At 39.7% G+C, this 72,089-nt stretch overlaps 1 protein-coding gene across 2 annotated transcripts; it reads right to left on the bottom strand.

Annotated features, from left to right (window-relative positions):
• Positions 1-22,067: 22,067 nt before the first annotated feature.
• LOC121673264 (potassium channel subfamily K member 13-like) lies at positions 22,068-71,960 on the bottom strand. 2 transcript variants are annotated; one of them, XM_042046428.1, is made up of 3 exons: positions 71,521-71,669; positions 37,950-38,026; positions 22,068-23,594 (listed from the first exon to the last, which is right to left on the bottom strand). In XM_042046428.1, the coding sequence occupies exons 1-3, from the start codon at positions 71,571-71,573 to the stop codon at positions 22,702-22,704; spliced, it is 1,023 nt and encodes a 340-aa protein (XP_041902362.1). In that variant the 5' UTR covers positions 71,574-71,669; the 3' UTR covers positions 22,068-22,701. The 2 variants fall into 2 exon arrangements, with proteins under 2 accessions (XP_041902362.1, XP_041902361.1); XM_042046427.1 differs by lacking the exon at positions 37,950-38,026 and having other exon boundaries at positions 71,521-71,960.
• Positions 71,961-72,089: the final 129 nt, after the last annotated feature.

Here is a 72,089-nt window from a genome sequence, read left to right as displayed (position 1 = left end):
TGAAAACTGTTAGAGACATGGTTCACCATCAAAATGCAGTAAAAGACACTTGGTATAATTCCATATTTTCACCAGCAAAGAGGTCAGAGTTAATACACTGTGAAGTGTTCTGCACACTATTGATATTACATGCACAGTCCTTGTGCAGTATTAACTTGGCAATCCAAAACCGTACTAGGATACTGTTATGTAATCTCCTCTAATTTAAAGATATTTGAGTAGGTTCCAAACCCCTAAGTTTAGGGAATCCAGTTACATAAAATATTAGCTGTTTTTGAAGCCACAGGGAGAAAAGTTAGGCTAAATTTTTTTTCCATTTTATCAGTAAGCTACTTGTGAGGCTTTGCAATCATTGACCTGACCTAATCATCTAATTGCTGTAATCACTCCTGACATCTGATACACACATTTTCTTGTATTGAAAGAAAAGTATAAAATAATGGTGTTAGAATTATTTCTGAAATGCAAGTCTGTCCTGTTTGAGCAACTGCTACCTTTACTCTCTGCAAGACAGAAAGCCTCATGATGCTCTTTCCAGAGAACTTGGGGTGAGGGAACCACAGCTCAATCCCTCCCAATGCTTCTGGCCTCAGGTCATATCTGCTTCTGCCACACACTCCGCAGAAATATCCTGTGACACCTGTAGCACTCCTCCCAGAGCTTGCCCTACACTGCAGAGCTCCTGATTGTGACTGGCACACAGCAAAGACAGTTTGGGAACCCCTGGTGTAAAATTAAGAAGTCCAGAGTAACAGCCTGTAACACTGATGATGCTCAGTAACACTTCTCACTTATGATTTTGCCTAAACTATGACACACTGCGAACATGGGACTAAGTTTTAATGAACAAGTGCCAAAAACTCCCCCGTCCCACGTGTTAAAACTGGAAAGCTGAAGCGATCAGCAATGACTATACAGTTGCTGGGGTTCAAGGAAACAACATTGAATGTCTTTCCCAAGGACTGTCATAGGAGCTTGAATCCTTCTTGTTTGACTTAACATTAGTCATCTGCTGATTTCATTACCCATGAACAAAACCTGGAACTGTGTGTCTTGTTGGAGTAGTTATATAAGGAGACTTTATAGCACAGAACAAATAATGCTGAACTGCAAGTATTTTTACAAAGAACTTTTTAGACCAAGAGCCAAAACTGAGAAAACTTGCTTGAAACCAGGTACTGATGGCAGACTGACCCAGCACACCAGTGTTGCGAGTGTCTGTGCCTGACACAATTTCCAAAGCTGTGGTACCTTGGAGTGTCTCACACTACAGTGTCAGCCTTTCAGCCCCTAAATTACCCACACAGTGTGTATGTGTGCACACACTTCTGTACTTCTTGACAATGCTCAGAAGCTACCTATTTTGGTTTTTTATTACTCCAGGGTAACACCAAAGACAACAAAATTACCTTAGCTCTTGTTCTGTAGCAGGTTACATACAGGTTGCTCCAGGAGCAATAAATACCTTCACATCCCTCTAAGTGGGTCACCTGCACCCTTTTTCTGTATGTGGAAGAATGTCCTACTGTTACTCAATGTATGGCTGTGCCATACAGCTTTGTGATGAAAATTTTTTTTAAAACTTTCAGGCTGAAGGTTTTGCAGGTTCAAATCCTGTTATCCTCAGATTGCATGTGACCCTCGCTGCTAATCAGTGCACTGTAGGCACTGTTCCCAGCCATAAAGGAGGATCCTTCTTTCTCTTCTCAAATACTGTGGTGGCATTTGTCATCAGGAAACCTGACATGAGGAAGTGTATAAACAACAAAATCAAGTTCCAGCTTTCCTTAGCCACTTGCAAGATTACATCAATAAGTATATTGACGATTGATGTACACATGAATCTAATGGTTTCATGCCCACCAAGCTATTAATTTTAGGCCTAAGCTGGGACAGAATGGGAACATGCAGGAAAGACTGTTTCAAAGCAATAAATCTGTCCTTTGGATGAAGGGTATGCATCTATTACACTATGAGAAGTCAGAAAGCAGTAACTGAAATACACAGTAGTGTCAGATACCTTAAAATGAAACTATTAATATTTGAGTCAGAGTTCATAAAACTTAGGTAGTTTTTTTAAAATGAAGGATGCCTTAGAAGAAGACAATGAAATATCTTTGTTCTTTCACTACTGCTGCTATCAATTATTAAGTAGTATCCATATGCCATTTTGCCTTACTTTGTTACCAGCTTGGGAAAGTGTTTAGCTGAAAGGGATATAGGTGTTTACATAGGTGTAATAGAAAACCATTTATTAGAAATGAAAAATGTCTTTTCCCTGTAAAATTGGAAGAATGAATAAACGGGAAAATCAGTAAGGCTTTCCTAGCTCAGTGAAAACATGATATTATGTGAGTGAAGATGGGTGAAGATGGTTTAGTGCTTAAGGTCTTGGAGAGCTTTGATCAGGAACCTTTTTCACAGAAACATCCCAGCTTTAGGAGCACAGGCCTTATTCTGCACTGTACTTTGTGTAGGTGTTAAAATGTTCCACTCAACCCATGAAACTCTGACACAAGGTTTACACAGAACAAAGTAAGATAGTAACATCCATCTGAACATGAAAATTTGATATTAGATGGGACAATACTCTAAGCAATATATGCTGTACTGTTCCTGGACATAAGAAACATCCTAAGTGAAACACATTAAAGAGATGGCTCCCAGATAAGCAAATTATTTCATAATTATCGATTAATAGAATTCAGTCACTCTTCTCTAAGGCACCTTGCACTGGTTACTGCCAGACACAGATCTGATACACCATTTATCTGTATTCCAGTATTGTATTCTTCTCTCCCCATAAAGATAAAATAAAGTCCTAGCCGTTTATTCTGGAATTTTTTTTAGGGGGGTGAGTATATAAAATGAGACAAGGAGTTGGAGAATTTATGGTTTTGAAGTTTTTGTTTCAAGAACTTCCTACCACCTGTTAACTTCAAATGCCTTACAATTATAATATAAATAGTTTAACTACACTTCAGGGAATTAAAAAAAATTATCACCACATGCAAAAAATTTCCACCATTAAAGGCATTGGAAACTGGATTTTAAGTAGAGCAGAAGAAAATGGTGGTAACATTTTCCTGTGCAAGTCTTGACATTCTTTAAAATACAGAAAGGCATTATTTTAAGAGAGACTGACATGACAACAGATTTTGAAGCCAGACATGCGTCTGTTGGAGCTGGATGGGATCATCATGCCCAGGATGCCTTTATACAGCTTAATTGAGTAACAACAGAAGCAAAGCTATGACAGGCACCAGCACTAACTGCACAAGCCTGCCAGAAAACTTTAATATTAACTCTTGCATCTAGGGCATGCCACAATATTTATACTGAAATTGTCATTCAGTCTCACTTGGCGGAGTGGGAAGGGGGCTGCTACAGTGACCATCGTCACAGAACTGATAGCAGACCTAGGAATCAGTGAACTGCAGCCCTTTAAGCATGATTCCATCATGTCCAGTAGTGAATGAAAGAAAAGACAAAGCACAGACAAAATGTAAATCAGCTTTTTTTCACCTTTCAGTAACTAGCTGAAGAACAATTCACAAAGAAGTGGTGGTTCTAGAAGATCAGGGGCCTGAGATGTCCCATCTGTTGGAGCATCACCTAATTTCCAGAAGCCAGGCTACTCTAGGGTCAACATTTTTCTCCCTTTTTTTATTGCAGCTGTATTAAATCTTAATATTTGTATAGAATATTTGAACAGTCACAGTGCAATAGCCTGGCCTTTTAGGCAACCTAGCAGGTGAAATACCAGGTTTTCATGCCCCATTCATGGGGAAGTAAGTTGTCTGTATATGAAAAATGGGTCATCAGCAATATACTCCCTGAGAGAACAAAGAAATAAATTTGAACACTTGGGGTACAAATGCAATGTGAAGCTAGACCTCTTTCAAGAACCATAAATTGCAACCATAGGAACTATAAACCACTATCAAGGCTAGCAGTAAGAAGTTTGGTATTTTTTATTACTTACTTGTGACCATTTGGTCAACATCTGATTTTTATAACTAAGACAATTTAAATGGTACTTTTTTTTCCTTGTCAGTGTACTGTTCTGTTAAGCTTGCATTATCTGAGAAGATAATTAAGGGAAAAAGTAAGTATCAAGCCCTAGATCACTGCGACACCAGGAGCTGGCTCTGAGCAGGGACAGGATCAGGAAGAGCATTCCCACTCAGAAGGAGGCGTGTGGGCGGAGCACAAACACAGCAGCAGAAGTCCCCAGGTGGGCCATGAAGCTGGTGGGGCTGAAGGCTACGAATGACAAATGCGGGCAGCAGAACACAAATTAGAGGCGGGAATATGACATTTCAGTCTGGCATAGCAGCCTCCTAGTTCATACAGGGAGAGATATAGAAAGCATTGGGACCGTGTTGAGAATAGAGCTGGACTAGAGGGCTGCTGCAGACACGGTCTGTAGTTGGCAAGGCCAGGAAAGGTTTGAAATGTTGGCACAAGTATGGAACAGTTGAAGAAGAGATGGCACACCTTCCGATTGGAACAAACTGGAATTGAAGCAGTCAGCTGCTGCTGTTTGATCACAGCAGAAAAAAGGTGTCTCCAGCTGACATCACAGAAGAAATATTATTGATCAGTAAATGAGACCTTCAAACTTGTAGTTCCAAGTTGCCTGGGTTAACCATAGACAATCTAGCACTCGCCACCATAACTCAGCTGCCTCTATATGAATGCATATTTGAAGATCCAGTTACTTAATGGAATATCCGTAAGGAAGAGAGAAGCAGCAGTCTCCTTCTGAAGTGTTTATCTGAGGAGCGGAGAACACAAATGAGTGACTAAGAGATGAAATTACCACTCTCCCCTTGTGAGTTCCATTTTGTATTTATCAGAGCCAAGCTGCTCTCTGAAGGCTGAAAGTACCCTTGTATGTTTTTCTCTAGACTCGGATAATTTTCCCCATGAAAATACTCAGTTGAGCCACTTGAGATTGATGAGATGTCTGAGTCTTGTCAGGAAGAGATGTAGCTGCTGTAATTGGTGAACAGAAATTGCAGGGTCTTACTTTGATAAGCAAAGACAGTCCAGGCTGTTGGGGAGAAAAATAATTTCTATAGCTCATTGGCTTTGAATTTTCCTTGTTTCACATTCAGAAGAGGTGTCCTGACAAGGCCTAGGGATGTTTCACCAGTCCCTGTCTTTGCCACAACATTTGCACTAGTATAATGATTAGCACAGGGCCACTTGGCTGTTTCAAATTCTGATCCTTGCAGACATGACCTTTAATTTTAGTGTCTTAGAAGCATTTTCCTCTTCTCTCTCCACAACCCTACACCCACAACCTTTTCTAGCATTCCTACCCACATCCCATATTCAGTATGTCTGCTAGAAGTGGAGTTTGATTTAATTTCTCTCAGGTGGATCAGTTTGTTGGCTTGAATGATTCCCTACCAAAGAGGACCACAAGTCACTCCAGAGAAACACCATTATGATGCAAATGCAAAGCACTTAACACACTTTATCCAAGTGTGGATGTAACTCATTACTGCCCATGGTTAAATTCAGTTCCTCACTCCCTGAGAGGAGTGAGGTAAAGTGGTAAAGATCCAATATTCTCAGAATTCTGAGATTCATTTATCAAGATAATACCTAGTGGCAACAAAAGAGAAATGTCTTAAAAGCCCCAGAGAACCAGCTGCACTGTGGTGCTGTTTAAAGCAGGTGCTAGTCTAAACACACTTGCAAGAAGCAGAATACCTGCAAATAAACTTAAAGCTTTGTGACATATTCTCAGAATATTAGAACTATTATAAATCAAAGCTGTTTTTAAAAAATGTGTAGTTGAAGTCATGCTGCATTAGGGATAATTGTGTACAAAAAGTGTGTGATTATACACTTAATGGCCAGATGCCGTTCTTTTAATACTCTTTCGGTATTGGAAACCATATTTGAACTTGCTATTATATTTTTGCTGCAAGTGGAATTGTTCGACTTGTGCTATATTGCTAGAGCTGGAGCAAAGTTACCTCCTATTGCTCGAGCAAAAGGTGAGTGCCAGATGACTGTGACATGCATGGTGATGAGCACAAAGTTCTGGGTGGACACGGATTTGTAAAACAGGTAAGTGACAGTGTCATCACTTTTCCTACTACAGATACTTCTGTTACTTCTATCTTCAGGAGTTGAAATTATAAAGTAATTTTAAGTAGTTTTGCCATCAAACTTGTCTGCTACCAAATCATTAAGAGGTAAAGAATTCTCAAAGTTGGGAAGAGAGATACATAGCAGTAAAACCAGTGGATGAGTGAAAAAAAAGATTATGCACAGTGAACATATTAAAATTTGTTTAGAGCTGATATAAAGTACACATACACATGCAAGAGACATAATCATGCAATTTTCAAATGCAGTTTAGCTGAATATGTCTCTGAGACGTATCTCAATTATTCCTCTTGCACAGTCTGGTGTATGAGCTTATACTGGAGACTTCAGTTCAGCCTCATTTCCTACAATATGAGAAACCTTACATAGTGCTGCTGTTTAATCTATTTAGTATTATTCTCTTAAGATTTGGCTACCATCCCAGGAAAAGCACATAGATAAGGGAAAAATTTGCAAAATAAGGGTGAAGCCTTGGAGGAGTTAGTTCAAATAAGCTAAATGGGATTGTTTTCTGCAGAAATTTTGCATAAATCCAAGGAATTTTAACATATAGAAATTGTTTTTACTGTAGGTATGATAGTACCACTTGTAAATAAATCCACTGCTAGTTGTTAAATTAGCTGTCTGGATAACAATAGCAATGAAAACACAACCCATAAACACATTATCAGATTGCCTGTATATAGGGCAGTTGCATAGACAGAATCCCTAGGCAATTTGTGTTCTGGTTCTTGGCTCACAATAAAACCCAGACTGACAGACCTTTACTCTGATGTTTTCCCTACTGCAGTCATTCCTGAAGCTTCTTACCCAAACATACTCCAGATCTCCTCAGTGTTGTTCCTTTTACAGTGACTTTCATCTGGAGGGCAAGGAAAGAAAATCCATATTTTTGAACTTTGTGCATATAGACTTGAAAAGATGTGCACTCCAAAATGGCACAGACATTAAATGGCAACTCCAAAGAAAAGTGCTAAACTTCTGTCTAAGGCAAAAGACTTGAGGTAAAATCCCGTAACAAAATCCCAACTTTTTCTTGTAGCTGTTCCCAGAGAAGACAGAATGAAGTATTCTGTATTTTCTGCAAATAAAGAATGGAAAGGAGAAACATGTTTCCTTGTTCTTTTTAAGGTCATATGTCCCATCAGAAATTCCATTTAAACAGGCTACAAGAACCCTGGTGTAATAATCAGGGGAAAATGGAACCTTCAATCATCTTCTTTTCAATCAAACATTTTAATTTGGAAGCAGAAGACTGAAGTATAGGAATATATGGAAACTCATTCTGCTCCTGGATATCAGATAACTAATTCATAAGGGTGCCACATCTGCTATATGCAGGGGGAAGAGGGAGTGTCATAAAGGCAGAGGAAATTAAGTAGCAAATTTCCATGAGTGTCCTCAGATTTCTATCAATCTACATATGTAGTCTTCCTCTGAGCACAGCTTCTGACGTTCAGATCAAAAATAATGGTCAAGAAATGTAAATGAGACTACTTGCATTTATTTTCATCAGCAACAAGTGGTTTTAAATTATCATAGTGTCACTGATGTGCTATGAAAACCTCTGAGACAATCAGGAAGTAACAGGAAGTAATCAGTAAAATGTGGGAGTCTAAAAAGTAAAAAAGAGGACAATTTTAGCAGGGAGTGTGTGAAAATTGACATGAAGCACAATTCTCCCCTCAGATGCTCTCAGTATTGGTATAAAAAGTATCTTATCAAAAGTTTGTTTAATCTACTTGACTACCCCTCAGAGTAGGAATAAGGCTTTCAGGCATGATTAGAGTAACCATACCAACTAGAAAACATACAAACCGAACAAAAAAAATCCAAAATCTGCCTCACTATTTCATTTGGACTTTATTAATAAGCACTGAGAGAAATCAGTCACTCAATAAATGTCAGAAGTAACACTTTGAGTAGAAAAAAAAAAAAATGGCAGAACTTGGGATTATTGCATTGGAAGACTTAGATTCTTAGAACCCAAAGACTGAAAAAACCCCCAACAAAAGAGGTTGCCGACTAAAGGAATGTAAGTTAGAATGCAAACAAATGAAGAGTACAAAAACCATAGCATAGCTTCTTCTGTTCTCTTCCATTCTCAGTGCACTGGCCTGTCCGCGGATCTAATCTTTTGGACAGACTTTCAATTCTGACCCTTTAGTTGACTGGAATTTATGAAGACCCAGCATCTGGAAGGCTGGATACTAAACTTGAGGTCTGAACATATCAAAAGGAATAAAAAGGCAGAGCATGAATCTTCAAAACCTATAGCTTCCCAGAAGCTCCTCTAGTCTCCTTGGCACTGACATGAAGGAAGGGCAATATCAGGCATTGACAAGCCAGTGTCATGTACTCAAAGCTTTTAACATCAAACGAGCCTGATGCTCAGGGTAAAGCACAACACGTTCCTAGCAGAGCCCTTGGTGGTTCGTATTGATTGCACTGGAAATGAGGAACAGGGAGAGAAAAATGAAAATAAAATATTAAGTTCGAGGGTACTGACAGCCAATGAGTAAAGAACAAGATTCACACTGACACTTTCATGCGTTTGTCCTGTTTCAGCTTGGTAAGTGCTTACCAGGCCTGCTATATTATCAGTCCATCATGCCACAGTGTGCTACAGTCAGGATTAAAATGGTGCTTTTTTTTTTTTCAGCTAACACAGCAGAGTCCTTCACCACCCCAGCTATTTAGTAAAATAGGTCACATGGAATTTTAGGCCCTTGAACAAACTCTCTTTTGGTTAAAAAAAAGCCCGAAAAAGCACCTGGAAGCATCCTTAACAGACCTTCCCCCCGCCAGTTTGTTTAATTTCCCTTTCAAATAATTTGAATTTTTTGCCACTCACGAATTGGTAAAATTTTCAGGACCATACTATCATTTTTGTAAGATATAACCTAAAGAAAGCAGATCATGACCCTGTGACTGAGACACTAACCTGGGGTGTAGGAGCCTACTCTTTAGAAGAACAAAAACTAGGTCTGATCATTTGTTTCCAACAGGAATTTCAATCTGAATACTTGTCTGTTTACACAAAGCCAATGCCAGCATTTTCCTGCAGGATTTATCTGATACTAAGCAAAGCAGGAGGAGAGTAAATCCAGTTACAAAAAAGCTGTAAAACATAACCCCCAGGTTATGCTCTGAGAACATTATCATTTACTTCCCATGTGGGACACGAGTTCTCCCCTCACTCACCACTGACAGTGTTTGTCAGGAGCACAAACTCAGACACAAGAATAGCTTCGGAAAAAATAGAACTGAAGACATAAAAATCATCTTACTTACAGCAACGGAGTTTCAGTGAACAGAAGCATCTGCCTTTGGGCAGACAGCACACATGGAGCTTGTGCGTGGGTGCGATGGCTCACATCAGAAGGGATGAGTGTCTCGATCAGCTGTTTGCTGAGACCATGGGAGCACTTAGACCAGCTTCTTACACACCCCAAAAAGGTGTTGGGAAGAAGCCCCAACGTGTTTCCTAAAGTTGGCTGGATTGTAGTGTTAAGCAGGTGGTCAGTTTGGTCAGTGTTACCTGAAAAAAGACTTAATCCACACATGGTAACCTCACTGCCTTTTATTGAACAGAAAAATATCAGTATCTTAATTTTTAAATAACTTACAAACCATCTCTGGGCAAGAAAATAAATGGATTGCCTGCTATTAATATTCTCATAGCTTCGTGTTTGCGGGAGACAAATTTGGTGATGATAATGCTTCTATAGGGTCAGATTTTATACTTATGGCTTTCAGTATGCTGCACCAATCTTTCTAAAAGCTGCTTGAAAACTTAATATTTCTCAATGAGAAGATGTTATCAAAGGAATAGGTAATTCAAGAAATAGTGGAAAAATCACTTTGAAATATTTGTATCTCATAAAATGTGAGTTTTGAGTGATACATTATTGCACTTGCCTATCTTTGTGAAATGTTAGCCTAATCTCTGATACTAAGCTTATGTACCAATTCCCAGTCTCTGCATAAAACAAATAGCTGTTAAAGCAGAGTAAGATGATGGAATACAACATGTAAAATTCAGTCTAAAAGATTCATAGAGCTGCATATATTAGTCATACTGGTATTCATTTCCTCACAGGTCTTTTTAATGTAAATGTTCTTCTGCATTGTTCTCCTCCTACTATTCTAAATTCTGCAAGAATCAGAAATGTGGGCGCTCCAGAAAGCTTTGGAGAGAGCAGGACATTATTTTAATGGGAAAGGGCTGGCCTAATATTTAGGCCCCACAGTGGCAAAGGCCAAATAATTCTTTGGTGTAAATCTGCTAGTTTACCCACACCTCAGAAGTCTGTCTGCTTCACCCTTAAACAGCTCACACCATTTACTAAAGCTGGAAAGGAACGTGGTAGTTTGCATCTGGTTGCAACAAACCTGTTGCTTTTCTGGGCATTCATCAGAAGAGTAGAAAACTTTTAAAGGTATGATATGGTTGTAATGTATAAACATATATTTTGCTTTTACAACAAATATTCTGTTATGGGATCCATATTGCTTTTAGCACAGATACATTGCTAAAGTAAATTTACTTCGCTTGTGTATTTGAGCTTGTATACCTGAGCACTTTAGTAACATGGGAAAAGTGTTTGGGATAACTGTAGAGGCTTACTGGTTTGGTTACGAATCCTTAATGTCAAGGAAAAGCTTCACATGCACTTTTTAGTAAAAATTATGTTTTTCAGGAGAGGCCAATTGTTTTTTAACACTATCTGCCTGGAAGAATGAAATTCAGCAGCATTATTTTATATCAGATAGCACAATTACTCATGTAGACATCAATTTTTAAAAGTCTACTTCATTTTTACATTATTATTGTACTGCTCTAACTAAACACAGTCTTAAAAGTGCATTTTTTTCCTTTTATTTGCCTTTATTTGTCATTCTTTTCCCCACTTCAATCTTTTTTAATGCTTTCAGTGGAGATAAATGGGTTTCAATATTTATCTGTTCTGTTCCTTTTTTTCTACACAAGGTAATTTGGTCATTCTGCTGGACACCGTGGCACTTGAGTGAGACATGTGAGTCTTACTTCTGCTGTACCCGCACGGGAGGGAACAGCTGCCTTCCTGAGCATCCAGTGGAGCTCATGCTGAAGGACTGGCTTTTCTCAGTCGTGCCCTCTGCTCCTTACTTTTCCTCTTCTTTCCAGTCATGGTATAAGCAAGACTCACACTTATTTTCATGTTTCAGATCTGCAAATAGTCCTGACTTTTTATTTTCCTGTGTAATGTGCCTTGGAAGCATTTAGGGATCTCAGATTTGAATTTTTTTAATGGCTTTTCCTTGGACTTTTTTTTTTTTAACCTTTGTAACCAACCTTTTGTCAAACTATTATAATAACAACCAGGATGAGGACATGTATTTGATCTGTACAGCATAATAGCATATCTTTATACAGTCTAACTTGTTTTTTTTTTTTTCACCTGCCTTGCACCTTGTGCAATGTCATCATTCAGCTGCTTTTGGAGATACAGGCAATAGCTTCTTTACTTGCCTCTATAAATATCATTCATCTCATGCAATTTAATGTTTTTCCATTTAAAACAATATACTCAAGTGGTTTGTGGTGTTACCTTTTTAATACCAGTGTTTCTGGAGTGCCTCAGAGTTTTCTCCTGTTCTATGAATGTGAAACCCTTGCAGCCCTCATGGGATGGGCTGGCCATGTCTTGGAACCCTCCAGGTGTGAAAGGGCCCCAGCTCTGTGTGCAGAGAGGGAAGCATGTGGTGGCTGTGTTCCTGTCAAAGGAGGCATTTAGGGTGGCATGGGCACACTCCCCGCTTTCTCTGGAGCTGTGGTGTAAGGGGCTGGTTGAAATGGGCTGGTGTTGGAAACATAGCTGCTGTTTTAGGGTGACCAATGGAACTTGGCTGAAAATAACTCTATTTTCAAGTTCAAGCACCTAAATTATCTTGATATTTTGGAAATTTTGAGCAGAACCTAGTCTGTTTAAGATATTCAAGTCCTTTTCTTCCCTTCAGAAGAATACTCTGTTCCTGTAATAATACCTCAAACACTTTAATTATCATGCATTCTACTGCTGCAGTTTACCATGACAATAGGATTACCATGCATTTGCTTACACATTTCTTAAAACCCAGCCCTAAAAATTCCCACTTCAGCATGCCATCAGAAAGGAGCATGCCATCAGTGCTTCTCTTTTTAAAGTCCCAATGTGCATCCAGTCTTTGACATCCAGTGTCACTTCCCAATGGTAGTAAGAAGATGGGGAGTATGTTTAGTCAAATCTTATCACTTTCCTTTCTGTGGTCCTGTTCTACATTGTCTCTGGTGTTTGCTATTATTATTAACTGATATTTGCTTCCAGAGGCCCCATTTAGCTCTGCTGGAAATTGCTTGCTGCAGTTATTGCTGTTGCCAAACAGTTGTGATACAACTCCTCTCATGAGCCCATTCAAAGTTTATCAAAATCAAGAGATTGATGGCTTTACTGTACTGACCTATTTCATACAAAGCTGATTTTGTATATTTAATGTGTAATTCTCCAGGGTTCAGAGAGGGAGCAGCATAACTTCCTTCCTGCAAGCCTTAGCTCAGGCCAGCTTTCCTGCAAGAAGGATTTGCTTATGATGGGTACCTGATGGGAACGCAAAGTACATTTAACACCTTCTTTTTTCTGTCAGAAAAGGATTTGCTTAGACATAAGCCAAGATGCCTTAAACTGGTGAATAATTAACTCCCTCACATTCAGCACAATCATTATAAATCCACAAGGTTTGTTTTGGGGATTGAAGCAAGGAAGCTTCTATCATCTGCTGGTCACACGGCTCTATTCCTGCTGTCCTTAAGGAGATCAGTGTTTGAAAAAGATAATGAACAGCCTCACACATCAAGGCAAGAATGTTCTTGAAAAACCTTTTTGTCACACACATAAAAATACTTGTTCTGTGTTTCAGTACTTGTAGCCAGTCAGGTTAAATATGTCTAGCATCATTCTGCTTCAAATAGGATTTGATGTATGAACTTAAATTAAAATAATATTTATGGAAAAATATTCCATGCTGATGTTTGACTTTTTCTTTTAATGGATTTTAACCAGTAGAACAGAAATACATGCTGTGTTTTACACATGTGTGTTGGGGGCTAGGATTTTTCCTTTTGTTTCTTTCTCTCATGGAATTTTGTCCCATCTGTTGCTAAGAAACAATAACTAACTACATGTAAGAGAACAAAAGATGTGGCTGGAAGGAGGAGGGGGAAAGGTGCAGCTGGATACTCTCTTACCTTGGGGGGTTTTCTCTTCGGAAGGGCAAAGATACCTCGAGAGTTTGGCCGGGTGGTGAGGGGCTTGGCTCAGCTCCTCTCCCTCTCTTGCTCTTGGCATTGGAGCAGGCACAGCCGGTCTGTGGTCACTGCCTGGAGGATTCGCTGCTGCTACAGAGCTTTTGTCCTCCCATTGCTTCTCCTACTGTGGGTGAGCCTTTGCTCGTTAGCACAGCTGTGGCACTGGGACCTTAGTAACACCTGATCCGACAGGAAGGGACCCTCACCATCTGTTCAGGTGCCTCAGGGGAAAAACTTGGGACCTCAACCCTCTCCCTCTTCCTGGAGGGCGCCTCTGCCTGGCTGCGTGCAGCAGCTGCTACGGAGGAGCCCAGCTACCGCTGCCAAGCCCCGCTGCTTTCTGCCATTGACTCAGGCTTCTTTGCTACACTCTAACCCACAACCCCGGCCTGCCCGGCACCCTGAGCTCCTGCTGCAGCTGCGGAGTTTCTGATACATTTCCTCTGCTACTCTGGGGTCTGCTCGTTCCTGCTCCCGCAGCTGCCGGCTGCAGCCCGTTCCGCCACCCACTCGCCTGCCCCGGCCACCTGAGGGAGACGCAGCCGAACTCGCGCCACAGCGCCTCCTGCAGGCGCGGGGGAATCATCGCCCCCCTGCCCAGCCGGGAGCCAGCAGCGCCCCTGCCGGCCGTGAGCGGAACTGCACCGAGGGGAAAGGGCCCGCGGCCGAGAGGGGCTGGTGCTGGGTTCTGGTTCTGTTTGCTGCTGCTGCCGTTGTTGTTGTTTGTTTGCCTTGTTATACATACTAGTAAAGAACTGTTATTCCTTTTCCTATATCTTTGCCTGAAAGCTCCTTAATTTCAAAGTTATGATAATTCGGAGGGAAGGGCATCATATTTTTTCCATTCCAAGGGAGGTTCCTGCCTTCCTTGGCAGACACCTGTCTTTCAAACCAAGGCAATGTGTAAAAATCAACCCAAGTCCTTCCATGTATTGCCAAAGTACTTTTGTATTTTTCAGACTGAATTCTTCCAGGTGATCTTTCTAATAGTTTCATCTATTTCTGTTGCTCTGGGAACACAACTATTTTATAATACGCAATTGTAAAAGGACAGAGTGGAGTTTTATGTTGGACACTTGACAAATAAAGATTTTCTTTTGTTTATTTTAAATTCTAACCACTTTTCCATCAACTAATCAATTGTGCAAATTCCCTTGGGATCTAAAAGCTAAATCTTTTTTGGCTCATATCTGACAGCCTGGAATAAAAGTATTGCAATTGCAGCTTACTGTCAGTTACACTTGATGAAACTAACACGAAATGAGTGTAAAATTGATTGGGAATCAGCATCCAGACAACAGTATGTACAGACCAATAGTTTAGTTTCAAACAGGAAGAAGGTATCGACTGGGTTTTACAAAGTTTGCCCTGGGCCAGTATTTTTATTACTAACTTGGATGATGGAATACAGAAGATTATTTTAGGTCTGAAGATGATCCCAGGCAGTCAGGTGTGGCAAAGATGCTGAAGGACTAGGATTCAAACCAATAGGGATATGGGAAAGAGATCTGAAAAAAACAGAAGCAATTCAATAACAAACCATGAAAGATGGTACATCGGAATAATCACCTGCATAACTGGAGGCACTTAACAGTTTTGAAAAAAACAATCTGGCATTGATATCATATGAAAAACTGAAGATGAATCAACAGTGTTTTAAAACAGCAAGCACCAGCCCAGAAACAGGAACAGGATAGGTTGGTAAGATGAGGAAAATAATTGTGCTGCGCCATGCTCTATTAACAATATATTTTCTGTGTCACTGTATCTCATTCTGAGCACCTTACTTGAAAGGAACAGAAAAGTGGACCAAGGGATGAAGCACAATCTTGAGCATGGTAGAGCAATGGTAGAAAATGTCACATAAGGAAGGGGACATTTCTAGCCTGAGATAGCAAAGACTAAGATGAGATATTGTAAAAAATACCTTCCTTTCAAAAAGGAAGGGAATATTCTGTTCTCTGTATTCAGCAGGGCTCAAATGCAAAGAATGTGCCTCAGCTGTAGCAAGGGAGAGTTAAATTAAGCATCTGGGAAAATGCTTAAAATTAAGATGCTCTGCAATAGGTTGCCTGGGACAACTGTGAAATCTCTAGTGCTGGAAATTCATTAGACGCACTACAAAGTTCTCCATTTTCTTATCATCATGGGTTTGTGGATTCTAACTCTGGTATTGCACAGACCTATTACATGGTGCCAAACAAGGATGAAATCTTCTGCAAATAGGGTCAAACATTTCTGTAGTTTTGGTTGTTCATACACAGGGCCTTAAAGCCTCAGGCATTCAAAGAAGGTAAAAGAGTGAAGGGCAGGGATAGAGCTGTGAATAAGGAAGTTAAAATCCTGGCAGATTAAAGGGATTGTTTTTTTAGAGATGCTAAAATATCACAACACTTGCTGTTTACCCTTTGGATCTATGCTGCAATCTGAGGAGGTGTAAGCTCTGTTTGACACCTTCTCAGCTGATGGGGCATTCAGAACTCTCCGTGTGCTTCACTTGCTTTTCCTCCTGACTTGCTCTGTGTGGTATATATACCATGGTATATTTGGCTAACAGAAGAATTTGATGAACTAAGAAAAAAATAAATTGAAAGAAAAAAAGAGAGAGAAGGGTCTTACAGGTGTGGACTGAGAGCAGAACGCTGAGGGAAAGAACAAGCTGGCACAAGCAATCAGCACAGAGCAAAATCTACCCTTGCAAAACTGCAGGAAGTTTCATGGAAAATGTGTTAGACTTTTTTCAGCTCAGGAAATGAATGACTACGAAACAATTCTTACCGATAATAATCTGGGTACCTTCAATTTTAAATTGGTCTTCCTTAGAAGTAGATATTATTTTGTAGACCAAAAAATGGTTCCTGGGCAATAACTTAGTGCAGAGCACAGCACTGCATGAATAGAATTAGCATTTGCACAGTTGGTGGTAAAGGCAAAGCAAAAAGCTAGTCACATTTCTATGGATTATTTTGTAAAGTGAAATTAATTCTTGTGGAAAAATGTTAAAGAATCCAGAAGCAAAGTCTCCATTGATTTCAGTAGAGCAGAATCCATTCCTGAGCGAGAACTCAGCCAAATCCAATGTGTAGAGCCAAAGTGCAATGGGTTGCCTGCTGAAAGAGTAATACCCCTGCCTAGGAGCCTAGGGCAGACAGACTGACTGACCTTTTCAGTCCTTGCCATCTCAAATAAGACTGCCAACAATAATGATACCCAGAGATCAAAATACTCATCTGCTTTGTATGAGGGTGAGAAAAGCAGCTGTCTGGATGCTATTTACAAAGAAATGTGTTTAACTTATAGCTAAGTATTTGCCCAAATGCAATAGTTCAGAGGAAGGGCTGTCACTTTCTCTCGGTAGAGGTGTTGAATTCGTTATTTCATGCAAGAACCGCACTGTCATTGTACTGTGAACAGAGAGCTGAAGAACCTTCACCCAGCAAATTACAGATATATTCACTGAGATGGGCCAGAAACTAGTAAGGCCTGATTTGGAATGGCATCCAGAGGCATCTTCCACAGAAAATTATTCTTTGAATCTCTGAACAGCATTCTCTCTGTCTACTTCTGGCCCTGGGCACTAAATGCAGACCACAGGACACCCAGAGGTTAATAGCCAGCAATTGCTGCTACTGCAGGACTAAGGACTCTTCTGGGCACTACTCAGTGTCTCCCTGACCATTGCAGAAACGAGACAATGGTGATTGCAGCCTTTTGAATGCTAACAAACTTAGCACAGCACCCACTTCTCAGACCTCAGCTCATTCTTTATTTGAACTGTGGCTACTCACTAATAAGACCAGACCTCTTTGATGAGCTGGAGAAATTACTCGATGTAAACTTGAGTTAGGATAAAGAGGAGAATTTCAGCAGCTCCAAGCAGTACATGTCAAGGTTATGTAAGGTCATTTTCATTTTTTCTCATATGCATCTTTTTTTTAAAGATATCAAAAAGCAAGGTTAAGTTTTCTCAGATAAGACAATCAGAAAACACTGACAGTGTTCTATGGCCTTAAAAGAGGGAATAGCTTTGAAAAACATTTCAAAAGATAACATGTGAAAACTAAGCCATCTTGTCTCTTTGGGAGCTTCTGCATGTACCTAACAGGAAACCCATTTGAGTCCAGAAACTGCACCCTTGCTTGGAAACAGTTGATTCTGCCTTTCATCAAATTCCCCCTTTATAGAAAGCTAGGCAGCCTGTGGAAAATAATATTTAATTTAAAACTTATCTCATTATTATGCCTCTCAAAATCTTTGCAAATTTATATTTATTCTATTATCACAAATAATTTCAAACAATGAAAACGGAAGGCATATATTAGAGTTAAACTATAGAAAAACAAAATATAACATAGTGTATCTATTCCACAAGGTTGTTCTTAGACTAACTTATGCTCTTAAAAGTCTGCAGTGATGTGGTTTTTGTCTGGTTTGACATAAAACAGGTCTATAAACACAGGCTATATCAAAAAGCTTCTGCCTACTTGGACCTGAAGTGTCATTCTTTGTGTTTACAGTTTCTCTTTAATCTAATAAAAAAATAAAAGACTGTGTTGGTCCACCTTGAGCAATGGCTTTAATTTTCCTGGTGAAACGTGACCTTTTAAGCAATAAGTAGAGTATTTTGTAGAGATTGTTGCCAATAGATGTTTGGAAGATAAGGAGTAGGAAAGGGATTGTATTCTTATTTCCTGGATTAAGCAAAAAACTACTGTGAACATTCTCAAACAGACACATTGTACTTGTGTATTTGGCAGTATTTTCTGCCCAGGGGAAATAAAACACTTGGTGATTCTCCACAGCTTGTACATGAAATTGGATGAAATAACTACTACTTCTTGAAGAATCTAGGAAATGACTGTATTAGCACAGTGTTAGTAACCTAGATCAAAACAACAGAAGATGCCAACTGTATTGCTTGGAAATGCTGACCCTTCTCTCAGCTAAGGCTCTCTGAGCTTCTGTTCCCAGCGTGGGGACATCGGCGGGTCACACAAACAGTTCCACTTCCACAGCTGTTGGAGAGGAGTCATCCAAAAAATTTAATACCCTTCACCTCCAGAGAAACTTTATTCAAATATAATGTTAATCAAGAAGCTCTTTTCCCAAGCTGACCTTTTCCTCTAGATTAATTCAGTCAGAGAAATGGAGCTGGTTTGTCTTTCATGCCTAGTCCAACCTTCCCTTTGTTCTGCAATTTGTAAATGTGTCAAATATAATTAAAACTGACAGAGGCCAAGGTTAAATCAAACAAAATCTAAACATTGTTTGTGTTATTTGGTTGATGCAAAGCTTTTACCATAAAAGGCTTTTAGATAAATGAATTTGGCTATTAGAGTGCTGCAGCACTGAAACTTTGCTCCAACTGTTTGAACTTTTCAGGGACACTGTCAGGTCAGCTTAGATTCAAAACTTAATACATGGCTGGGGTTCTGAAATTGCCTAAGGGAATTAGATACCTGACTTCTATCATAAGTCAGTCTGTGGTGGAAGTTAATTGACTTCCAGCAGGAATTAAATGCCTTTGAAGAACCTGTTCATGTCCTTGCAAAAAGATGCCCACGTCCTTCATGGAGATAAATGAGTGTAACTACTTTCACACCTACATACCAGCAAAGCATCTGACGGACACATTTTACAAAACCTAAACTATCAAGAAAACCCTAGGACCTACCTCTACTTATTTGATTGTATTTTGATTAGCACCAGATATTTTCTTTCAATGTGCAATGATTATACTGTCCAATAATGATATTATTAAGATGTGGCATAACTATAAGACTAAATTTCAGCAGATTACTCCATTAAGGGCTTTCAGTTTCAGCCTACCAGGCTGCAACCTGCAGTTTAACCCACTAATTTTAAAGTGACCTTTTAAAGTGCAGATTCAGAATCTCAATGCATCCAAGGTTTTCCCCCAAGCATTTTTGCCTTAAAAACCCCACCCCCATATCTCAACAGCCACCATAAAAATTCATGGCAGGCAATAGAGAAGCTCAGTACTTTTGAAAAGAGGTTTCTGTCTTGTTGACTGAGATTATAGTGTTAAGCAATATAACATAAAAATTTACACAGCTTTGAAAATAGATCTTTGACTATCTTATTTAATTCTTCATTGCTGCTTAAAAAAGCAATGCAAGAAATGTGATATCATCTGTACTTTTATTGCAACTTACTTTTCACACAGGGTGGGCATTTGTCACTCCTATGTTAAATTCTCCTCTTTTTTTGGTACGTGTAAGTTTGTATCTCCACTTGTTTTGAGAATTTAATAACTTGATACTACATTATGAACAGAGCTTTTGGGGATTTCTCTCTTCAATGCCTTTAGAAAAAACAACTGTAGTAGTACTATGGGACTGTAGTCAGAAATTTCTCTCTGATCTTAAAAGTCTTATTTATTTATCCACAGATATTCTCTAACTATTCTACTGGTCTCCTTGGCAAAGCTACCTCATTCAGTGTTGAGCATGGCTGCCATAAGGGGAACTCAGTGACAAAGTCAGAGGTCTCTTAGGGACAGGATGACATCATGGTACAAGATGGCACAGGGACAGAATATGCCCGTCCTTCATCTCTGGCAATTGACATCTGAATAGAGATGATTAGTGCAGCTATTTCCTCATTATCTTCAGTGGACATGAAATCCAACCACAAGTGCAGAGATCTTGCACCTGGCAGGCTTGGCTCATGAGGAAGGCAGTGCTTGAGCGAGCAGAAGGTCAGGGCCGATCAGTGAAAACAGAGCTAATGTGCACCGAAGATCCCTCACAGCCTTGTCAAGTCTCTTTTAAAAAGACTATTTATTAGTCCCTTGCTTTCATAACCATAGATGTTTTCAGATCTACTGAAAATAGCTGACAAAGATTCCTCCATGGTGATGAGAAACCAAGGCTGGTTACCAGAAAGAATGGAACAGAGCAACACCACTGTATCATGTCTTCAAACCGTCTGAAAACCCTCCTAATGATTGCTGAAGCAATGGGTTAAGTCCTATAGTATTTCTGCTAGTGGGCAGAGGAATGCATGGGTAACAATGAGATCTTAGGGGATCTTAATGAGGTCTTACAGGCAGTGAACTGAGGTGTTTCTGAATGAATTTGGAAAGAAGGCTTCAGAGCAGTACTTTCCTCTTTTTATAGCCAAGTATTTTTATTCAGTGAGATTGAGACAAAGAAGGCCTTGGGATAAAAAAAAAAGAAAAAGAAGTGTAACAATGTAATGGATCTTGGGTATTATAATTTCATCTAAAATAACTCAGTGGCAATTTTTGCTAATACACAACCCCCCCAAAAAACCAAATAAGACCACTTTTCTCTCGGATGCTGGGGTTTGGAAGCTGATTCAGATTTTACATGGATGCAAATATGAAGGGATGCTGTTAAGACTATTCCACTGCTGCACAGCTGAGTTGATGGATATCAAAATTTGGACTAATGACTTCAGCTTGAAGCTTTTCTTGTAACTAAGGACAGCAGGATTTGACTTTAAATCAGGATTTTTACCCCTAATAATGTCAAAAGAGATTGCAATTTTTTCTCTAGTTAAGTACATTTGTTGAATATCTGGGGTTAGCTTATTATATGAAAAGATTCCAAGCTTGTGTTTTCAAATTCAAATATTGATAAAATGAGTATCAAAGTGTTATTCTACAGTATTATAAACCTAGGTAAAAGAATTTTTGGCCAGAATGAAGAAAAAGGCTATGATATTAATTTCTAATACAAATTAAACTGAAGAGGCTATCTGCCTTGTTCTGTATGAGAGAACTACATAATGGTGTTCTAAATTCCTTAAAATTGCAGTATTCTGAAAGGCTTTCCGACTGTGAGAAAACATTTAGTCCTGATGCATACACTATTCTTTTCAGGGGATCAGGTCCTTGGTGACCAATTTTGCTTATTTACACTCTCATATATTGTTTAGCTTTAATGCATTGCATATTTAGAGAAGAATCAGGAATTCAGTCCAGTCTTCCTTAAATTCTTGCTAGACTTTATATTAATTTAATCCTTTATTTCTCCAGCTACCTAATACAAAGGATGATTTCACTGTTATTAAAGAGCACTTCTTTTCCTGTTTTCATATTCTTCTAACTTGTTGTTATTCTTCTCATTGAAATTTCCTTTCTAGTCATAATGAACACTCAGAGCATTTCATTGAGAAAAACGGGCAGTTAAAGCATTCTCTCTTTCCCTAATCAAGACTCTGTCATTATTATCACTGAAAGCCAGAGAAACAAGTGAAGAATGACAGAGTTACATGAAAGAGAAAAAGGACACTGCCAAAGTGATTCGGTGGTCACAGTCATTTACAATGACACTCTGGATGCTGGTATGGCAATCTAATTGCACACTAAAGCCTGTTGTGTAAACTCAGTTACTAGTTGCATTTCACAATGCTGATGCTTCAGTCACAATTGAGGCGAATACGAACAGAAATTTTGAAAGTCTTTGATTGCTATTGTGGAAAAACTCATACCACTCATCAGTATGTCAATTTTCAATTTAATTTGACTTTTTTGAAACAGAAAGACACAGTGATTCAATTCTAGAAGAAGAAGTGTCCTTGAAAAAAATCATGTTTTGCAAATGAAGAAAATAAAACAAAAGTAGGATAAACTTTTATTCTATCACTTTTGACAGTATCCTCTTATAGGAAAGACTAAATAAATTCTAAAGGCAAAATTCTCTCCTCATTCACAATATAATAGCTCCAGAATATACCTACCACCTTTCATACTATTTTCTATCAAATTAGATCTGCAATATCACAAAGGCTGATTCATCTTTTGGACTCAGATAAGTTACTTCCAGGAAACAGGCATGATGAGAGTAAGACAGAAAGCTCCAAACACTCTCTGAATTAAGAATATTTTCAGTAGACACACTTGGTTTCTTCCCATCCCACAGATTTCTTATCCTGACATCTGTATTTCACATAAATGGAGAAGAAAAGAACAGGACATGGAAATTTTATCTGAAGACTAAATTAAAATCCTCCTGCAGTAACCTGCGTGAGGAGCAGAATGATGGGGAAGAAGAAAGGCTGGGACTGGTGCAATGCAAAAGCATTAAGTGACAGCCCCCAAAAAAGTCAAGAGGTCTTCCATCAGGAGGTATGCTCTTCACATGATCCCACCCTCTGGTGGCACTCTCTCCCTAGCTATTTCACTTGAATCATGTTGTTTCAATATGTGTTGAAATGGTTCGTACTGTTTCACTGTTATTACTGTTATTATTTTACCTATCCACACTTGTCTCTGCCAGTCTGTTATTCATAATTGCTAGAGCTCCAACCCCACCAGAGAATCCGTTTTGCTTTGAATTAGAGCTCATTTGCCTTGGATACCCATTAGCAGTTTCTGACAGCTGTTTCTGCATGATGGCCAGTGAGACTTTATTGGAGGCCAGGAAGTCTTTCATGGAGATCATCTCTCCTGACAGACGGCGTCCGTCCGTGTCACTCTCATTGACAACGTCAGTCTCGATGGAGATGTTTCTCCGGCTGCGCACATTTCCTGGCATTACTACATTCCTCCGTGAATGAAATAATCTTCTTTGGCATCTGTGGCAGCACTTGCAGGCCAACTTCTTTAATATCCAGTTTATGGACTGCTTGATGACAATAGAGATCACATTAAATAAGGAATAGATGCAGCATACCCCCATGAGTATGAAGACAAAGTTGCCAAAGCGGTAAAGACCTTGGCTCTCATACCTGATGTTCTGGCTACTGACCAGATCACCAAAACCAATGGTGCTGAAGGCCACAAAGCAGAAGTAAAGTGAGTCAAAGTAACTCCACCCTTCAATCGGTGTGTACATTGCAGAGGCACAGCAGGAAATGATGAGGGATGCTACACATAAAATCAGCATAACATAGTACACGGAGGGCTTCCAGCCCGCCAGGCTGTCCACCTCAGAGGTCCCTGAGCCCCTCCGGCCGTTGTGAGGGAGAACCCCTTTCCTCCTCAGCTGTCTTTCGTGGCAGGACTTCATGACGTAAGCTATGACAGTGATCAAGCGCTCCAGGAACAGGTTAAAGAACAAAATGGTCCCTGCACATCCTATAAGGCCGTAAAATATCAGAAAAATTTTGCCTCCAACGGTGGCGGGGGTGGTCATACCAAACCCTGGAAGACAAAACAGAACAGTTGAAAAAATAAACCTGTAGGTACCATGTTAGGACTTTCATCACATGCAAGACTGATGAACTGGTAGCAAATCCCTGTGGTACAGCTCAAAAACGTGGTTTTTTGAGAAAAAACCATTCTCCCCAGCTGTTACCGACTTGTGCTTGACTATGTCTGAGCTGTAAGGGGAAGGAAAGCAGGCCAGCATTTCCTCCAGAATCAGAATGAAACAAAAAGCAGAATAAAACACACGGGAAGGAAAAGAGTTTAGAGGAGGTCTGAATTTTGGTCTGGTTGCTAGGTTCACACTTTCCCTCTTTGTGCTTTGGATCACTTCCAGGCTTTGGGGTTATCACAGCTGCTTTGTTCTCTCTGATGCTGTTCTGCACCATGGATCTGTCCCAGGGGTGGCTCTTGCCTTCCAGAGATCCATCTGCACCCAGCCTTTGGAACACAAGGTGAAATTTCTCTGAGGCTCACTTGACTCCTGCTGTTAGTGCAGGTTGCATATCACCCAGCACTCACCCCTCACTGTAGCCTGACCATGGAAGCCCAGGCTGGGAGCACACACCAGATGATGTAGCCCCTGACAGGATCAACAGCCCCTCATGAGAGTCCCAGTAGGAGTTAAATATGCCCTGCATCTGACCCTGCTGTCTGTCACCCGCTGTCAACTCCTTTTTAAATCAGCATTGCTGAAGTTTTTCTATTTCTCTCTGTCCCACTCCACAGTTCAAGTCTGCACATGGATCTTATCAAAAGTCCTCTCTGGTCTGATTCCCTGTTATGGGATTTCTCAGGCCAGAGGTGCTTCAGTCTAGTCTCAAATATTTCCCATCCTAAAGCCTGAAAATAGTAATTTTGTTTTGGTTAAAGCTGTTGATAAGACAATCTTGCTTTAATAAGATATTACTAAAGAATAAAAAGATGTCCAGAATATCGTTGAGAAAATTGGAGCAACACTCATGACAAAACTTTGCTGTTGTTTTATTAGGATTATTAAATGATTACATAAATGACCAACTGAGCAAAAACAGGGTTTTTTTGAGGAGACAGAAAAGTCACAAGAAACACTGGGGGTTTTTTTCTTATGCTTTGTAACTATGACATGCCAATTATGAAATAAAAATGTTGGGCTCTGAGAAGTAAAGGAAAATGTAGTCAGTATGATACACTTGTACTTCAAAGACAAGACAAGAGCAGTGTGAAAAGACCATGTTTCCAACAGTGCTGAACTGCACCCCTCTTCCCTTCACTGGCAACCTGCTTCCAGCACAGATTCCTCTCTAGCACTGGTCCTGCCTCACACTGTGAAGTGACAGCCCTCACCCTCACCCTTCCAGCTCGACCCCCACTAACAGCTCCAAGCGTGGGCTCTCCAAGGTCACTGCACTTTTGTCTGCATCCACAATCAGACACCAAGTGGTCCTACAGGAGGCTCCAGCCTCCTCCTTAAATTTCTGTGCTAGAGAGAGCTGGACTGCGGCTCTGTGGTGTGCCAAACAACACAAGTGAAAAACCACACAGACAAAACCTTCTTTGTGACAAGAACTTTTTCCTGCTGTTGCCTTTGGCACACAAATATTTTCTCTCGCTTTCCACCCTCCTTTTCTGGTCCATGACCTGATCCCCCTATAATTCTAGATTTAATGCTTATTTTCTGTGCAGGCTGGCTTATATGCAAGTCATGACCTCCACCCTGTGGACAGACACATAAAAATCAAGGGACAAGAGGAATCTCTCAGCAGCTGGTGAGATCTGCCCAAAGCAGCTGTGGGGAGGGAAGTGAGGGGCTGCTGTGTCTCTGGGCCGCTACGTCCCTTGAAGAAGAGAAGCAGCTGCAGGCTGGGCAGAGATGGAAACGTGGGGAGTCCCTGGCCCAGGGTGAACAGCATTAGGGACTGGCAGGCATCTCCCACAGCATAAAGCAAATTCTATGGGAAGAGAAATGCAGTTAAGGCTCACACTCCCAGGGTGATTTTATGCCTTTGCGTTGCTTCCCACAGATCCCTCTCAGGATCCTACCACTGGCATCATGGCCAGAGCCTGAAGTCCTCAGGCTCGTTTTTTTAGTTGACTGGATTTTGTTGCTAGGTCTGTTCTGTAACCCACTAGCAAAGGCTTTACAAAGGTGCTCAATAGGCATTCCAGGGAATTATGGTGAACCATGAGTAAATGACTTAGCGAGCAATTAGGGCACCAATGTGACTCATAGAGCACAACAGCGACAGAGCAAGAAGTTACACTGCAGACTGGGAAGCAAATACGGAATGAAATGATGAAATCATATAAAAGAGGAAGTAAAAGCAGTGGCTGACACTTGGAGAGTATTTGAGAATACAAAATTGCTTCTTGTGATGAAGAAAAAAAACAGGACACAACTGCAGGAAAAAAAAGGCAGATGATTTTATGGTATGAGAGAATGCTGATTAAGTTTAGTGAAGATTATTTTACAAGTTGGGTGACATTTCTTGAAAGCACTGTTTCAAGTAGCAATTGAGATTATAGTTAATCAGGTGGAAATCAGATCATTCTGAGTTGGGAAAATATAATGTTTTTAAGGTACTAAAAGGTGTTTCAATCAATTTGTTAGACATGTCTGCAGATACAGCATTGGATTATCACCACTGATACAAATGCATGACAAATCCTAGCTTCACCAGCCCAGCAATGAAGGCAGCATTCTTAGTAAAAATTTCAGGATCCTATTTTGAAATCAGTATAATACTGATTTGCCTGTGTCCCATGATCCATTGACTACTATAAACTAGTGTGATCTTTCCTAATATTCAGCTGAACTGGTCAAGAACATTCCTTATAACTTCAATTTTCCTCCAAATATTGTGGGTTTGCTTTTTTTTGGATTAATATTCTTATTAGTTCTGAATTTCTCTGTAGCAGATGTACTTTTTCAGAGGTTGGAGGAAATTTAAACTCCAAGTAGAGTCAATAAAAGTTTTCTACACACTGCACATCTCCTATGGGAAAAAAAAATTTTAGGTTTTGTTTTGGCAGCAAAATTTCTATTATGAAGTCTGTTACTGCAAAGCACTCTAAAATTCACCTGTGTGTTTCGGTTATATTGTGTAGATATTCCAAAAGGATACAGTTATGTAAAAAAACAACTAAAAAGTGAAATCACATTGACAGCATAATATAATCATGCTTCATTTTTTCTTGAAGTAAGTACTGGGTATTAACGGAAAAAAGCAAGCAGCTGCAATTCTTATCAATAGGCAGTTTGATAAGAAGGACTGAGGTCCAACAGGAAGTTCTCCTAAAGCAGAATCATCCAACAGACAGCAAACAGTGAATAACATCAAACAAATATTAATCTCAATCTAACAGTAAAAAGATTATCTTGAAATCTAACAAGAGGAAACAGGCATCAACTGCTTATTCCAGGCCAATATTAGGTAATTTCATCTCTTCTGTTGTGAACTGCTCCAGTGCTACCAACTTCTGTAAGTGTTTCTCCTGGATCATTACCCATACTCATCTCCCTCTGCCTGGTGACACATGGTTTGGCATTTTATGTTTTAATTCTGGATGTCCTGACATTCACAGGTTACATTATTTAAGACTTCAGTTTACATTTCCAGGTGCACCTGGTGCCATGAAAAAGAATGAGAAATAGTTCATCAGTCCTAATGCCTCATGAATGAAGCCTGGGGTGCCCCATATAGCGTGTGTGTAGGGAGACTGGGACAGACATATTGATTTCACAGTTAATTTTAGATTGGGTCTTCCTATTGTTCTGCAAAACATCTCTCTTTTCTGAGAGGTCTCATTTCCTTTTTGAATGTGTGCAGTTCACTCTTCCTGCCCTTCCCACAAAGAGGAAGTAGGTAGAAAGAGGGGGCAACACTATAGCAACAGTGATGAGTCATTGTGATGTTAGAAATATAGATATTAACACAAAACAGCGTTCCAGTTTAGCCTACAGTCAGAGCTCTTTGTGATGTTGTGTCTGTATTCCTAATGTATTTTAGGTTTATTTCTTTTTCTCTGTCAGTTCTGTTTAGACACTCACTGGGGAAATGATGAATTTTCAGTGAAATAGACACTGGATAATAATTGAAGTTCATGATAGGTGTGAATCAAGCTAAATAGGACAAACAATTTCAACCACAATGAAAAAAATCAAGAAAATAGTAATTAGTAAAGAGAAATAGAGGAAGTCTTAGATACCTGCAGAGATGACCCTTCTTTTCTCAAACACATTCTGTACTGAACTATCTACATAAGGATGTTTTGTGCTTCTAAAAGAGACAGAAGAAACAACTCTAACAGAAGCTGTATTTCAAAGACTTCATTGAGAAAATGTCCTGTACTTTGCACTTTTCCAACACTGTGCAGACACCAATAATTTGGCAAAATTCACTTCTGCCCTGATAACCTACTCTGGTGCTCTCTGAGCAGGATAAGTAGTCCTAATAAAACTACTTCTGCTGGAGTAATTCTTACCTGTAGGGACTTTTGTAGGAACAGCTAAAGGACTCTCAAATCTTGTAACATCACTGCAAGCTTGTAAAATTGTCCTGTTCCAGAAAGGAAGGAGGACATTAAGTCCTTCTTTCCAGAAAGAGAAGAAAAAGACTAATTTCTTCCACTGTATGAGAGGAGATGTCCATGGAAGCAGGCATGGGGCTGTCACAGCTACCTGACAGCAACAAACCTGCACTTAGGTCCAATTTCTGATATGAAGAAATAGAAACACACACCCACACACACATGCACGCAGACACCTCTGATTTCCCATCAGTGGAAGAGCAGTATCTGAACTGGCTGGTTAGACATACATCCATGCATGTTGTCTAAAACATTAATTTCAACATCTTGATCTTCTCTCTTATGAGGAAGGGAGAATGAGCTAGCCATGAAACTTTCTTTTAATGAAACAATTATTTGACAGAAGAATATTTCACCGGGACAGCCTGGGGTGTGGCATCATTTATTTAATTGCCAATGCTATTTTCTTGTGTGGATGGCTATGTGGTGGGGAAAGGCTCAGCCTGCCCAGGGAGGCAGAGATACATGGCTATAACAACATTCCTGTGTGCTCTATGCTCTTCTGTTTCCAGATTTGTCTGCCCAAGCAACCTCTGCACCTCCTGCACTCCAGAGCCGTAAAACCTGGAAAAATGTCTCCAGGGCTACTTGAGCTGAGTCATAACTGCAGACAGACTGCTATGATGAGTGCTCAGCTGCTTGGTGACCTGGGACCTGCCCTGAGTGCTACTGCTGTACCTGCTATGTCATGCACAGGCAGGCTGAGAGAGATGTAACCTTCTGCAGACCTCCTGGCAGGGTTCAGTCCCTTCCAAAGGGACAAACACTGATGCTGGAACTCATGGTGTAATATGTCTTGATGAAAAAATATATATATGAGATTTTTTCCTTCTCTAACTTGTTTGTAGACTTGTCACACGTGACAGACAGCCCTCTTGACACTGTTTCAATGAGGCTGAAGAGCTGGTTGGAGATAATACTTTGAGGACTACATGGATGCTGTGCTCTGTCTGTGCCACCATGGGGACAGAAGACTTGTGTAAGAGACTGGGCATAACATTTGTTGCCCTCTGAGAAAAGGCTTCTGTAAATGCAACCCTGTAACACAGATGTAGCTTAGTGTCACACCAAGTGTGTGAATGGGACTTCAAGGTTAGAAATGCCAAAACCTTGGGCTGTCACTGATTTGTTCTGGAAGGCATAAGAAAAACTCGTTTTGTGTTAGTGTGTGAGGCAGCGTCTCTGTTTAATACAAAAAAGTTCAGCTCACTGGGAGCCACTGTTAAACTCTGTCTGGAGAGCTGGATGCGTTTTACTACCCTTCTCTCATTTCACATATAGAAACTGCATGTTCTGCCTTCAGCAGAAACCTACCTTAAGAAAAGCTTCCAATGTTAAGGAATCTAAAAGACATAAGAAGAAGGAATACTAAAGGGACAACAATAAATGAACAATGTCATCAAAAAATCAGTTTTAATAGACACCTTGAGGGGTCTGTTGACACCTCTGTTATCATGTCTATGTAGTCCTTAAAGAATACATGACTGTAATTTTCATTATTGCAAGATTTTCACAAAAGATAATTTATGGAAACCTTGCCATTCTGTTTTATATAATTAAGGTTATATTTTTAATTTAAGGTTCACTCCAGGTCTTCTGTAAGAAATGTACACAGCCTTGTTACAGCTGCTGTGTGATCATAAATTCAATGTATAAATGCTTTATGCCTACCTTCAGGTTTCTGTTTATAATTTTTATGTAGTTTTTGATACTGGAGGTGCTAGGTCTAGTGCCTTTCCATCATCCCTAGATAGATTCGTACCTGTGTACAGCTTTTGTGTTACTATAGGGATAGAACAGGGCTCAGTTCTGAAATACCTTATTACTATTTTCAAACTTTGTAACTTGTTGAACAGTCATTTAAAGGTTTTTATTTAGCCTTAAAACATATAAACATTTATCTAATTTAATAACATGTATTAAATTAATATTTGTATTTAATATTCAATCACATTTTTGTTTTAATATGATGTATGAAAAGGCACTTGTGCCTGTATGTGCCTGGCCCCAAGACAACCTGAAATCCTTGCTCAAATGTACTCAACAGCTTCTGCCTTGGTATGGGTACAGTAATACTGACAAGTGTTAGTTCTGTGGACAAGATTCGCATATATATATGCAAAACGGAAAAATATACAAAATTACATCTGAGTCAGATATATATACATACATAGAAACCGTTTTTTTTGTTGAATATAAACATTTCTTTTCTATTGAATAGTCTGCCTTACTAACAAATAGCAGTAACTTCAAGCCATAATTCACCTTGGCAGGATAATAGTTTATCTGAATCGTGAATGTAATGAACACTGTTTCAAGGGTTTGTTTGCAGTCATTCAGTCTGTGTAAACATGATAACCCCAACTACCATGGAATAGGAGCATAATGCTGTGGGTTCATTAAGCTATGGGTATGCCTACTCTAAAATTTTCCTTTTTAAATCACACAAAGCTGCCCATATTTCAAGAATTTTCAAAGGTTAGTTTAAATTTTCTTACTATTACTTTTATTGTTGGCATGTACAGCTTTTCTCTGGAGTAAATCTTTAGCATGTCTTCTCATTTAGGGGTAAAACTACGGGAAATAAGGCAGGCTTTTTGGCTCCCCTCAGGGGAAAAAACCAAGTGGTGCCTACTTGAATCCTCTTGGTGACCTGAGCTTGGGGACATACTGTTAGTGGAGGCGATTTTGTAAAATTAAAGCTCTTCTCTGGCTTTAAATACCAACAATTTTAAGCAACAATGTCACTTGTGATTCAACTAAAGTAAAAATATTTCAGCTGTGAGTATTAAAAAAGTAAAGAAAATAAAAAAGTCTGCAGTATTACAGGCTGTAAGGAAGCTGGACACAGATAAGAACTTATTTTTGGTAAGCTGAAAAAACAGTGTATGTGCAGGTGTGTTTGTGTGTGATTACATTTTCCTAACCAATTTCAAGCCTTATCTTGATGTCAGAGAGGAAGTTTGGTAGCCACCGCTACCAGAACCACCACGTGCCAAGGACTTCAGCATCGCTACCTCCCAGGAAACAAAAACCTCACCCAGAAAATTAGGTTGGCCTGATGCTTGCATACATCAAACTAAAAGACAGATCAAAGGAGCATAGCATAAAAGACAGTACAGATACTGCTTTAGTTTCTCTGAGACTGACAGAGAGCCCCAAATAACTAAGAATAAAGGAAAAAAAATCATAGTACCCATGCAGGTGCTTCAGGGCCTACAAATATAAAGCAAAGCCCATGAGCTCACACCGTATAGGAAAGGCTGTTGGTATTGTGTGTAGTAAGGATTTTTAAATATTCCATATAAAAGCAGAAGCAGATATTAATATTGTAATTAAAATTTTAAAAACTGGCAGAGGATGACAGACAACATTATCAGAGATTTCAGTGAATATTCATCACTGGAGAGCTGGTGATGGAGAAATGACAAATCTGAGAGTGGTTGCAATGAGCATATGATGATAAACTTCAACTTTGGTTTTATTAACTCTGAATTCCTTATCCATTAATCTGTGTCTCAAAAGCTAGGACTTATGAAGGGGGCAAAGGCTATTTCTCACTTTTTTGACACTTTGAAAGCAAAAAACTTATTCTGGGATGGGGGGTGATAGATGGACACTTGGGGAAAAAATCTGAGTTTGTCAAGTAATCATAGAATTACAGAATGGTCTGGGTTGGAAGGGGCCTTCAAAGATCATCTCATCCAATCTCCCTCTTATGGGCAGGGACATCTTCTGCTAGATCAGGTTGCTCAACCTGAATAATGTCAGGCTTCTCCAAAGACTATACCACCTACAAAAAAAGCATTTTTGGCACCAGGTACAAAAATGTCAAGACAAACTTAAGATAACATAACGAAGAAAAAATCAAAGAAATGTAACAACAGTAGAAAGCACAGTGAATTTTGGCTCAGAGAAAAGAGTAAGTCATTGCTGAAACCTTGTGCTGGCTTCTATCCACACAACAGCAAGGCATGTACCTTCGTTTTTGAAATGTCTGGCATTTTCAAAACATAAAAGCACTTGCTAAGTCCCTGGCTCATGGATGTCCTAAATGTAATGCATATATCCCTTCCTGTGAACCCAGAGACGCTCTTTTAGTGACAGCTCTAGTGGCAAATGTCTGTAAGACAAACATAAATTCAGTGACCAAGTCTACTCACATGATTTTAATGGGTCCAAACATTTATGTAAAACGGGACCTACATGTAAAGTATGACAGGGAGGTTCAACACTGTGCTACTCCAAATCCTCCTAAGCAACTCTGGTTTGCTGTCAAAGTGTTGTGCCATTGCAAATGTAAAAACACCCACAACACAATACCTATTTCAAGGGCTGAATCTCTTCTCACCTATCTGGGTGATGATCAGTCCTGCTCTCTGTGCATCAGACATATTCAAGATCTCAGCATTTCCTTACCCACGCAAACAGTTAAACAAGGACAAGACAGGCATGCAGAGGCAGGGAGAACTGAATGAGATTATAGCAAGATGTTAAGGAGAAGTTAAAAGCTACAGAGCTAGGCATTTTCTGATATAACTGAACAAGTGATGTAGTAAGGGCATTCCAAAATCAGAGAGTGGCTAAGGTTGGAAGGGACCTCTGGAGACTGGCCAGTCCAGCCCCCTTGCTCAGCAGGGTCTCCTTTGCACCTGGTAGGTGCCCAGTTGGATGGGAATTCATCTAGAGGATAAAAGGCATCTCTGGCTTTCCAGTCAGATATTTATAGATTTGTGGAAATAAAATCGTACTTCAGTGATGTCTGGAAACTGAGATGTTCATATATACAAAGATAAAACTGCAGTGAATCCTTTCAGAGGCAAAATTGTGAAACTGTTTCTGAAACACTTACGATTAAAGGTTAAATGGCCCATAGTAGCTTTTGACATCTTTATTTAAAGATCTTTATTAAAATTATTCATTTATTTTAATAAGTCTTTACTTACTTTCTCTCTGCTTTATGAGCTTTTTCTCTGCAAGTGGGTTAACTGAATTAACAGCTTTTGTTTGTGAGCAATTACTGCACTGCTGTTGGAAGTCTCAGCCATTCTAGAGGAGCTCTCCTATCCACCCAGAGGTATCTGCGCTACCTGACCCAAAAAGGGAGATTTCCAACAGAGCTTTTGAGAAGACTTCATCTTCTCTGATGACAATTCCTGAATGGAAATGATAAGGCTGAAAAATACAAGAGTAAAAACTTTGTGGGTGAAATGCCTGGCTGAACTTTGAAGAGGTTACATGAACTCTGGAGGGCAATGTAGCATGCTACTCATTTTCTTGAAGCCTGAAGGTCATGTCCCGGCCTTCATGCTAAGGAACAGGGATTTCAGAAAGGCCCATCTTTTCAAACATTAGTGCTTAGAGAAGGAAACACATTTTAAAAAGCAGAAAGAGAAATTTATCACAAGATTCATCCTAGAGATTTCAGATTATTTTGGAAGATAGCTTTTCCCAGTCTTGTGGAAGCTGTTAAGCCTGGAAGAAGGAAGGTTCAGCAATTGGCAGCTTATGTACAACACTCAGCTTTGCAAATACCTTTTTCACAGATGTGGCATGTTTTACTTGCTACTGTTAATGATGATCAGTTAAATAACTACATTTAATTAAATTTTTTTTTCCTATCTGCTTATGAAAATGGTGAAGCTGAGAAAGCTTCAATAAACTAAATATGTTTATCCAAAACCACAGTAGTATTGTCTATTTAATTCATTAAATATTCTTCCAGAGGAAGAAAAAATGCCCAATTTACTCCAAATACAATCTACTTGTAAATTTCAAAACCCTTGAAAAAATGACAAAGTAAAGTCCTGGGTCTTTCTAGAAGTTTTGAAGATGCCACCTGTACTAGTAATAGGTTTAAGGTTTAAGGGCTTCTAACCTCATCATTCACAGCACTGAACAGCACATTTTGCTTTGGAAAAGACACACATAATTAAATAATAGGATTTCTTAGGACTCTAAGTGTTCAGTGGCTAACTGTGTGAAAAGAAATCTGAAAGTTTTGAGGCCGTTTATCAAGTCCTATGTGCACTAAAAGGACTCTGTGCCATCTTTTGTCTCTCTATAATGGCTTCCTAGAAGCCAAGTCCAAAACAGTTTGCCATATATGAAAAGGCAATAGTGCTTTGATACAGCATACCACGTACATGCTGAAAAATAGGTACAAAATCCTGTGCCACAAAGGACTCTTTTCTAAAATAAAAAGCCTGTTAGTGAAGTACTTGAAGAGACTGAGTCTATCAGACTTGTGAAAGAAAGGTTTTTGAACTACACAGAAAAAAATCACCCAGCCAGGAGCTGAACAAATTAATGCTTTCAAAGTCACAGCAACTTCTTTAACAAGTAGAAAAGTAAGTCACATTCTCCAAAGGAGTTTTAAATGAAGAGGAAAAGATTATGCTTTTACGGAGTGTTTTCAAAAAATTCTCAACACGTATGATAAAGAATGATGTAGACAGAGAAAAATTAACCCGGTTTCAGCAGCATAGGCAGACCACAGCTGCCAAACTCCCACAAGTGCAAAATATAGAAAAAAGCCCTCAAAACAAAAACACACCAGACTGTGCTGTGTGTTGTCAGGAGTATAATATGACTTAAATATATATTAACATTAGAATGTTGAATGACCATATTAGCTGGTCCAGTGCAAAAATATTTTTTGAAATAACAAAAGGACCAAAGAACTGGCTAGTAATTATTCCAAAGAACTCGGCTTCATCAAGGCAATTAGAGCTCATGGGGTGCTGATACTTTAATGAAAACTGTTGTTGACCTGGTGATGCCACATTTTGCTGTGTGCTAAATGTTGCTGCCTTCCAGGATCTTTGGGAACATGTGAAAATCTGTATCACACATACTGGATTTGACAAAACTCACCACTGTCCTTTCCTTTCTGGCCTCCTATAAAATGAAAATTGGCTAAAGTACTTTTTGTTCAGTATATTTATAAGTGTGTGTATATATATGTGTATATATATACATATTTTTAAATACATATTTAAATATGTGATTTTAAAGTTTGACTTTGAATAACGTTTTGCTTTTTAAGTGCCACAATGGATGTTTTCTAGGAAATGGTTAAAGAAAATCTAGCAAAAAAAATAAAACCAGCCACCAGCTGTCTTGCAGTCCCAAGAGTGATGTTTTGCTTACCAACATGACAATAGCATTCTTTACCAGATTATGTCTGGGCTTGCTAAAACATGTTTTTCTATAATCTTGACATGTTTTTGGCTTTATGATTTATCTTTTTCAAAATGCACTGCTAATAGATCTCCTAACAGAAGAACTGGAATGACAAGCTTTAGGTAATTCAAAAGACCACTTCAGAGGTGGGTCTGTGCAAACTTCATGAAGTTCAGCAAGGCCCAGTGCAAGGTCCTGCACACAGGTCAAGGGGATCCCAACCACAAATACAGGCTCGGCAGAGAATGGATCGACATTAGCCTGGGGAGAAAGACCTGGTGGTGTTTGTGGATGAAAAGCTTGACATGGCCTGGCAATGCATGCTTGCAGTCCAGAAAGGCAACCAGATCCTGGGCTGCATCAAAAGATGCGTGACCAGCAGATTGAGGGAGGTGCTTTTGCCTCTCTGCTCTTGTGAGACCCCATATGGAGTGCTGTGTCCAGCATTGTGGCCCCCACACAAGAAAGATGGACCTGATGGAACGAGCCCAGAGGAGAGCCGTTAAGTTGATCACAGGGCTGGAGCACCTCTCCTGGGAAGACAGGCTGAGAATGTTGGGGTGGTTCAGCCTGGAGAAGAGAAGGTTCTGAGGAGACCTTACAATACCTCCCAGTACCTAAAGGGGGCTTACAAGAAAGATGGAAAGAGACTTTTGAAAAGGGAATATAGGGATAGGACATGGGGGAATGGCCTTAAAGTGAAGGAGGGCAGGTGTATATTAGATACTAGGAAGAAATGCTTTACTCTAAGAGTGGTGAGACACTGGACAAGTTGCCCAGAGTTGTGGACTCCCCATTCCTGGAAGTGTTCAGGGCCAGTCTGGATGGAGCTTTGAGCAACCTGGTCTAGTGAAAACTGTCCCTGCCCATGTCTGGGGGGTTGGAACTAGATGATCTTTAAGGTCATTTCCAACACAAACCATTCAGTGATTCTATGAAATGATAAATCCTTCTAGTTAAGAAATAAAGCTTCCAGTGCTGTCCATGCTAAAAAGCATTGAAAGTACCTAGTGCAAAATCAAACATAAAATCTATCCTTATTTCAACATTTAATAAATATTCTGGAAGCGCATGCATGGTTCAGGGAAAGAGGAATGAAGATGTCTTGCTGAGTGAATAGCAAATTAAACCCCATTGATCTCTGTGAATGTGCACTGACAGATGAGCCCAAAGACATTAAGACACCCTGCCACCCCAAAAAGTTTTCTTTTGTGTAAGATCTGTTATTGCCCATGTAACACTGATGTTAAGGCGTCACAAGACAGAAGATCTGAATACTTGAACAACCTTTGGCTACAAACGGCAGCTGTTTCATATGCATGTTTTAGCCAATTCATGTTCTCTTCCTTCTATCCTCTGAACAGCAGTTTTCAATATCAGGACCTTTTCAACATTCATTTACAAGACCCACAACTGACAACATAATGATTAAAGCGGAAGATATCTTAGCAGACGTTCTACTGAAGACATCACTAACAAAAACCCTGACACCTTGCTTCAAGAAGTACCTCAGGAATTGTACTGCCAGTAATTGGTCCAGCTGCTTGACCATCTGTGAGTCATTACCACACACCCCACGCAGTATTTGGCAGTGCAGAAGGCCTAGCAATACCTTCACGTCCTTCCCAAAACCTGGTATGGGTGCAGCCTGTAGATTACCATGTTTGCTTAGATCTTCACTGAGCAGGTGAGCTTATTGAAAGTCATATTAATTTCCATTTCCATGTCTAGTAAACTTGTCTTGAAAAAGATCTGCTGTTGGACAGAGGGTCCACAAGCAGAGAAGATAGCTTCTAACATCCACATCCAATGATTGTGTATGCTGAGGGAGTACAAGGGGAATGGACTGATGACTTTGACCTGGTGTGCATTCCCAAATGGCATCATCTCCTGCTGCTTTTGGAATGACACAGGACTAAGGGGACTATTGATCTGGCTTTGCTGGGAATTTTTCTTGTTTTTATAGGAGCTCTGCTTCCCTGCTTGCTCAGTCAGGATTTGCATGTTATTCCAACTCTGCTGCACATTCTATCCTTCCTGCCTTCCATCTTCTCCTTTCATTTTTGGTTAGATGTTATACTTTTTTTGTGTTTCTTAGCAAAAAATTAATTCAAGCTCAGAAAATCCTTTTAACCCTGCTTCATTACTTAATAAAGCATGTATATTAGAAAATAGCTACTATGAAACATCTTAGAAGCCGCTAATTAATCAGCTTCCAGCATTTCATTGAGATTAAACATGACATACTTACTGACACTATAAAAAACAGAGATGAGGGAGGCTGGGCTAACTGATGTCATGCACATGATTGAATTTTGGATACCTCCTACCAAACAAATTTTGATGTGAGAACCAATGTATTCTCATAAAATCATTAAGGGATATTAGCAAACCAGATTTACTTTACTGGATGTCAATTTAAATTTGAGAACAAGATTCTGTGGCTAAAAATACATAGTTTGAATGGCAAATTACTGTAATGTCTCCATACATTATTAGGGTACATGTTTCCCTTCAACACAGAATAATCATGACTACACGTATTTTAGTTTTTGTTCACAACTCAATTATGAAAACACGCAGTGCTCTGTAGATTACCTCCTACATGTCTTGCCACAGCTGAGGCCTTGGAGCTTGTGGGGAAGAGGATGTGCAGTTCTTCCACTCTTGTCTTTCTACAAAACATTCACAATTTCAGTTGAAGACTTTGCCATTTTTACCTTGGAACAATTGTGTCTGAGGACACCTCTGAAGCTTCAGGCAGACACCATTTGCTTTGCAGCCCATTCCGCACATGGGATGGTTTTTTTCAGGGACATTGCTCACCTCAGATTTACTGAAAACATCAATGCTTATGGAATATTACTTTCAGTACATTTGAAAATGCAACTTCAAAAAACCCCAAACTTCCACCTTTTATATATCACCATAAAAAGCATCCTTTTAAGGAGACTGTACAGTTATGCTTCTTATAGTACAATTTAATATTGCTTTATTTGTTCTACTCGGTTAGTAAATTCTGAGGTTTTATTACAGTATCCTCCAATTAATTTTCTTTTAAATAGGCTGAAGTGACTGTTTTTAAACTCAGCAGTGTGAGGGCAGGCAATTCAGCATAGTTACAACTTAGGGATGCGAGCAGGTGTGAGGAAATGACAGATTTATTCCAGTGCTGTAGGAGTAAGCACATGTCAACATAGTCTGCCCAAGGATCAGGTCTTCCACAACACAGTGATACCAACTGATAGAGCATAGATTTCTTTAAAAATGAAACATGCTTTACTGCTTTGGCTTGTAAAATGCTAACACATAATTTTAAAACTTCTGCATCCCCCATTTTACACAACCTTTTGTTGCAGCAGTGCTCTCTTTGGAGTGAGCCAAAGCATACAGTGCTGCCTGTACTGATCCCCGAGAGCTGGGTCAGGCACACAAACAATTTGACAGGCTGAAAAAATTTAAAACCTTGGCTTGACTGCTTTGAGTAGGAAGGTATCTTCTGAGTAAACTTTTCTACCCACTGCACTGGCTAAGGAAAATCTGGGTTCCCACTACTGTTTCCATAAGCTTCTCTTCCATGATTTAGACACCTGCTGTGTATTTTCCAAGTCTCTCTAAACCCCATGTTCTACATGACCAATAGAAATTCACTTTCAGTTTGAGAAGCTATAATATACTTCTATTTTACCATGTTTATTAGAGATCTGCCAAACACACTTCTTTTCTAATTTGTGTTTGAACTTGAGAACAGCAATAGCTGTAAGAACAGTGATAATATAATTCCCACCTATTAAGATAAATTTAAGGGCAATGAACACCAAATAAGAAAATGAAGGCATTATTACCATTGATGGGGGGCAGGCTTGAGGATTTTGAAGCCTCAATCCCCCGTTTTGAGCTGCACCACTATTGTGAGTAACAACATGCCAACTTCAGCTGTTCTTGATCAGAGACCTCGCCACGTCCAGCCTTGTTAATTGCTGTTGCAGTTCTGCTATTTGGTCAAATGGAATTTGTGTAATCTGGTGGGTCAAAAACTACAGAACTATGGTTTCACAAGAACTGGCATATGCTGGGGATGAAGGAAGAAAAGAAAGAGAATGCAGAAGGAGCTTGGAGTGAGGATAAATGACCTGATGTAGAGTGCAGATCTGAGTCGAAACATCCCAATAGTTGAAAGACACTAGGACTTGAATCTCCAGGAACAGACTTGACAGATGCTGGCTCTGTATCCCCAATGGGCACTTTATATCAAATCCTTTATACTTTCACGTGATAGCAAATTTGAGTGCAGGACTCCAGTGGATCACTGTAAGTGGATCCCACCTACCAAGTTCTGCTTGAGCCTGGTTGCTGCAGTTATGCCAGCATCGCCACATAAATATAGAATTTGTCAGCTACACTGATTAAAAAATGTAGCTTTCTCAATTTACACTGATATTTGATAAGAATTTATCTCAGTGGTAATGGCAGCAGAGGCAGCTCTTGCCCACTTGATCCTGGCACTGTCCTTCTTGTGCCAGTGCAGCTGTCTGTAGCCTCACATTGATCCAAAGGAGAGGTTAAAAATCATAAAATCATAAAATGACTTGGGCTGGAAGGGACCTTAGAGACCATCTCATTCCAATCCCCCTGCCATGGGCAGGGACACCTTTCACTAGACTGGGTTAGTCAGAGCCTCATCCAACCTGGCCTTGAGCACTTCCTGGGATGGGCCATCCACAACGTCTGGGCAACCTGTTCCAGTGCCTCACCATCCTCACAGTAAAGGATTTCTCCCTAATACCTAATCTAAACCTACTCTCTTTCAATTTAAAAATGAACCTTTTGTCAGAGTATTTTTAACCAGTTCAGTCTTGATCCAGCAAATTGCACAATCCCACAAGAAGCAGGCAGGTGTGAGAGAGGAGGTGGTTCTGGGTGTGAAAGGGGTTTGGGAAAATGGGGTGCAGCACTGACTCTAAAGAACATCAGGGATGGGGTTTCCACCAGACCAGCTCCTAGTAGGTAAGTGATTCATCAGATGCTTTTGGTGTTGGATATGCTGCCCTCTCATTCCTGGAAACTGCTGTTTTCTGGAGGTATGTTTCCTTCAGTCCTGCTCACTAGGGGAGGCTCAGAGAGCTGAGCTCTGCCAGTGCTGCTGCTGGCACCAGGGGCCTTTTCAAATGGGTGTTGCTACGGGCAACTGTGTATAGGAGAACATAGCCAGAGGCTGAGAAACCCAGAGGGATGGAGCAGAGAAGAAACAACAGCCCAGCAGGAATGGCTCTCAGAGCAGGTTGTAAATGCTGATAAAACAAAAAACTACAGCCAATGTGTCAACGGTCTAAAAGTTATTTTATTGCTCCCAGAAGTACATGTGAGTTTTCACCCTTCATAAAATGAAGGTGCTGAGGATGGGGAGCAGACAGAGAGGTACAGAAGCACAGCAAAGCAGTCAGCTCTGCACCTTCCTCTGCTGTCTTCTCTCCTCTCGTGAAAGATAAGGAGGAGCTGGCATCTGCAGAGGGAGATTTCTTCATCATGATCAATTTACTACCTTCGTCACATCTAACAGGGCGCCTTTGTTTTTGCTGTTGTTGTTATTTTGTACCCATCAGGGGAATTCACATTTAAGTTCTTTTAGAGAAATTTAGTTTCTCTTGCAGAGCATGTGACAGGAATTTGTACAAGCAAGTTTAACCTGAGCAGTTCAGCTCTCCAGGAAAAGAGCAGGTTACCCTTCTGTGTGACCCTTCATTGAAGAAAAATTTTCATTCTTTCCATTACCACAAAAAGTAGCAGAAATAGCTATTATACATCTGAGTTTAAAAGCTGACTTTTACCTCCCGTTCTTTTGCAACTGTATTGAGAAATGTAAGATGGACAGCTCCATGCATGCCACCAGGCCTCAGCTTTGTAACCTTTCCATGACTATAGCAATGAGCCAGAAAGCACTGTAAAAGTAAGATAACAGGTATGTATGCCAATGCTACTGCTGGCAACCTGTGGCAGTGTTTTTCCTGTGTCCTCCAGTTTGCCTTTTCCTGCTGTCCTGGTCTCTCCTGTGGATACTGATGCAGGGGAACCAGGAAGACAATACTGCTGCTTCCCTCTCAAAGGCCACCTGGTAAATCAAATAATTGATTTTTCTTATTTTAATACTCCATCCCATTGCTGTTTCCTTTCTTTTCCCAGATCCAAGATACCACATTAGCTTGCTTGCCTGTTTTATTTTTCCTTAGGCACTTTGCTGACAGAAGTCCAGGCAGTTCAGGAGGAGGGGGAGGAACTAGGACATTACACAAATAGTCTCCTTTGCAACACACTTGTTCAGATTAGACTCCATCCACCTCTGTTTTATATGACGGCAATTCAGCTAAATCAATCTTTTTTTCAAGTACGGCAAATTACTCACAAATCCAAGTAAGACTAAAGTCTCCTGGGATCTTATTCAGCCAAACATTATTCATGTGCAGCTTTGAGTTTCGTGCTTTATTTATTTATTTCTAAGGCAAGAAATTGACTGCAAAAATAAACAAAAATTTGTCCCAAAATTTGCAAGGAGGGCTTTAATAACTTATCATATCATACCATTTAATTTATTCTTCTATTTGCCGGAGGATAGAAGAAAGCTCTCTGAAGAAGTCATAGTAAACAGTCATTGACAGTTTATATTTCATTTTTTCAGTAAAGGATAACTTTATCCAAGCCAAACTTCAGTAAGTTGAACTAAATCACATCAGAACTGTCACATTTTCAGGTCTCCAAATATTTCCCATCATCTTTAAACAGATACAGTAAAAGTCTACTAGCAGCTCATAGAAACCTGAGATGGCTTCTAAGTAGATGTGATTCTACTTAAAGACAACATTCAGCTCTCCTGCTCCTGGTTTTTCTCTTCTCTCAATACAAATCGAAACCAACTCAAGCATTTATTTTTCTTCATTGTTAATTCAGCTCTCCTCCTCCTGTTTTTTCTCTTCTCTCACTTGATACAGGCATAATTTGCTAGAAAACAACAATCTTACATTCTTCACATTTTAAGATTCTCCCCCCTACTATTTATGTGCAGGTAAACTAACTGGAACATTGCAAGGGAGAATTACAGCTTTGTACACAAAACACAGAAGAGAACAAGATTCCACTTCAAAGCAGATGCACAGCACATGTGCATCCACAGATGGAACACTGTGTTTTAGCACACTGGATAAAATGCAATATTGACACCAAGAATTAAGAAGTAGTTGCTAACATTTCCCACTGTAGAACAAGTGAACAGTTCCATCAATACAAGCTTGGTTTTGCCAATTTAAAGTAACAAGATGCAGGAAATTGCCACATTTACTCTTCACAGAAAGTTAACTGTCTCTTCATGGGTGATGGATACTTTTGAGTTCTTTTCACACACTCTAAAATTTCTCCTTTTCTGACAAAACTTTCTCCTGCCTTCCAGGATGAATCCCACTGAGTGTCAACGAGCAATATTGTACTGCTATGAAGGGATGCTTCGTTTGAGCTTGACAGATAGAAATTAGAGCCTTTCAAGGGAATATGCACAGATGGTGTGTGGCTTATGCCTTGAAAAAAGTGAAGTGAAGACAGGAAACATGAACTTCAACTCTTTTAGAAAGAAATGCAGTTGTTGACGGCATGTGCAGATAAGAAGCGAGTGTGCAATGTGTGCAGTAAGGCTGAGTCTCAAAGACTTCCCCTTGAGCTTCTGACCAAAATGTGAATGACTGAAAATACTGTCACTACTTCCAAAAACTGGCATATTTGCTTAGTTTATCCTATGGTGAGAAATTGTGGGCTTGAAGCTATGACAAATTGCAGTGCATGTCTTTGCTTCGAGAAATGAATAAACGTATGGATGGCCATTCAATCCCACTGATGATTCTTCATTGCACTTTCAATTGCAATGTATGGATCTGAAATTTTCTTTCAGTGATACAGAAGCCTGACCTTCTGTGCTTTTTATTTTTTTAATATATTTTATATTTTTTATATTTTTAATGGTCTAAACTGATCCTGATATAACTGGTTCTCTCAGTCTACAATACAAATCGAAACCAACTCAAGCATTTATTTTTCTTCTTCATTGTTAATTACACAGTCATAGACTACTGAAAGTGAGAAGAACAACAAGAAAGCATTTCATCTGTGGGTCTTCAGAGGGTTTTTTTAGTTAGTTTGCAGTTAGTGAAAACAAGTGAGTTCTGCTTTTACATCTGGGCAGATTCCTGGGCAGCAATATACAATGCCATAATATTTTGGCTGCAAACACTACAGAAAAGTGATGATTTAAAAATATTTCCATTAAATAATCACCATGTCTGCTACAATAATGTGTTTATCAGCATATGGAGTGGTAATAAAAGGCTAGAGTAAAACATTAGACTAACATTCTTTCTATTATTTAGAGTTCTATTTTAGAAGCTGGAGACAAATATCTTCCACAGAGCATCTTCTCATGTAGTTTGATGCCTAGAATGCAGAGAAATATGGAAGGAGTCACTTTTCCCCCTATGTAGCACATGAAGTTCAGAAAACCTGACACATAAAAACAGCAAAAACTGTTCGTGTCTGAAAGGGAGCACATTATGTAAGATAGGAGATTATGTTTAAAGCAACAAAACTGTTTAGATTAAGAAAAGAAATAGTTGTTTACTTGGAATTATATCAATATTCTTACTGTCAATACTTATTGACATGGGAAAGTAATGAAATTCTCAGCAGAAAAAAAAACCCCTTCTTCCTAAATTCTAAAGGAATGAATCTCTGTCAATGCTGATGGACAAATTCTGCCCTAACTCCAACAGCTAAAATGAAAGAAACACTGAAATTCTAAGCCGGTCAAATGATACAAACCCAACTGCTAGACTGGCTGTATCTAAAATCACTTTTCTGTTTCTCATGCAGTCACAAAAGCATCACAGACCCCTCCTTTTTCCTAAATTAGAATGATCTCTAGACTTTTCTTAGAAAAAAAAATCTCATGATACCCTATTATTTTCATGACTTTTTCCTAAAAGCTCTATCTTCTTTCTCTACTCTTTGTATGTAGCTTGAAGCAAGAAAGACAAAGCATAAACTTGACCAAGGGAGAGAAACCTGGTCTTTTTAATATATTTCAGGTGTTCTATTAAAGAAAAAAAAAAGACAAAGTGAAAAAAAACAAGCAATGAAGCAGGATATTAAAGACAGACTGCCAGAACAAATGATTCGGTCCCCCCACATTACTTACTTTCAAACCAGGTGAGGCACTAAATTTACAAAATATTTCCTAATAATTTTAAACCTGTATGGGGTAACTAAAAAAACCCATTCCATTGGGTGAAGTATACAAAATCCCGTGCATTTGGAGTAAAATCTTGGCTTGGCTGAACTCAATGGCAAAGAATCACTCTGAAAACTGCAGAAGCTAATGAAATGATGATTCACAAGGCTTTCACACTGGTATTTGCTTGTACTTTTCATAACTCATAAACTCAAATATTATATTCCATTATCTATTCCATTGGAATGGAAATAGAATGTACATTCTACTGTGATTAAACTGAATCTCGCTGGAGTTGTATTAGATAATTAAGCATTTTGCCTAATTTGGCAGATATTTAAAACCAAGACATAGGAGAAGCAAAGTCTATCAGCTAGTGGCAAATCTTTGACTCCTTTTCTTTTAACAACTTACAGCACTAATTCCTTGGCTAAGCAGACGTACCACGAGTATAAAACAAGTGCTTATCAAGAAAGCATATTAAAGTAGTAAATGCAGCAAAACCACACTGGAACTCACAGCATCTAACAAATTAATCCCATTGGCAAAAGGCATCTGCATGGCTGACCTCTGACTGACTTCCCATGCACAAGTTACTCTACATTTGACTGCACGTACACTTCCACAGCTAAAGCTGCCGTACGCTGTTGCTGCGGGGGCAGAAAGGATGTACTGCAAAAGACCATGAACAGCAATGGCCTTACATTCCTGGCCTTTCCCACATTTCCAGCCTCCCTAACAAGGCAGCATGTTAACCCTGCAGCCTAGTCTGGGTTTGCTGGCTGGTTTCAGTGGCTGCCCCCACTGTTGTGTGCTGTTGCCCATGTTAGCACCACCTAAGTACTTCAGCACTTCTAAGAGAGCCAGGCACTGACAGTCAGACACTGCCTGCTACACAGTACAAGGCAATATGCTCAGCATGGGAGCCCCATGTCACAAGGTGGAAAAGATTGTAAATGGCACGAAATAAAGGCAAAAGCATGCTTTTAGAATTACATTCACTTTACCACTCCTGTGCTACTGTTTGGTTTCCCAGGGAATATAGGTATGGCATTATGGTGTTTGCCTGCCCAACATGGTGTTTCCTACCTCTGAAAATAACCAGGTAACTAGTCTTTGTAAAGGGAAGGACTGCTGCCAACTTCCTACAAGAAAATACGTCTATATCAATTAGACAGGACTTTAGTCCCCAAAGCATAATTATTTACACAGCTTATAAAATAATTAACTCTATTAGTGTATATTCTCATCTGCCATGCACAGATGTTCGCAGAGGAAAATTTTACACTAGCCAAAGGGTTTGGTCTATGTTACATCACTTCTTTCTTATGCCTTTGTAACTCCACTACAAAAAATCTGTTTGGATCTGGGGAAACACAACGATGAGTCAGACACCAAGATAGAAAATTCAGTGACTTATAAATGTGCTGTCAACGACAGATGTAAAACTTTGCACAAATCTAGAAAAATGCACTATCTAGAAAACAGAATAAATACTAATTCATAAGGTTGAAAAAAATTAGGGGAAAACACCAAAATCTCCAAATCATTTCAATAGCTTAGTTGAGTAATAAGCTACATAATACTTCAGCTACATTACTTTTATATTACACAGAAAAAAATATGAAAATATTCTGAAAGCTACATGTTGGACATAGCTTTTCTGTTAAAATAAAGTTACATGGTATTCCTGAATTTTAAGGAGAATTCTTATTATATCAAGATTTCTAATTCACTGAATAATTATTAAATTGGGTAAAATATATCATGCAGTATGATCTGCATAACTCCTAGCAAAATATCACTCATTGACTCATAACATAATCAAAAATCTTTTTCTGTGCAAGAACCACATCTTACCAGAAGAGGTGTTACATAGATCCCTCTTCTGCTTATGACTGAGCATGTCAGTTCCCTCAGCATCTCCAACTGTAGTCCATCTCACACTCTGCTTGACACAATTAAAATCTTGGATGGAAGGAAATAATAAGAAAATATTCACAAAAATTTTAATTGACTTAAAGATAACAGACAATCCATGTAGCTAGAACACTTAACAGTAAGCAATTTGTAGACCACTGCTGATTCAAACCCACAATCTGATAGCTAATGATTATAAAATTTCCATTTTTTCCCCCTGATATTTATCTTACACTTTTTCTTGCTTAATGTTAGCCCCTTACTATTAATCATGGTTTTTTCATGTTAAGTAAATCCACTCCTCCCATAATGTTACATTTTCAAATACCTTCAGATTGTCACCAGTTTCTCCTACAATATCAAATATTTACAGGCTGTTTCATAACTAACTCTTACCATGCAATTAGTATTTGCCTTTTTTTAATCCTCTGGCATTTATTCACACCTCAACCTGCTGGAAATACGTGTAGCTCTTCCTTTAGCTCTCTTTATTTGGTAACAGGTTTTTTTACAATAGAAAAAAAATAGTCAAAAATCTCTGTGTGTTTACCCAGATGAAGTCTTGAGAAAGCACTTCAGGGCCCCAAAAGCCTCCTCCACTTTGGCCAGTTGTGTGAGGGACTGATTGGGACTGGTTGAGGTGGGGAGCTGCCCCAGCTCATTGCCCACCCTCTGGTACCATTTGTCACTCCTCTGCCTGGCTGTGGACAGGGATGGTGGCAGATGATCTGTTTGCTCCACTTCCAAACCCTGTGCAGCCCTCTGGGATCCAAATGAGCTTCTAGGAGGCTTCAAGAAGCATCAGCCTGAGGGTTTTCTAGAGAGGCTCTGTGCTACAGAGGCAGTACAAGAGCTGGCACTACCCTGCCACCTAAATGAGGGAGGCAGAGCTCCCAACTGCAGACGTCTGCAGAGCAAGGACAAGGACAGCTTTCCTCTAGTTCCTTGTCACCTTCGCAAAACTCAGTGAACTGACTAAGCAATAACTGAGTTTTCTGGTTTCTAGAAGTACAGTGGAAATACATAACCTGACTTGCCAAAAACAATTGTATTTTCCTTGCCCCTAAAGCATGTATCGTGAAGACATGCCATTAGAGCTTTTAGTGCTTGTGACTCAGAGGGGGAAGGAAACTGCTGGGTTCCATTCTAAAGAAAATACTTTCTTAGAAAAGTGTGGGTTTATTTTAAAAAGTCTGTAAAAGTCACTTTGATTCCTCAGAGTTCTTTCAAAATTACTGGAATGTGTGATGTATTCATACCTACAACAATCACATGAAGATATTTGTTAGGAAACTCATGCTGTCTGCAGCCTAATAATGTTATTTGCTCTAAAACTCAATTTCCATTGACCTTCATGTTCTGAACAATGATCTATTAGAGTTAACTCAGGGCAGCTCTAATGAGGACTTAGGAGAAAAGTCTGTATGTAGGTCCCTGTTAAAGCTTGTGGTGACTCTCCAAAATCCAGAGTTTCAGTGGTAAACAGTTAACAGTAATTTTATCCCTCCAAGTAGCCTGTGTCATAGATTAAATTGATTTTTTTCAGGGTTTTTTTTCTGATGAAGACAGACTGAATTAAAACTTTATTTCTAAGCATCGATTTCAAACCACCATTCATATTTACGTGCTACGATGACTATCAAGGGCTACTTAGACTGTAGCCTTTCTGATTTCATTATATATTCTGGCCATGGGCAAAATTAAAAGGCATACCAAGTGCTAAAATGGCAATAATACAAAGTATAGAGAGGCTGAGTTAATTTTATCACTAGCAATTTTGCTGTTACTATGGCAAGTGTGAAAGTATTCCCATTATTTAAGGCAGGATTTTGCAGTGCTACAAGTCCTCATCTCAGAGATACTTAAACCCTTTTTTCATATACAAATTACTTCTACTAAACATCCTTGACTTTTCCCTTGTGAAAAAATGTTGTCAGCCCATGGTCTCACACATCAGTTGCAGCTTTCAAGACAGTTTCAACACAGCATTTGGATCTGATTCTGTCTAAAACTGCATAAATAAACTGGCTCTCCTCCTGATTTTATCCTCGGCCAGGGAGACCACAATTGGACCTTGAATTTTGCCAAGGGAATAGTTCAGTAAAGTCTCCCTAAGAAACAAAAATCATCAGACTGTGGGGAAAAAAAGGAAAATAAATACAGAAGAAGCAGCATAAACTATAATAAAAAACTACTTTAATGCATTAGTGTATGTATGTCTCTTAACTAGTGAATGATTTCTTCATCAAACCATGCCCAGCTGTTCCCTGAGAATTTAAGTCAAACTCCATGCTTCATCTTCCAGGAGAACAATTACAAAATACTTTCTCCCTAATTTTCTGCTGTGCCTCTAAACTTCTGCCTGCTCATTTTCAATGGATAACTTCACACTCTTTTTGTCTTTCTATTGCCTTTAGTTTCCAAGTGAATAAGTGGTTAATCCGTACAAAGCAAGCAGCAAAGCCGTCACAACAGGTAAGGAGCAAACCTCCAAATGCTCCAAATTGTCTTCCTACCTGTTGTTTAAGGGCATACTTGAAACAAAATGGTTCATCCTTGCATGGGAAGATGTGGGACGACAACCTCATGAGGGCTAGCACTTTTCTCCTGATTTCTTTTTACCTTGGCAGAATATCACAAATGATTTCTATTTGGTTAGAGAGCTTCTTAGGAAAGCAGGGAAAGGTAACACCAGCAGACCATTAATCCTACCACGGTAAAGGCCGGGGGCCCAAATCAACAGCGTTTATGCATGTTGCAAAACATGAAGAATGTGTGTATAACACCTACGTGTTCACCCCTCACAAATACATCATAAACACTGTATACACAGACATATGTATACTATCTCATGTATCTCTCATATACTATTCCTTAAAATCATACAAGCATTTTACTCCTGGTACATTTCTATAAGGCCAGAAGGCAGTAAGTGTTTCTCCTCATGCTGAGACATTAAGCCAGTGTTTCTTCCATTCATGCATGGTTGTGGTGGAGGTGGGATGTAAAGATCCCACAGCATTTAAAAGGTGTGGGGAAGTCCTGCAGTCCTACCCATATCCCCACCTTCCTGTCTGCCAAGGCACTCATCGCTTTCACTCTGAGAAGGGCCCCAGATAGTGCTGTAGCATGAGATCAAATTTGGAAATACAGGAAGATCTGCAGGAAAACATCACTTCAGAGATAACTGAACACTAATTTTCAGTAGCTGGCAAATCATCCCTGACTTATATAAATGGGAATTCTAAGGTGACTGAAACTCAGATGATAGCATAGTCCACTTAAATTTTCATGTTCAAAACCATCTGCAACAAATTGACAGCAACATCTTGGCTGGCTTAAGTGTGAGAATTAATTTTAGGGTCTAGTCTCTTGCACTAAGATAATCAAGTCCATATAGTCCAAAAGAGCAATTTTATTCTGATTTTCTACTTAAAATACCTTGTTAAGGGAGGCATCTTTGCAAGATGACACTGTTTGCAGTATCGTAAAGACCTCAATCAAGTCACACCTTTGAGCAATATCTGGCTAGTGTAGCTTGCTGATTTCTTGGCATACTTCCCATTCCAAAGCACTGAGCCAATCTTAAAGATATTTCAAGACTAAATACAAATCACCACAACTAACATAACTGGATGCATCAGCATGAAAATATTAAATTACCCATTCCTTAAATACATTCCTTACCTTCCAGATACATGTTTATTTTTAAGAACAAAGCATCACTTCTCAAGGAATATATCCAGTAATACAGAGTTTGGAATAAAGAAAAAATTCATAATCCAAACTCATGTAGGCAAGAAACTGAGATATTTCCTTTTTTCCTTCCCTATTATAAACTGACTACCAAGAAATAAGTGTTGCTGAGTTCTCAAATTCAGGACTTTCTAGGTTTAGGTAATTACCATCAGGCTCTAATCTAAGAAAATAGACTTGTGACTCGAAAGACACTCAGTTGCCAGCAGCAATCACTGGCCCTGCCCCTATAACAGAGGAACTAAAATCACCATTAACAGCAAATTTCATATCCCAATGTGCTAAGCAAAAACATTACCATTGTAAAAGGTGAAATCACCATTTTTTCCCTAATGGCAGAGCAACTAATTTCATTGCAATATGGCTCCTGAAATGGACAGAAGTCTTAGGATGATTTGCATTTCAACATGGAAACAAGAACCCGAGAGCTGCAAACTCAGCTTCCTTCATACACTCATATTATTAGCACTGCATTAGCAGTGATCTTTTCCTAGCAACTGACAAAATTACAAGGACAGCAGGCCTTTTTGCCTGTGCCTGTGACACTGTTCTTTCTAGCTGATATTTTTTGTTGGTTCTAAATGGTGGTTCCATATGGTGAATCGGTGTACTTTTTTCATTCTTTACATTTCAGGGTTTATTATTTGTCCTGGATTTTTCCTACTAGGTACTGAAAGCTCTGATAATTTATGAGCCCCAGGTTTATACTGGGGGATGGAAGAGTGAAAAATCTCCCCCACAGAATTTCCTTTAACTGACTCAAAGGCTGCTTTCTCCGGTAACTTTTTTCTTACAACTGCTGAGGAAGTTCCATTGTGCTCTTGATTTTCATTATATGTGATCATGAGCAATGTGTAAGAGTGAAAGATGATTCCATGACAGATTTTATGGGGGAGAGAAACACAGCTGTTCCATTTTTACACAGCAAGTTTTTTCATAGTCCCATAACAATGAGGAGAAATGGATTATTTCAGCAGAAAAAACAATGAAGGTAACAAGGATGCCATATACTAGTTTCTAAAAATAAAAGAAAAGTTTCATCTCAATCATTTTCATGAAAGATTTCAGTTTTATCTTATCCACTTTCATTTCCAGCTCAGAAGTTGCACAAGTTTTAATCTAAATATGTGTGAATACCCAGTCTATATCCTTGCTTCTTATCCTTCATATTCTAGTGTATTTAGATGAATATTATTTACAAAGCAAAAACATTTTTAGACAAAGATCATGGTTTCCCTGCCTAATTCTGTCATGAGAAGTCCTCTACAATTCTGTTGAACCTAGGTGTGTATATTTACATACAACATGTGAATGCAAAACTATTCTTTTCATGCCTAGCTTGGTATTAGCACGAAGTAATTACACCCACAAATATGTTGTGAAGCTCAAAGCTTTCAGAAATCTAAAGAAAAGTTTGGCATAGCAAAATCCAGTACTGATGGCATTAAAAAAAAAAAAAAAAAAAAGGCATATCTGTAGTATTAATTGAGCTTTACAATAAAATGGAGCTTAGATGCCCACTTGCCCCCATCTCTCTGATTATCTGTCAGTCATACTCTGCTTCAGTAATTTTAGGAGTTGTTGATCAGTCTCTGTCAAATCTGAAAAGGGGCTAGAAATCTCCAAGATAATTATGCTCCTACACATTTTCTGACAATATGAGTTTGGGTGACAGACAGAGATGCTAATTCATGTCATTCTAAAACAAGAGCAGTCTGATTAAACTTCTATATATTATGTTTGACAGAGATCAGCATATTCACATTGCCCAGCATTTAGCAATGTAAGTTCATAAGACACAGTATGTGCTGACTTTTGTGAAATGTACGGTATCAGAAGATACTTAACAGTTTCTGTAGAGGGGGTTGGCTGAAGAAATGAAAGGAATAAATTAAAGGAAACCCAGTTCAAGTAAAAATTAAATGTAAAAAGAAATCTGATCAAATGGATACAATCTTAATCAAGTTTCAGTAGATCCTCACAAACAACAGGACGTTTGGGACGTTAACACATTTGCAGTCCAGTTGAAACCTAAGTTATAACCCTGCTTTCTTGAGGTTATTACCAGATATGTGAGTGCATCAGGTACAGATAGGACCAAAATCACCCCTAAATTCTATTCCTCTACATGGACTTGACAGTCATCACTAGTCTCCCTGTGACTTTGATCAAGTACACACCTTTTGATGTTCAATACAGAGGTATTACTCCTGCATTTCGATTGCCTAACAAACACAGAAGTCAGCTACATGACAGATACAGTTTCTACATGAAAACATCCTATCTGAAACCAGGAAAACCCCATATAAAATACTGATAAATTTGAGGGGAATTTTGCAGGTTTGGTTCATTTTTATGTTCATTTCACTTTTTTGTGTAGGTCTGTAAATGAATACAGGTTTTCTACAGCATGGCATGTGTCAAATACACATTCACAGCGAGGTGTCATAAGAGCCTGGGCAGCCCCTCTCTGTAACTTCAGCAAGGAAGCTATCTGTGAGATTAGAAATCTTCATTTCTAAATGCTGATGCACTGAAAAAAGTGCTTTCTGCCCAAGACTAAGCCAATATCACAGCCCTGCACCTGCAGAGAGGCACAGTCTGCAGGCATGGTGGCTCTGTCACTTTGGCTCCTGGTGACATGTCCAGGCCACCCTTGGCAGTGTGGCACCTTGTGACATAAGGGCAGAAAGGCCCCCAGTTTAGGCTTCACACTTCAGGCACAGAGTTTGACTCATGACCATGAAACTGATATTGCCATGATTCATTATGTTGTGTCAAAGGGGACAATGATGGTTTTTTCAACAAAATGCTCTTAATTTAATGAAACTAAACTGGTATCAGTTGCAGTACCGAAAGGTTCAAAGGAGATAATAATCTCTACAATGCTGCAGGGTTGTTGTTTTAATTGCTAATTTGTGCATGTTCTGACAGTAATCACAGAACCTTGTGATGGTCCCAGAGGTTCCCATGGTGCTGCTATGAGAAGGTTTGGCAGATTCTGCAGTCCTCAGATCAACAGTAGGAGGATTTACTCAAGAGCACATATTGGGTTTATTCCTTTCAGAACTTCAAGCCTATATATTTTTGTCACAATACTTTGAAAATTTTATATGTAAAATTGAATGGACACTAAAGACTTGAAATCTAATAAATCTAAATAGTAGCTACTTTTTTCTCCTGAGATTGAGGTTTTACAGAGCACTTCACTTTGTCTTTTGCTTCACCTCACTGTAAGAAATGCCAGGATGAAGAAAACAAACTATACTTCATTGTCCTGTGAAGAAATTAATGAAGAAAAAGGGCAAAAAAGAAATTTTGACTACATTTACATTTTGTGTGTAATTTCAGAAGGAAAAATTACAACTAATTTCTGCAGAGACCTGTTTATATGTTTTACTTGCCCCAAGGAAGAAAACAAGTAGTTCTGATACTTCAGGGTTATTAGGTTCTCCACATGAATCTGCTTCTGGAAAAACCACTCCTGTCAGCCCCCTAGCTTGTCCCACAAGACAGCTGGCTCAGGTAAAAGCCTGAAGGAGATTCTCCAGACCTCTGTCCTAGAAAAGCACTCTTCAGAGAAGCCAAGATCCAGTCCAACACAGCCTGAAACCCTCAGTCATGCCTGCATTGTCATCAGCGGCAAGGTAATGGTCACGAAAAAATGAACAAGTAAATAATGAGGGACAAAAAAGGAAGATTGGGTACAAAGTCTGTGGTTGTTGAAAGCAATTTTATATAAAGTAGAAAAACCATTCATAGCAGTGTCTGTTGAACTTCTCCTGACTTGAGACCCCACAGCTTCACTGAGTCCTGAAACAAAAAACAAGACCCAGGAAGGCTCTGAGAGGGATATGTTTCTTTGACCAAACTAATGGCAAACATGACATTCTCCATTTTAGAAACAAACTTCTGAAATTAAAAACCCTACTGTTATTGCTTCTATTTGACACAGAACTGAATTAATGATTTTAGAAAACAAAACCTAACCAGTTCATGTTATTTCTTAGCCTGATCCAGGGTTTGATTATGCATCTACTCTGCTGAGTATCTTTTTGTTCTACATTGCTTAGTTTTGTGGTATCTTGCACAGATTTACCTTTTTGGATTTCCTCTGAAAGGGCAAGTGCTAAAGACAGTACATGGATATAAAATCAGTAGTCATATGCTTCAAAAGTATTTGTCATTCTTTTGATAAGACTGTTATTCCAAGTACTTAAAAGTTGTCTTTGATGCAATTGAGGCTTTTGCTTTTCTCTATCTATAGGTCTTTTGATCACCTCCTAATTAATGAAGTAATGACAACCAATTACATTTACATCTAACACAAAGCATATTGTTAAAGTTTATCATTGCCACTTTCCTTTCTTGCATGCTAACACCATGTTGTAACCTTAAAATTTTCTGCCTCACTGCTGCTGGGAGCATTAATCAGTAAAGTTATTTATTCCATTTTAACATTTTTATTAACTGGCAATTATATATGAAGAGATGGAACGTCTGCATAACTTATGACTCTCAAGATGCTTCTTTCAAGACAAGTTTACAAAATACTTAAAATGCATTGGGATCCTATTGTTTTGCTCTGGACAAAGCTTCATTAAAGCCATAAAAGGGAGCTACACACCTCTCTGCAGGTCTACATCCATGTTTTATCACTGGTTTGAATTATCTAGTCTCTGAGTTAGAGCTCTGCAAGAGCACAAGCCTCAGAAACTGTGGTGAAAGCTGACTTCACTTTCTTATATTTATGTTGATCAGCACTGTTGGGTTTTTTGCCAAGGAGAATTTGAATTTGGTTCTGTATTTAAGGCATAGGTTTCTGACATCCTTCATGGAACAAAAAAGTTTGTTTTCTTTCTCTGGATTTAAGTAGGATTCTGTTGGCCACCATAGATGAACTTCACCAGGCAGAATAAACTGACTTCTTACCAAGTCCCATAATAGTCACTTGATGTGAAGAAAATACCGTGTTGCCAGTGGCTTGATTCATTTCTAATTTTAAAAATAGAGCATCTTTGAAAGATGAAAAACAGTAAGGGAACAAAGAAAGAAAATTACTTATATGCTAATTGTTTCTGTGTAGTAGAATTAACTAGGAATTTCTAACAAAACATTTTTTCATGGGATATAACAAAGTATCAAACCCAAGCAATTCAAAGAAACATTTTGGTTTTGACATATTTTTCCCAAAACAGAAACAGGATTCTGACAACTGAGCAGCCATCGTCCTTAGTGGTCTGCTAAAGAGCTCTGGTTTCCTTGTGTGTGGCTCAGGGACAGCCCCCTCTGTGGCTTGTGCACTCACAAGTAACTCATTACCCCAACACGAGTTTGTCACAGAGCCAAAGGTTCATGACAGCCCAGCTGTGCTGGCAGTTCTCAGACACACAGCACTTCTCAGGCTCCTTTGGCATGGGGAGAAACTATCCTTATTCCAGTAAAAGGTCCCCAACTGTCCCAATACCAGAAAGATTCTAGAAACCACTCTCTTTTTTAGATTCAGCAAGTGGAGTCCTTGGAGCACTTGGCAGTGTGCAGAACCCCTGGCATTACATATCTCCCTGCTCCATGCTGCTCTGAGAAATGAGAAGAAAACAAATATTCCTGCAGGTAACTTTTTGTGTGTGATCTGTAGAGACTTTTGGAGTCTCTGTGTAAATGGTATCTTGAGTCTGAACTAGCTCCATGAGGTCACCTGCTTCCCGTAACTCCTTTGATGACAGCGCTATTGCAAACTCTCCTCTTGCACTCTGAGCACCAAAACTGTGCCCTGGAACAGTTGCAGAGTTGAGGGCTTTACTGGGCTGGTTACCAACTACCAGCCAGCTTCTTCCTCAGAAAACTCAGTGTCTGCTTTGTAAACAGCTCTGCTAAGAAACACACCTCCATTTGATACCTTGGTCTGTATTATGCAGTAGCACTTCAGAAATGAAGACACAGATATTCTGCAGCCTAATTTACCACTAAAGGATAAACAAAATTATGACAAAATGTTTGGATTTACAAGAGAGAAATTTTTTCTCTCTTTATTCCAGGTCAGAACATTAAATTCAGCTGGTGTCAGGAGGAAATTACCCCATAACACCCACATCTTTGTAACTGGTTACCTGCATCCGTGATTTTTGCATTATAGTGGAATACAGGGCCAGGGCCCACTAGGCATTACATGGAAAATAACACTTGCAAAACAGAACTGAAGAATGAGGAAGAAAATATTTTTGCCAAAACCAAGTCCTTCTTCAGCTACAGGAGGCATAATCCCGAGGCAGTGGGGGAATAGGGGGCTGGATACTGAGAGCCAGTAAGACAGATTCCATATCCCCGGTTACAGAAGACTCTTACAGAGACAGTATTAGATAAATGCTTGTACATACTGCTTTGCTGAGAGCAGCTTCCCTCTCACAAATCCCAGGCATCAATCAAGGCACATGGGTCCAGTTTTTCCAGCTATACAGTTTGTGCACAGCTCCAGTCAGTAGATAGGACAAAACAGCAGAGGGTGAGGAGAGAGAAAGGTGACTGTATTTGCAATCAAGATGCTATTTAACATGAAAGGTAAATAAATGATGTGATTTTAATACTTCAGACCAATCAGAGAAGACCAATCCCTGCTGTGGATACTCATTGTTTTCCTGTAAATTCATAGCCCTTTACATTTATTCCTTTCTTCCACAGCTATTTTAACTTACAGCTTTGTCACTCAACCTTTCTAATATCATAGCCAGGCAAAATCTGGCTTCTGACTCCCAGAGCCTCCTCACTGCAGAGAGCTGCACCTCAGACCAGTGGCCTGCACTTGGAGCACGTCCCGAGAAGTGCTTATGGAAGTCAGAGCAGCACTTCTGCTCACCCGTATTTCTTGCTTTCATTTATCTTTTTGCTGATAAGGTGCTAATTCTCTGTCAACTTAAAAATATCTCAAACTAATACTTAAATGTGTTTCACACTTTTTTTTTTATTATTACTCATTATGTCAGGAGTTTACATGATTTTGTCAGGATTGCAAACACTTGCCAATGCTCCCCTTTTAATCTGCTGGGGAGGTAATTCTAGGTATGAGACTGTTGTAGCTCACAGCTCTAGAAGCAAATAAACACATAGAAAAATGAGCTGGTGTTTTTGTATGTTTTTAAGATGGTCATTTTCATGCTAGATTTGGACTGCTCCCTATTACTTTGTCCTTGTGAAATATGTTCTGTGATGGAAAAAATTATCTGTTTGCAAGTGAAAGTGCTGCTGATATAGCTCCAGGAAAAGAAAAAAAAATATGAAAAAACCACTACCTGAAGTCACATATTCTAACCAGCACTTTACTTACCCTAGTATGGACAGTTACACCTCAGATGGTCAGAGAGATTGCTCTACTGCAAGGGAATTTTCTCCTGAGCAGCTGAGTGGCGTGTGGGTATGTGTGTGTATGGGTGTGTGTGGGCGTGTGTCAATGACAGCAGGATCACCCCAGGCACCCCACTGAATCAGAGCAGTTTTGAAATCCAGCTAGGACTGCACAAGAGACTGACAAAGGATGCCCCAAAAGTATGCAGAATCAGTGACAGTTAACACACTTGTGCCCTTTCTTCATCAGCTTTGGTGACTGCTTAAATACCAATCTGGCTGTCTCGGAGCAAAGTGACTCCTTAGCCTGGAAGAGAATTTTCTGCCATCCAGATACGTCCTGTCAATGGCACTCATGGTGTAGCTGTAGCAATGTGAGCTGAATCTCTGCAAACAGGATTGTGCAGAAATCTGCATAATTTTCTACATCCTTAGGAAGGTTCCCAGCATGTTTAGGACAGCACAGGAGATGCCAGGCTGAAGCTGAGACAAGAGGGAAGCTATATATATAGAGAGATTATTTTTATCCCAAATACGTTCCTGGATCGCATTAGTTCCTTGTTCAAGAAATTCTTACAACAGCTATAGGATGGGTCCCTCCCCTATCCATACACATAGGTGAAGTTTTAAATTCAGAACTCTTGTTTATGATGAGATTATGCCAATTTTAAGCCTTTGCCACAGTCAAAGAAAACACGAACTGCACCCACTCCAAGTGATGATATTTTCTGCAAACGCTCTAAGGGATTAAAACACTTCCCACTGAAATGGTGAGAAGAAAAACAGGCCTTTTCTGTGTAAAATAAATGGACAGACATCATTAATGAATGGATCCCTTCATTATGTTAAAGGTGTTTTCCTCTTTAGGAAGTTATCAACAAAGCTTCAAGCTTAAAGTCATTAATAAAGAAATTAAATGTTGTAGGAGCAAGCACCTGTGTGATGCCCTAATTGTCATGTAAAAAGGACAAAATCTTAGGACGGATTATAGACTCACAGAATCATTTTGGTTGGAAAAGACCTTTAAGATCATTGAGACTAATTGTTAATCAAACACTGCCAAGTGCACCACTAAACCATTAAAGCAAGTAGTCCAGGAATACACAAGGCAAAATGTTTTGGAGCATAGCTTCTTTGTCGAAAGGCAAATGCCTACATTGAACATGCTCTTCATCCAGGCCTATGCCTTCAAAGCACCTATGAATGAGGCACAAAGACATTTAGCCTGGATAATATCAGTGACACTAAAAGAGAGCTAGATTGCTTTAGTTTGAGCAAGGGGTAGTGAGTACCTGTGCTGTTGCTGTAGTTCAGCAGGTGACTCTAAGCTTGTGATCCTCATCCTTAACACCCACCTGCCCATTACAGGGAGGTCCTTTTTGTCTGCAGTTGCCTTGATCACTTCTACTGGCCCTTCCCTCCTCACTTCTGCCAGCTTGCTGCCCAGGCATCTGCTTAAAAAGAGTGGTGATATTCAGGTGAATGAAGCTCTGCCTTTAACACAGACAGAAGATTCGAAGTAGGATTTACATATTCTTTTTCGATGGGGTATTTAGGTTGATGAGCCTCAGCAATAGCAGGAAAGAACTTTAGGAAGAGCAAATACACAAACTGATACTAATGGATGATATTGGATGTTTTTTATTTAATGGGAACAAAATTAAAAGTTCAAGTTTGTTATAAAACATGACTGTAAAATCACCTAGTAAACAAAGCAGATCTGTGTGTATTTTGAGTCATACTAATGCTTTCTTTAGGGTGAGAAGGCTCTGCAGACAGGTTGTATGAAACACTTTATTTATCCCTTTGAATGCTGGTAAGATTTTTTTTAAGTCTTAAAATTATATGCAATAACTTTAGTGCAACAGTGTTCCAAGATAAGACATAGACTTGAAGACTAAATAAAACCATACTTCCAAACTCAGTATTTTGTCCTTGAGTTGAATAGTGAAAATCTTTACAATCTGTATAGAAGTACAGTGCAAAAGATGGCTTTTAAAGTGATTGAAAATTCACTCACCTTGTTATTCACATGCTCAATTTTAAATACATCAGGAAAACAGTTCAAAAGTTTCTACAATAAAACCTCATCCAGTTAATTTCTTTTTCCAGTACTCTCCTGAATCAGTTCTTGAGGTAGGAGATAACTCATTGTAGAGGAGCAAGTGCAGTAGCAACATTTCTCCTTATAAAAGGACAATTTGCAAAGCTTTTTCTAATGCAGCTTTAGCTGTATAAATTACAAAATATGTAGTACTTTGACAAGCCTGTTACCTGCTACCTTCTATTGCTTTGCTCTTTTGGATTCCAGACAAAGAAATTAGAAGGAAAAAATGTAGGAATGTTGAAACTGTCACTGATGGTCCTCAAGAAAGTTATAACTAAGGACATCTGTGAGTATTTTATTATTTATTTACGTTTTATCTCTTTTTGCAATACTTCAATACTATAACTTCTGAAACTTATATCCCTGTGGGGTGTCAGAGAACAGCCAGAATATAGTGTCCAACTGAAAACATGGTGAAAATTCCTTTTATGTACCTTTACCAGGAGCATCAAAATTAAAATATGGGCAAGGCTGAAGTTTTACAGAGGGTGCCAGGACCATTCTAATGCTGCAGGGTTTTGGTTTACAGCTTGTCTGAAAGGCAGCATCTCCTTCAGCAGAGGATGTTTAGATTTGTGGCAAAAGAGGAAGGAATGGCCAGAACTGCTCCCTGGAGAACGCAGACAGTCTTAAGAACTTTCTCATTAAACCACAGTCCAAACATGGACCTGCTGACTTGATGAACTATGAATACTGCAGCATGAGAGGGACAAGGCAGACTCTAGCTCTTTGAGCAGATGAGAATTACTATTTAAAGCATTATACATGAAAAATGAAAGGAAGAAGAGCAGCCTGTATAACAAAATTAACTCCTACTTAGAAAAATAATAGAAATTGGCCATTACAAAATATTTTTCTTAGAACAAACAGCAAAACACTGCCAGTGCATAGCATACAGGGAATGGAAAAGAGATGTGATGTAAGAAGACTACAAAAGGAAGATCTATTATGAAAAGGAATTATTCTGCAATATGAAAGAAAAGTTACATATATAGAGAAGATTTTACTCTAACAGCACTATCCTATTTATATCTTTATGGAAATAACTTCAGAAAAATATTTCTGCCTCTAACTGGACTATATTTCCTTATTTTCCATGCCATTCATGGAACATGCTGGTTTTGCTCTAACTAAGTTTTTCAAGATTTTTGAGCTTGACGATATAAATAACTTCATGTGTGCGCATAAGAACACGGAACTCAGTATCATGCCTATTTGGTAAGCATTATCCTCTACCAGAGAGAATCAACAAAACTCAGCTGTCCCTACAGGCAGCTATGAATGAGAGAATCACTAGCACAGATGTACATGAGGAACAGTCTATTTTAGCAAGAAGGCTGGACAGCTGTTGCTGTAAGCTCTGACTAATTACCGCAAAGAGTCTTGTGGAAAAGTACAAAATGGATGCAAATACATGCTTAAAAGAGGAAACTGGTTTTTTTTAGTCTGCACCTACCTTTAGTACTTTTAAATTCAATGTTACGCTTCTTGGTTTGGGGTTTTTTTACAATGTTACATATTTACACTGAAGGAATATATACTTTCCACTTCTTTAGTTTTCCAGTAACTGAAACTATCAGATTTTCAGCAGAACTGCTTTCTATTAAAACCAGTTACACTTAAAATAGGCATGATTAGTTCTGTGTGCATAAAATCACATTTAGAGTCTTATTAATATTCTCACTGTGAGAACATAACCACCTCAAACTCAAAACTGGTTAAGGTTGCAAAAAGCCTGGGCTATATTTGCAATCAACATCACCTACTGATATATTGAATTTTCACTTGTCAAGAAGTCTGAAACACTTCCATGAGCCATATTCTGCCTTCAGGGATGGCAGTGTGAAATCAATGGAACACTGAAGACTCATGAATGCTATAAAATTTTCCATGTTACAGTACTAAGTATTTTTCCAGGCAATTTAAATTACAGAATAATATTTCACTATTTAGCTAAAAAAGTTCTTTTTTTTCATTTTTAATATTGAAACAATTCTGGTTTTAAGTATTTTTAATGTGCTGAAAAAACTTTAATATATTAACTGTTGGTAAAACAGTCATCTGAAACTAACAGCAGAAATAATTCCACAGGACAAACAGTACTATCCATGAGTAAACATAAATAGTAACAAAGCCTTTCAGTATTTTATATCTTGACCAAACTATTCTAAAACTCATTTAAGACAGTCAGCTAATACTGGGATTTAAGTTTGCAAGCGTTCCCCCAGCATTTATGATATAATTAAGAAAAAATTTTTCCCTCTCTATATGTGGGTTAATCCAAGTCAAAATAATTATTTTATATTAATAACTATAATATACATCATTATTTAAACTGACTAGTTATTAATCACTTAAATCAATACAGTCTCTTTTTTCTCTTTAACAGCCTCACCATTCAGCATACCCAGACCCTCTTTATCCTAGAATTCATCCATGGGACAAATTAAGGCTGCTCCTGTAACCAGCAAGTAATTTGTTTAAATAAGTGTTTTTCTTTTCTCCATCCAACTTATCCCACTTCATGGCATGTCTAATCTTCTCAGCCCTGATTAGGCTTCTGCTTTCAATTTAAAAAATAATTTTTCCTCTAGGAAATAGGAAAAAAAGGAATTTTTCCTCCAGGAAATAGGAAAACTTGTGTCACCCCTCTAGTCCAAAAACAGAAAACGTGGTGAGTGCTACAGTCCATAGAACTGATCTCCTGTTCAGCCTGCAGCAGGCTCCTCAGGAAATTTCTGGCTTGGAAAATTAGAGACGCTTTAGAAGTAAGTATTAGGCAGAAGTATCGGGATAATAGCAGGGCTATCAGTTCACGAGGTGAGTAGGCTGGACTCGCCTGGGGAATGGATGCATCCTCCAGCTGGCCCATCCGGAGGAAGGCAATACCTCCTGGAGCTTTCCTTGGCCCCGTGTTTGTATGCCCAGTCTCCCAAGGAGCTGCAAAGGCCCTGATCTCCTCACAGTTCTGCAAAGGGCTGCAGTGCAATAGCCTGGGAATGGAGGCTCCTTCCCATGTCCACCCAGAGAACCGGCAACATTTCATTCAGACACACAGGGCTCCTACGTGGTCCCTTCTGCATGTCACCTGAAGGACCACATTCCATTTTCAGCAGTGTTTTGTGCAAAACATGGACAGTAACAGTACTTTCCTCGTGCTCTTTGTCTCCAAGTCATACCAGAATGTCAAACACAAGCAGAAGGAGGTACAGCTGCCAAAACAGAGACTTCCAGCAAAGTACTTAACTCCATGCAGGACCAAGATCTTCAAAAGAATGTTCTGTTTATTTTTAGCTGGTTTTCTTGATGACTATTTTTCCATCCAGCTTTGTTTTTTTCATTCCAGCAGCAAAGATATTGTTATATCTGATTTCACTGCTTTAATTAAGTAAGTGCTTCTCAGTCCATGATCAGTTCTATTTTGGGCTGGTTTAAAGTTTATTTAATTTGAGATGTATACCAAGCAGGGTAGCATAATTGCACATCTCAAAGCCTGCTTAATCTTAATATTAAAATGTTGGTTTTTTCCTGAAGGTTTAAAAAAAAAATCTAAGAAGTTTGGCATAAATTTGTCAAAAAATTCTTTTTATTTGCACCCTAAAAATACAAGTTAAAAATTACCAAAGAACAAGATTCTATATGCAGCATGATTAACACCTTGCCTTTTTTTTTTTTTTTTTTTCCAGGATAACAGGAATAATAAATACATACTATCACAGAATCTGGGAAAAAAAGCCCTGGCAGAGGCAGAAAAAGGTCATCTCATCCATTTACTGCAAAATGAGGGAATTAAGGATTCTGACATAATTCTTGTGGGGTATCTGGATAACTTCAGTGTAAAGGACTCTGGTGATGAAGTCTCAATGTCATTCCTAGGGAGACTGCACATTTTTTTTCTAATTTCATTTAGAAAACTTTTCCTCATATAGAACCTGAAACTTCTTTGTTGCAATTTAAACACATTCTTTTTTAATTTCTTCCTGTCATCACTCCTTTTTTAAAGACTGGCAAAATGTTTGTCATTTTAAGTTGCCTGGAATTTCAAATCCTTCTATGAGTTGCCAGAGTGCTCCTTATTGCTTTAGCAATTTCTTTGAATATTCTAGAATGCAGCTGAGTTAGCTTAAATTATTTAAAAATATCTGACAGATTTAGGGATTCTAGCCCATTCTTTTACTTTCCCCTTTCTTACAAGTGTTAATTGCACCACACATCAGTTCAGAGTTGACCTTTTCAGAAGACTGATACAGAAAAAGCCATTACACATTTCAGCCTTCTTGGAATCAATTTTTGAGAGCTCTTCCTCTTTTCTATACAGCAGACCAATGTTTTTCTTAGTCTTTCTCATCAGTATTGTGCTGATGAAGCACTTCATATCACCCTTGACACTCCTTGCTAATAGCATAGTTTTGTATCTGATCCCATATTTCCATTTTATTCCTTTTATTTGTCTTCATGGATCTAATTTTCTATCCATTTTCTATATGCGTCCTTCTTGTAACAGACATTAACTTAAAATTTAACTTTACAGTTCCTGTCCTCCTTCCACACTTCACATTTGGATCCCTTGAGCCAGGATCATTCATATCTTCTGTCCAGGAAACTGATAGCCTGCCTTAAATAATTTTTCTTTAGTTTTAGTTCCTCTGAGATTCCAAACTGCACATCTGTATTTAAAGTTCTGCTCTCAAAATCCCCTGATTTTCTGTACTTCTTCCTTTCCCTCTAAAGAATAATGAACTCTGCCACTCTGGGGTCATAGAAGTTGCCTTCTACACTTATTAGGTTAAAATCAAATCCAGAAAGGTTTTTTCTCACATTGCTTATACATTTCAAAAACTTACTAGGGAACTCGTGCTCAGGTCCCAGCATATTCACCTGCAAATGAAGAAATCCCCATAATATGATAAAGTCATGCCCTGGAAAATGCCAACTCCTCACACAAAACCTAATCCCAATCTTCTTGAGAGAGTGTAACCGATAACGTGATTTCCTTTACAGAGTTCAGAACACTTTTAACTACTTACTGGTCTCATTTAAGAGAGAGAGAGAGAACTTGTGGCAGAGAAGTTACAGTCAGTATTGCCAACAGCGGTGTGCTGATCTGGTTCAGCCACTGCCTGGGTGTCCATCTGTAGATTGCTAGAGTGGGATTTTATTTCACCAAAATTTCAACATTAATAGTAGAAGTATCAACCTTTGCACTTGGCACATCAGCTATTTTATTCCAGTCAGAGAACAGGCACATTAGGACATATTAATTCATGCAATTTATTTTAGATATCTTCTGTAAAATTGGATGACTGGCACTAACAGAAGGAAGAAAATTTACTTGTGAGAATGAACTTGGCCTTTCCCCTAACCTCGTGGGTTATAACTATGTGGCTTAACTTTTATTTTAACCAGTGTCCAAGAGAGAAGATGCTAGGCTATCACACCGGTACCTTTTTTAGACCTTGCTTATAAAAGTAAGATTTCCAGGTTGATTTAATTTTATACTTCCCTTCTATTACATGGTTTGCTTTAAGATTTCTACATTGTTCTGCATATAGCAGAGACTGGTGACAATCCTATCATTATAACCAATGTTCTCCTTTTCACATTTTTCCTATGTCTTTGCTTTATACAGATCTATCATATATTATAGAAAGCTTTTGGTACAGTTAGAGTAACCGTTCACTTGAGCGTGTCTTTCAAAGGTGGGCAATGTTCTAGTTTATTAACAGATGCAGTCCAAGGCTGGTGGCAATTACAACTTCAGTGAGTTGACAACTACATGCCTCTGTAAGGCAAGTAATTGGCCTCAGTTAGCCTGCAACTTCCCTAAAAAGCCTTTTGTTCTAGAGATGCCTTTCCTGCTCTGCTTATGGCTCAATGGCTAAAGCAGGTTATTTTGAATTGTTAGAGCTGTTTGCAGCTTGTGTGCAGTTTTGCGCACCACAATATTAAAAAGACATTAAACTGTTAGAGAGCATCTAAAGGAGGACCATGAATATCATCAAGGGCCTCGAGGGGAACTATGTGAGGAGCAGCTGAGGTCACTTGGTCTATTCAGCCTGAAGGAGACTGAGAGGAGACCACACTGAAGTCTACAACTTCCTCGATAAGGGAAGGGGAGGGTCAGAATGAAGAGGATCTCTTCACTCTCATGACCAGTGGCAGGACCCAAGGGAATGGCCTGAAGTTGTGTCAGGGGAGATTTAGGCTGGATATTAGAAAAGGGTTCTTCACCCAGAGCATGGCTGGGCCTGGAACAAGCTCCCCAGGGAGGTCATCACAGCCCCAAGCCTGCCAGAGTTCAAGAAGTGTTTGGACAATGCTCTCAGGGACATGGTGTGACTCTTGGGGTGTCCTGTGCAGCGTCACGAGTTGGACTCAATGATCCTTGTGGATCCCTTTCAACTCAGGACATTCCACAATTCTATGATTCTAAATACTTCAGACATGGTACTGTTAGGTAATGGCAGATCATTTGGTCTCTGTGACACCATGGCCAAGCTTGGCATGGTCCCAGGTGGAGAATTTGCTGCAGCTGCCACTCTTTGCTCAGTCTGTATACAGGAAAGAGAGGGTGGTCTCAAGGCTATGAACAGCTCTCTGGGTTTAACGACCTTTGTGGTTTGCTGGGCATTATCACACACTTTTCTTTTGCACACCTGTAACTCCAATTAGCAGGAACTGCACTGACAGGTGAAAATGAGGAAACAGGCACTTTCTGACACTTTCCAGAACTCCTTCCTTCACTCCGTGACATGGCTGCAATATGAGCAGTGCAGTTGTTTCACCCCATGCAGACTTTCCCATTAGCAAACACCACTTCCATGAGGAACCCTTTCTAAGAGGCTGCTTAAAGAAGATGCTGTGACTCCTTCTATCCCTTCCGTACAATACACCATGTGGTTGCTCATCACTCTCTATGGTAAAAATCTCAGCCTTCACTCCAGGCAATATTACCTTTTGGGCCTCAGGTAATGCATCAGTTAACATATCTCTTTTCTCACCTTGTACCAAGACTTTACACTTCCAGCTCAATTTGCTGCCGCTTTTTGCAGACAGGAAGGATGCAAATTTTGACAATTTCTCCAGAAAATGTATCTCATTTTGTGAAGATGATATAATTTCCTCCTTTCCCTCACTGCTCACACAGTTCACACAGAGAAGACAAGAAGCAACAGGTGCAAATTGAAATACAGGAAATTCCATTTGAATGGGAGAAAAAGACACTCTTTTAACGTAAGGTTGGTCAAACACTGGCACAGGTTGTCCTGAGAGACTGTGGAGTCTCCACCAACAGAGATACCCAAACTCCAACAGGATGCAGCCCTGAGCAGCTGGCTGTCACTGATCCTGCTTGGAGTGTGGGGGTTGGACCAGACAATCTCCAGAGATCCCCTCCAACTTCCAGCAGCCTGTGAAAAGGGCAGGAATGTCGTAAGTCAGGTTGAGAAGTTGCTTCAGGTTATGCCTTTTTAACAAGATACATTTTATTCCACTTAAGTTAAAATGAACAGGTTCTAACCAAGATCATAATATGGGCTGGGCTGGACACAGGTGTTTTGTGGTGTTTGTTTGGGTTTTTTTGTTGTTTTAGTTAGTTTGTTTGTTTGTTTTCTTTTAATAAAAAGGAAATAAAGTTCTTTCAGTTTTCTAAAGTTATGGAAAGAAAAACAGCTGTACATGAGATGAGGGTGTCTTGATGCACTGATAAATTCCTCACTTGATGCAATTGAAGTCAATACCAGTTTATATCCAATGGTTTCAAGGAACAGAGGAGGAACTAGTTGCTGCAAATACCCCAGTGCGCCAGGTCTCTGTATTACTCAGGGATAGTAATGTCCACCTATTTCTATTGGAATTCCAGTGGAACTGAGGATGCCCAGGTGTCTGTCACAAAAGATAAGCATGAAGATTCAATGCATAGATGTTCAAACACCTGGGCAGTAGCTCCCTACTTCTTGGAGGCACTACTGTGCCAGAGGTCCTTAGACATCAGAGCATCTGATGATGATTGTGACCCTACAGTCTAATGCTGCTGAACACCCAGAGCCTACTTAATGCTGTATGTCTCTGTATAAAACACATAAACATTCACTGAAGTGCAAATTGGGACTTAGATCTTCTTTTATTTTCTGGTCTGCAGGTATTTTATTAGGCTATGCAAAGCGGAACAATTTCAACAGAAAATACTGAGAGTCCCAATTTAAAATTATTCCCCAGGCCAGTGGGCAGGGCACTTGGATGAGACACAGGAATTGCTTGAAGTCCTGATTTAGAGAGAAGTTGCTTTGATCTCTCACATCCTGAGACATTACTACTACTACTTGATTTCTAGGCAAAAGGGACACTACATTATGTGACAAAGGGCTGATCGAAAGCAAAGTGGGCTTTTGGAGGAGGCCACTGCCCATGTATGGATTAGTTAGGCACCTGCCTTGAGAGGCTTTGACACCAGCTAATTCCTTGAGATCACTTCCTGGATAGTCTAGGTAGCCTCCTATTTGGGCAGGTATTTGTGGTTATGTTCTTTCATTCCTAATGTTTCCACTTACTGCAAAGGAAAGCTCAGTACTGGGTCACACTGGACACATCACTGTGCAAAAGGCATAAACACTTTTATGGAACAAACTCTTAAATTACTAAAGTGAGAACTTAATTATTTTTTACTAGTTCAGCTCTGTTTAGCTTTGTATTTTCTTGACAAATGAAAATAGGCTGTTTATATTTAACTTTGACCTCTTGACTTGATGCACTGATACAATGTTCCAAAATCCATGTGACAAACATTTTATGCAAATCTTAATTTAAAAGACAGGATTATTCCCTTAGTTACCGCAAAACTCTCTACTTTCCTCTGAAAAATGTGATGGTATTTCTTTCTAGCTAAAGTACAGGAAGCAGTTGATGCTACAAGTAATGTTTGAGTGATGCTTTAGCAGTATATCAAAATGGCTAGGTTCACCTTATTTACTGAGGAAGAAATAAATTTATTCTGATGGAGTAGCAAAATAATTCCTGTTATGTAAAAGAGAAAAAAAAACATATAAAGTTTACAAAACCCAGCAACTTACCTGCTAAATATAAAGCTTCTACACCAGCACATAGTACTGAGTGTAGAAGGTGAGCTGATATTAAAAATATGTCATAAGCACCTATTCCTAAAAAACCACTTTTAACTGAAGGCACCAAATTTTGTTTAGCTGTAGGAATGTATATAACCACCAGAAGTATAGATGGAAAAACACATGAAAGAAGCCTTCTACTTTGCTCAGAACTAGCAAGGCTGCAGCTAGAGTAATACATTAATTTTGGGGCACTGTACGGGGGCATGAAAGAAGATATGGACCATTTGGAAAGGGCTGAGAAGAGAGACAAAATATTCATTTTAGATGCGTAAAACAAAATCCATTGTTAGGATGCCAATATGGTTGATACAAATGAGCGTGTGGTTGCAGAGCCTGCAGGAGAACACTTGTGAGTAGCACATCTCAGGAGACCTGGCTGAAGCACAGTCCTGAGAATGCCCGGAGGGTCCAGCCTGAAGCACAAGCTAAGTTAAAGCACTGAAATGCACAGTCAGTCCCACAAAGCAGAAATTCTACCGAGAAGATTAAAAAAGAGATATGCCATTGATATGATTAAAGAGTGCAATGCCACTGACTAGATAAAGAAAGAAGGATGCAATTCATAAAACACACTGAGAAAGTGCCATCATTCATAAGACTGAGAAAAGCAATGTCAGGTCAAAAGAAGGGACAGGATGTAAACTGCCAAAGTCTACAGACCATACACAGTCTGAAGGAAAAGGGAGTCTTGAGGATATTTCTGCAGAAACATTGAGGGAGCTGTAAAATGTGGGGAATGGAAATCAGCAAGTTACAGAAATTACCAAAAAGTGTGAGTGGATAAGTGGGTATTTGTGTTTGTGAGCATCTACAGTTCACAGGATGACAGATACGCTTCTCTCCTTAACAATTTTATTTATATAAGATGTATGTTAATGTAGAACTACTGGCATCAGTAATACCTGTGAGAAGTAACTGTATCACTGCAAAAAGGGTTACAACACGGTGGTTTTTGAGAGAAGACTGAAGGGACACATTGCCAATGGTCTTTGAGTACCTAAGAGGCCATTCTCTGAGTACAAAGGATGGCAAGACAAAAATAATGCAAGTCACTGAACTGCAGTAAGGCAGACACCAGGAAAACCTCAGGGTAATAATTCACAAGGCTGGATTCCTTGTGGAAGCTGCGGAATCTCCAACAGGGCAGATTTGAAATGGCAGCCTGGGCAAACATTTATCATGAAAAGAAGTCACATATAACTGACCTCCTCTAGGAATAAAGGCAAAGCAGCTGGACTTTTGAGATCTGGTGTGGTCTGGTCTGATATTTTTACTACAATTTCATGGCTGTAGCAAATGTTAGCATAAACAGTGTTTATTTATTTTGATCATACAAGAAGGACACTTCAAGGGAGATGTTACAATGGCAAACAAACTACAGCAATCCACAAAAATGGGCTTAACAATGTTATAAATTACTTCAAATTACCAGTTCAGAAGAACACTGAAGCACAGTTCTTGGCTCTTACAGACTTTAGGTCTAAGGACACAAACCACCCAAATCTTGAAGCCCTGAGGAAATACAAAACCAGCCCAATGACACCTTTAACAACAGAATAACCACAGACCTAAAAAACCTCAGTAGTAGGGAAGGGGTGTGCTGCAGGACAGGGCAAACTCTTATACATCCCACATAAACCAAGGCATCTCTAATCTCCTCTTCAGGAAAAAACTGTTAATGGAGATTTCCTGAAAAATTAACAATCATACATCAATGTACATTTCATTTGTGAAGGCAGACTGATGTGAATTGGATATACCATTACTAAGATTTAGTGATCCCATTTGTCACAGTGATAATTGCACACAGATTGCCTGTCTTTAACTAAAGCAAGCTCCCTTCCCCCGAGGCTTTTAGCTGTCTGCAGATGCCTGAATGAAGACTTTCTGCTGACACCCATGGGCTCCCTCGGGTGCTTATGTCAGTTCCTGGTGCTATCCCTTTTCATCTTAATGTACATCTGTCAGACTGCTCGGAATTTCTATTCAGTATCACCTTCCCCGAAGGCTCCCTCAGCCGGAATAAACTTAGGTTTATTCAGAAGTGAAATAAGCTGCGCCCACCGACTTGACGGTTCTGCCTTGAAAAGCCTGAAGAGCAAAAAGCCGAGTGGTTTGAAACCCAGTCTTTCCAAGTTGTACACTTTGCAGCTGGCCACCACAAAATCTATTAAATGGTTCTTGTTAAGACCAGACGATCCTCAGAAAAGAGCCCTTCTGAGCGTATAGCCTATGAAACCTCCAGATCCAAGATTTGCTATAAGATTTCCCAGAACTTAAAGACGCACAGCGACTGTTTAAAGCTTTTGGCTTTGGATGAGACTGGTCTCTCACAAAGTCTGCCACCGTATACTGAGGACAATGACACCCGCGAAGAGCATCCTTGTATCCGCTGCCCTGCCCGCCCGGAGCTCGGCCCGGCTGCCCGGTGCTTCTGGGGCGCTCCCAGAGCTGAGCGCTTCCCGCGAGTGGTGCGCCCGCGGCAGCGCCTCTTTGGCAGAAAGAAGGGAAAAAAAGGAGCAGCGAAGAGACAGGACCATGCCCGGCACCGGCACAAGCCCGCTATGAGCCCGGGAGCCAGCGAGGAGAGGAACAGCGCATCCCCGACCCCCCAGCAGCCCTGGCCCCGCCGCCGCCCCGGGCCCCGCCCGTCCCGCCGCTCACCGATAGTAGAAACGACGGTGCCCACGAAGTAGAAAGCGCCGGTGAAATCCCATCGGGGCCGGATGTCATCGACGCGGATGCCGGCTACGCTCGCCTCCTCGTATTCCCGAAGGAAGTGCCGGAGCTCGGCACGGCTGAGGTTGTGGCGCCGGGTGAAGTTCTCGAGCCGTTCCTCCCAGCGCTCCTTAGCCTCCCGCTCCGTGGGCAGCTCGATGGCCGAGAAGACGGCGGCGCCGCACAGCATATACAGCACGATCAGCACCGCCAGCAGGAGGAACCGCGCGTTGTCCGCGTTCAGGCGACCCGCGCTGGAGCAGCAGCAGCCGCCGCGACACGCCATCCTCCGCCCGCGGGACCGGGCTGCCGCGCCGCCACGCTACGTCGGGGCCCTGCTGCCGCCGCCGGGCATCACGGCGCCTCCCGCCAGCCGTACGCGGGGCCGCGGGGCTCAGGGCGCCGCGGAGCCCGGCGGCGGCGAGCGGCGCTCCCGGGAGCCGGCCGGCACCTTCGCCCCGGGGGCAGGGCGCAGCCCGGCCGGGCCCTGCACGGCCCCGCAGCGGACGCGCTTC

Source organism: Corvus kubaryi, unplaced genomic scaffold (genome assembly GCF_017639235.1).
Source record: "Corvus kubaryi isolate FWS band 111438036 unplaced genomic scaffold, C.kubaryi_AGA036_p1.0 65302, whole genome shotgun sequence".
Lineage (NCBI taxonomy): Eukaryota > Metazoa > Chordata > Aves > Passeriformes > Corvidae > Corvus > Corvus kubaryi.
This window is presented reverse-complemented; position numbering and strand designations above follow the sequence as displayed.

Excerpts from the sequence above, each read along its gene's own strand:
- LOC121673264 (XM_042046427.1), bottom strand. The coding sequence starts at position 71,860 with ATGGCGTGTCGCGGCGGCTGCTGCTGCTCCAGCGCGGGTCGCCTGAAC. Across the intron at positions 23,595-71,520 it reads CACCGTCGTTTCTACTATCG|GGTTTGGTATGACCACCCCC; the intron begins GTGAGCGGCGGG and ends TTTGTCTTCCAG.